This window comes from Hetaerina americana, unplaced genomic scaffold, assembly GCF_022747635.1.
Source record: "Hetaerina americana unplaced genomic scaffold, ioHetAmer1.1.p SCAF_103, whole genome shotgun sequence".
Classification (NCBI taxonomy): Eukaryota; Metazoa; Arthropoda; class Insecta; order Odonata; family Calopterygidae; genus Hetaerina; species Hetaerina americana.
In genome coordinates, this window is record NW_027286104.1 from 442,789 (window position 1) to 514,877 (window position 72,089).

General features: G+C 38.7%; 1 protein-coding gene across 4 annotated transcripts; it reads right to left on the reverse strand.

Moving 5' to 3' along the window:
* Positions 1-13,773: 13,773 nt before the first annotated feature.
* Positions 13,774-56,210, reverse strand: LOC139700505 (polycomb group protein Pc-like). 4 transcript variants are annotated; one of them, XM_071599062.1, is made up of 10 exons: positions 56,146-56,210; positions 55,577-55,661; positions 55,425-55,468; positions 45,638-45,703; positions 37,753-37,819; positions 33,993-34,335; positions 30,615-30,721; positions 26,181-26,543; positions 23,820-24,084; positions 13,774-19,449 (listed from the first exon to the last, which is right to left on the reverse strand). In XM_071599062.1, the coding sequence occupies exons 2-10, from the start codon at positions 55,640-55,642 to the stop codon at positions 18,830-18,832; spliced, it is 1,941 nt and encodes a 646-aa protein (XP_071455163.1). In that variant the 5' UTR covers positions 55,643-55,661; positions 56,146-56,210; the 3' UTR covers positions 13,774-18,829. The 4 variants fall into 4 exon arrangements, with proteins under 4 accessions (XP_071455163.1, XP_071455164.1, XP_071455161.1 ...); XM_071599063.1 differs by having other exon boundaries at positions 34,167-34,335; positions 37,753-37,822; XM_071599060.1 differs by having other exon boundaries at positions 37,753-37,822.
* Positions 56,211-72,089: the final 15,879 nt, after the last annotated feature.

Below are 72,089 nucleotides of genomic sequence, written 5' to 3' on the forward strand. Positions count from 1 at the left end.
GTGTGTGTTCCCCCTCCCCATGTTGAAGTTGCGACACCACCGCCGAACAGACGACTCGTCCATTACATTGTCTCCATACACCTCCTTTAATTGGCGATGAATATCACATGGGCGAACGTTTCTTGCATTGAGGAATTTAATCACTGCCCTCACTTGACAACTGGCGGCGTTCTCAATTTTTTTAAACATTGTAAACAATCACAGAAACAACACAGGCAATGCTAGCGTCACGCAACTTGGCTCAGAGAAGGCAGACGAGCCACTGAAGCTATCTGACCTCGTCCAGCGGCTACTCGCGTCGTCAGCACTTCATGCGGCACGAACGGGTACTACTTTCCGGATGACCCTCGTACATACAGGTGAGGAGGATTCAACAGTCCTACTCCCCCTATATCGTAGACCAAAGCCACCTGCACAACTGTCATACGGAGATGCATACCTCAAAATTGGCTCCTCCAGATTCTCTCGTGAAGTGCTCGCTTCCTCTCATCAACGCCTGACATTTCATTTTTATCGACTCCTAAGCAGTGAAATTTACCTCACAGTCTTGCATTTGGAAGACGAAAACATCAGATTAATTCTTTTTTATGATGGCAGAGTTATTACTAGGGTAGGCTGAAAACTAATGTACACAGGCTTGTAGACCACAAATAAATGACCTTAAGAAGCACTCCTGTTGGTATGTGGAAGTAACATTTCCCTTCAACACGCTTGCGTAGGTTTTAGGTCGTTACATTCATCCAGTGTATTTTGAGAAGCGGAAGTATGGAGCCGTGTTCTAGTGCTGTGTCAACGCGATTTAAACAGCGTGCCGTTATCGAATTTTTAACTGCTGGAAAAGTGATCCCTACTGAGATTCATCGGCACTTGAAGGCTGTTTAGGGTGGCAATGCTGTTCATAGGTCTACTGTAAATCATTGGGTAGTCAGTGTTCGTGGTTGCGAGCCTAGAAAAGCCATAATTGCTGATGAAACACGCAGCGGACGTCCGATCACTGCCACAGATCATATACATCGCGTAACGTGTCGGATTCATTATTGAACATTTAGGATATCGTAAAATCTGTGCACGATGAGTACCAGGCCGTCTCAAAGACGAGAACAAACCAAACCCTCCTTATTCCCCCGATCTTGCGCCTTGCGATTTCTATTTTTTCCCTCAACTCAAGAGACACCCCGAGGGTAATCATTACACCTCTGACGATGAGGTGAAGGCCTACCCTCGTAACAAATCCTGCATGATAGTAATGATGAACCGTGACTGAGAGAGGTGAGTTAACGTTATCATTAAAATTAAATAACCTCACCCTCACAGAAAACAGAGTTGTATTTAAAAGTTACGCCCAAGGGAGAGAGGCTCGTTGAGAAGGTATCCGGGGAGAAGGGAGCCGAGAGGCAAGGTGAGGATTTAGAATTAATTCATTCTCGTGGACGGACCCCCGTTACTCCGGTCGGGGCTCCACTGTGTTGCCTTTCCAGCCGCCTAGGCTTCTAAGGCAGGGCGTCGTCTTCTGCGTTGTCACGGCGTTCTGGCGATCCCTGCTACTGAAGCCTGGGCCTCTTCTTCGCTGGGAGGGCATCTTGGCGATCCATGCTCGCAATGGGGCGCTTATAGCGGTCCCACGTTGAAACCTGGATCTCTCCGAGGCGTCGGATGGTGGCGACGTCTGAATCCGCAGCCCTCTCGAAGAATCTTCGAGACAGCTCCGGAAGAAGGACGTTCAGAGGTTCCATGTTCCCGTCCTGGTGCATCTCTTCCACACGGGCGTAGCGCCCGCATCCCAAGATGCACCGTAGCGCAGAGTTCTGCACCACTTGGATGAGAGCGAGGGTAGACTTCGGCACTCCTGACCATACCGGCGCTGCGTACGTGATGACAGGCAACACGCACGCTCGGTACAGTCGACGCTTCGTTTCCGAGCTCAGGACCCCCGGACGAATAATCGGCCTAAGCCGGTTAAGCGCCGCGAAGGCCTTCCCTCGGACACGTCGCGCTTGGGTGTTCCAAAGGAGTTTCCGGTCCATCAGCACTCCGAGGTAGAGAACCTCGGATTCCCACGGAAGGGTGACTCCATTCACCGACAGCTCCTCTTCTGTCGGCGCTCCTCTGCCGGTATGGAAGACGATTGCCTTCGTTTTCCCGGCATTGGCTGCAAACCGCCAGCGACGATACCACGAAAGTAGCTCGTCGACGACGATCTGCAGCCTCTCCACGGCGAAAGATATTCGCCGGGAGCTAAACAGGAGCGCCGCGTCGTCCGCGTATAGTGACAGGACCTCGTGCCTCCCATGACTCCTGGGAATGTCATGGGAGAAGATGTTGAATAATACTGGCCCGAGAACCGAACCCTGGGGGACACCAGCGGAGATCCGGTGCACCCCAGAGAACGAGTCAGACCAGGAAACGACGAAGGTCCTATCTCTTAGGTAGGAGCGGATCACCTCGATGATCCACGTCGGGAAGTAGAGTCTCCGCATCTTCAACAGCAGTGCCTGGTGCCAGACGCGATCAAACGCCTTGCTGACGTCGAAAAATGCGCCTGCCACCGACATCTTCCTGTTGAAGGAGTCCGTGATGAAGTCCGTGGTTCTCACCAGCTGATGGACCGTGGAATGCCGCTCGCGGAAGGCGAACTGCTCATCCGGGAGGATGTCAGCCTCTCGGACAAAACCTACTATCGGCTCCAGCAGAAGTCTCTCGTACATCTTCCCGAATCCGTCGAGTAGAGAAATGGGCCGGAAGTCTCCGGGTCCCACCTCCGTCCTCGACGTCTTCGGGAGACACACGATCCTCGCTCTCTTCCAAGTGGTCGGGAAATAGGAAATCCTGACGCAGCCGTTGTAGATGCTGGTCAGGTACGCCACCGCTGCATTCGGAAGTTCCCGGATGACGATATTGGGTATATCGTCATTTCCCGGGGCTTTCCTCTTGCGTAGGCAGCGTATCGTGCCCAGAACGTCCTCCTTCCGGAACTGGGGAGCAGCCTCAGCATCTTCAGGGGCAGCATTCACCGCTTCCTCCGACACCGCGATCTCCTCCTCGATGGCCGCCGAATCCGCGTTCCCGGGGTTAGGACTGAAGGTGCCCTCGAGATAGGTTGCAAGCATTTCTGCCTTCGCCCCGGGAGATGTCGCCACCTCATCACCGCAGACGACGATGGGGTCCAGTCGCTGGCTTCCTCGCAGCTTCCTGCAGATCTTCCAGATCTCTTCCATGTCCTCCGCGCCATCCTCCCGCAAGAGATCTTCCCATAGGTGCGCCTCCCAGTTGTCCGAGCGGACTTCCTGGAGGGCGCAGCGGACTTCCCGGTCAAGCGCATGTAGCTGCTGCCGAAGGTACCGCTGCCAGCGCCTGCGAATGTTATTCCGGCGCGTGATGAGTCCGCGAACCGGGGGAGGAAGCGGCACACGCAAGTAGTACGAGCGCCTCTCCCTTCTAGGAATCGCAGCCTCAATGGCAGCGGTGACGGTAGCAGTGAGATGACCGACCATTTGGTCTGCCATCTCCTCCGATGTTGGTGGAGTCAGTTCCCTCGGCAGCTTACCAGCGATGAGCCCTCGGAAGGTCTTCCAGTCCGCGGCACGAAGGTCAAGTTGAGATCTGGCTGGAATCACTGGAACTCTGGTCCCCAGCAACAGGATGGTCGGGTTATGATCCGACGACAGTTCAACACACGAGTGCATACTGAGAGACGTCCGGACACCACGTGAGATTGCAATGTCAAGGACGTCTCCAAGCTGGTGCGTCGCCGTCGCCGGACCAATCACCGTTAGTCCCTCGTCGTCTGCAGGCTCGCGGAGGGCTTGTCCTCTCGTGTCGAGAGACCTTGAATTCCAGGTGGGGTGCTTGGCGTTGAGGTCTCCCAGAATGATGGCCGGGCTGCCGTTTCCTAGTAGGTCCAGGATGAGATCCGGGTCCCAGGGCTTCCCTGGCGGGAAGTATAGGGAAGATATCCGGAGACATCCTCCCCGCGTCCGGAGGTCCACCGAGACAGCCTCCGCGTTCCGATGAGTGATCATTCGGCACGCTCGGTGTTCAATGTTATTCCGGACGAGGATGGCCGCACCTCCTGATGTTCGACCGCCCTGGCGCTGAAGGTCCCGATCAGACCTGAAGAAGGTCCAGCCGGGGAGTCTCCATGCGTCGGACGGACGGAGATGCGTCTCATTGATGGCTATATATATATATATATATATATATATATATATATATATATATATATATATATATATATATATATATATATATATATTATAATTATTATTATTAGGTAATCTACTGGTTAGGGTAGGTTTTTGGATGGACATAATTACTAATTAAATAATTTGTGACCCCTAGCAAAACACAACATCCTACTCTACATCAGGTCCCTCTTCATCTCTGAGTACTTCTCCCTTCCTCCCTTCATCCCGTCCAGCATCCCTATCCTGTTCCTGCCCTTTCCTCGCTTGCCTAAAATTCTCCCCTCAATTACAGTCTTCAACATCCCGCTGCCGGTCAAGACCCCCTTCAGCCACTTTTCCTGCCTCCATAGGATTGCTCCCAACAAACCCCTCTCTTCGCCCACCATACCAAGTACTTCCTCGTTTGTTTTCTTCTCTGTCCATTTCACCTTCTCCATTCTTCTCCACACCCACATTTCAAAAGCCTCCAGTCTATGCCTATCCTCCTGCTTCAATGACCACGTTTCCGCGCCGTACATAGCTACGCTCCATATAAAGTTTTTACAAGTCTTTTCTTAACATCCTTACTCAACGTCCCCGTCATCAACTCCCTCCTCCTTGTGAAAGCCTCTTTTCCTAGCGCAATTCTTCTCTTACGTAATATATATATATATATATATATATATATATATATATATATATTTATTTATTTATTTATATATTTATATAAATATATATATAAGGTAATTATGTTCCGTTATCCTTGATGTACATACATACAGGATAACGGAATATATTTTTATTTTGTTTCATACGATTGAAATTCAAAAAATGTTTCATCCGTGAAGAAAATTTTGGGAATCTGAAGTCTTATCTCATACAATTGGAATGATTTCGTGAAAATTATCGAGAAATTTGACGAGCCGAATTCTATTGATTGACAATGGAGATGTAGATAATTTAAGTTCCACTTGCACCACTTAGAGATTGCATGAGTTTTAACATTTGAAAAATGAAACAAAAGTTTAAGATCGATTACTTAAGTTCAACATTTGGGATAAATGCTATCTCGATCTTCAATCTCCGAATTGGTTCCGGATACAGACAGGTGGGTGCAGACGGACTCAGAGGTAGAGTGATGGACCCGAAAGCCGATACACATTTGGTTGAAGGAATCTCGAATGGATGACGCAAATTTGAAGACACGTACCATGTCATGGGCAATTCGTGCCTTTAATGAACGCTTTTCAAAATTTTGCCGGAGCAACTCAATAAACACCTCGTGGTGTGTCTATTACGGCATATTCATATCCATGGAGCGAGAGATGTAACCTGGAGATAAAAAGTGGGGTGCTCTACCTCTTGGACCAGCTTGCCTTGAAATGCTTTTAAGGCTAATAAATTTAGCATGAATTCTCGCCGAAGAGAAGGGATTCAGGACCCCTTTATTCCCTACCCTCCTTCCCCCCCAGGGATTTCTCTTTACATTCCCCAAGTTAACAACGGAGAATGACGATCACAAAGATATTTGCGATCCATAATTTAAAAAAAACTAACATCCGGGGCGTTTGGCTCTTTGACCACTTGAGTGCACCTCGTAAATCAAGTTCATCGGGATAATTTGTTTACTTTCACGCATGCGCACACACTTCTTCGTCGCAAGAGGGCCGAGAACTAGCGGACCCATTTTCCAGATCGACGACGACTCGCCATAGTTTGACGCGTTCCTCAAATTCGCGTTCGCACCCCCAGCCAATGGCTTACGTACACTTTGCCTCGCCTAAGGCGAACCATTTGATTGCACTTAAAACCATCGCAGGAGATCTCGGGCGCGCGAGAGAGAGAGAAGGAGACATATGGAGAGTCCCTTTCGACCGACTCACATCCACTCTCAAGGCCCTCCCTCCCGCTATTAACCCCCCCTCTCTCTCCCCTCCTTCCCGACCGCCCTTTGAAGACATCGCCCCGAGGCCTTTTGCCAGCCTCCTCTCTTTTCACGGCACCTCCCCCAACCCCCTCCCCGGGCGCCCACCCTCCCTGCTGCTTTCATACATTATTAAAACGCACTCACCAGATTCGTAACACCTCTCTCTCGCCCTCCCCGGCCGACCCCTCCCCCTCGTCTCTTTACCCTCACCCACCCGCGGTGCCAAACACTCTCTGCCTTTCTCTCTGCGAACACTTCATTAACACCCTCGCTCGCCTCCCCAACCCCCCACAACACCCCCTTCTCTCTCGCCCCGCAAAAAAATGCACAAGCGCGCCCTCATCCTTTTCCCAGCCGCACGCTACACTGCTTAATGTCGTCGCTTTTACTGATCTCCCCCCATCCCCCTTTGCCGTTCCCTCAGCCTCGCACGGCATCCCCCCCTACACCCCTTTCCAATTCCTCACGTGCGCGCTCCCAACCGAGAGCGCTCGCATTTCCCGCGTGACGATTGCGCGTATTATTCAAAAGGAAAGCAAGCAGCACCATCGACTGCAACGCCCTCCTCCTCGCGATTGCTTCTTCGTCGCCATGGTTACACCCCACGCACAGAATGTCCCTAACGGCTCTTTTTGTTCTAATGACCTCTTGGATTGTTTTTCGTAAAATAACCATACTTTGCTATCTACGTGTGAGCGTCGTCCCCCCCGTGAAATCGGAAGTCCACACACACAACCCCTCTGCCATTCCGCTCCCTTATTTACCTCACTCCGAGGGGGGATATATCTCCCCCAAGTGCGTCCAATGAAGAGGACCCTTAAATAGACCTGTAGTAACCCTAATGGTTACTTTATAAAAGTCCTTTTTGAAAATAACTCTCGCAACTACTGATATAGAGGTCGTTTGTGGTAAGCAATGATCAAATTCATTTCTCTGTGACATTATGTGGGGCCGAGAAGATGAATTTTGGCAGTTGAACCGCAGCGAATTAATCAAAGCTTTCAATTGCAAACAATGAAGAAAATGATACCGACGGTTTTCTGGAACTTTTTTTAAATGTCTCCGATTCCTCTGGGCGATTCATTCATATGTATTCCTTCCATTTTTCCGATTCCTAGCTTCATATCATCTGCATCCGGAGAAGGTGCTTGAGGGGAAGGAACTTCACTCAATATCCAGTTGATCGGAGCATTTTTATATATATGACGGAAATCGATTGTGCATCCTGACAAAAATCATTCAATATCCGAAACCCACGGCTCTGCACAATTTTTCAACCGCTGCTCCAATTCAAACAGCCGATAAAATCTGTAACAAGAACACCCTCTTGATTATCACCAACCTAGGCAGTCAATCCAATGAGATAGGCTTTGGATTACCCTTTGAAATTATATTACGCATAGTCGTGACCTTCCTAGCATCTGATTCTCCCCGCCCCCACGTTAGGTTTGCAATAAACCACTTCAATTTTCAGATTCCTATAACTCTTAAAGTCTCCTAAAGCATTCAAAAAGCCAATTCTTTTTTCTCTCTTCCCCACTTACCTCTCTTTCAAAACGGCATATACCTGTATACAACGTCCCGCCACCCCACGACATCTCCTCCATCCAATCCTTCCAACTTCTTAGAATTTCGCTCACCTTTCTTCCCCATGCATGTTTAAAAACTTCATCGCTCGCCTTCCTCTCCACCCGAACTATTGCACTACAACTTTCATCAACTACACTAAAAGTACCATCAATCTCCTCATCACCAAAATTTTTAAAAAGGCATCTACACTCATCCTATAGCTTCCAAAAAAAGCTAAATGAGAACTATAGTGCCACTCTCCATTTAGGAATCTTACTAATCTTATCTTTTCACAATGTCTTCATGTAAAATACCTGACTTTACATTCTCTTATTCATGAATACATACTTATTTTGCTAGCGTAATTCCTTCCCTAATGTGGCTACCTGCTGGTAATTCTATTTTCCTCCAAAAAAATGTCAAAAGCGAATGAAATCCCTTCCTTTCCCTCCCTTTCATAAATAAAATAACAGACAAAAAGTATCAAAAGAAATAACACCAAAGGATGAACAAATATTTGATGCTTTCAAGAAATATTTGAGGACCTTGACCTTATTTGGAGAAAACACAGAAATATAGAAGAAAGTGAGAACACATTGTAGCAGTGGGTATTATTACTTTTATTTGTTGAAATTCGCAAATAAAGTTAGAATAATTAGTGAGGAGGGCAAGGAGTGGTGAAGTTGTATTTTGAGAACATTGAAAAGGGGGTCAGGTTATCACAAGGCTTTGGCTTAGTTTGTGGCCCACTGGCAAAAAGTTACCAATAAGCAAGAAGTCTCCGACGATTGAAGTCATGATGACGGGCATACCTACTTTGTATAAACTTCACCCATTAATAAAGGGATGTGGCGATATCTAGAATTTGAGAAGAGTACATGAAAAGGAAGCAGAAGTTGGTGAATGAAATGACGGCATGACAAATGGCTGCCTTTCGTTTATATGAAACTAAGTGCTAAGGGTTTGGTGTGACTGAAATGACAATGGTACAGCATTATAGACAGAAGGTAATGATAAGAGTGCATAAGAGTCAAACACATGTTTTTTTAAATAGAATTATTTTGGAAGAGAATGGAATATGTACTACCATAAACTCTTTCATTTCATTTCTTTCCCAATAATGTTTTCAGAAATTGGGAAAAGTGCAACTAATAGATAGTACCTTATGCACTTTCACGATATTTATTTACTTCTACCATAAAACTTTCACAGTGAAAACAAAGTTGGGAAAATAAAAGGTGCAATATTTGGCAACACGATCCATTGAAAATAATTACGGATTGATAACATGTTTTCTAAATGCCTCAATTACTGCCGACAATTTTTTGTTACCACAACAAAGAGTTCAAATTCATTCTGGTGCTTTGGGTTTCTTATAGTATTAACTTAAGATATTTTATGCCTCATCTAGATACTATATTCCAGCATATCACTAAAAATATATCTGGTCAGGGAATCATAACCTCTTCCAATTCAAGTAATGAGATCAACTGCAACCATGCTTGCCATCCATAAGTGACTTTTCATGAAGCACAACGTGAAGAATGATTACCAGCACAAAATCCTTGACGTCCTACACCTGCTGCCCATGCCAAAAACTGTTACAATACTTCCAAGGCCGGACAGCATCATGCAACAAGAGGGCTAGCAGCAATTCCACCTTAGCAGAGAAGCCTGGCAAAGGCTGATCAAAAGAGCCTCTGATTATGTAGCCAACATCCACACAGCCAAATACATAGAAGTAAGACTGAACCTCAGCGCAGACAAAGTGAAGTAATTACATGTGTCACTCATGCATACCCATGCTATACTAAAATATGTTCTTTATGCATAAGTAATGAATGCTAACAAGCGGGATGAACATAGCACAGTCTGGGAAACATCCCTCACAAGCAAAGCGAAAGAAGCCCACGCTTAGAATGCATCCCGTGGTGAAAGACTCCAGTTCTAGGCTATTATGACTAATGCCCACAAGGGTGGCATTAGTGGTGGCAAAAACCCACAATCTATTGTCGCTGGATGTATTCATTTTCACGAACTGAATGCGAGCAAAAGCATGATGTGGATGCCATGAGGATGTATGGAGAGTTGGATTGTCCAAATCAATTAATCCAATAGAAAGCCAGATTAGTTAAACGCTATCATTTCTAGGATAGTACAATTCTCTTCACAATCACCCTCTCATCAATCACCCCAATGCAACAACAGTTTAGAGTGAAATAAATCATCAATACAACATTAGCTCTGACATCTGGAATATCCAAATGCATAACCAGTACTGTAGTAGCACACTCTAGAAATAAATGTTTTCACTGTTTTTTTAACCATGGTAGTCCAGTGGGTAAAGCATTGGATTATGAAATCTATATAATCCTCCAAGCAAACCAAAACCGTAGTAATCAACCCAAACCTTGGCTAGATGAGACTGGGACTGGCCTATTAGCAAACACATTAGCCTATGAAATTTGTACATAGGACATGAGGCCAGTTCATTTCCCTTAATACGGATCTTCTCTTCCCACCAAAAGAACAGAGTATAACCTTAAATCTAAAAGATATTTTTTACATTTTTAAAAAGTAAAAACTAATATTAAACTTCACCAAGACATCTTGTAAACTTTTTGTCACAGTGTAGTTATTTTAAAACTGAAAGAAGAGTATATCATATTTTCCACAGAATTTTGTATCTGGTAAAACTAGCTTCAATGCTATTAGCAAAAGTTTTGTGCCCGAAGACGACACCAATGCAATGAAACTAGTTATACCAAATAAATCTTTTTGTGGAAAACACCTAATATTCTTCTTTCATTTGAAAATTAATTTCCACGTAGTCAAGGCTGATACCATCGAGTGTAGCTATTTTTAACTTGATGAGCTATTGATAGGTATTTGGAAATGCAGACATAGCTATGACTTGAATGAATGATTTACGTACCTCAAAAATATCACGTTCTACGACCAAACTCAGATGCAGCTGGTAAACTGATGAGTGTCCAAACTTAAATGATGAATACGAAAAGGTTAGAATGGATTTTGGTCCAAGTGGTTCGTATGTTTTGATGAGATCACTTAACTTTTAAGACAGACATGAATCGTGATAATTCCAACTGCTGCTATGGCGGAGTGGGAGGCCTTATCACATATTCTGCTCCACATATCACATCATTAATGCATTTGGGGCACTTGTCCTGAAATGCATGACATTATTACACTTTAAGAAAGGACTGAAACTTTTCCTAAAAGTCTCATTTTAAGCCTTCTGTCATAATCAGGGTGTTTTTGGTAGGTTCATACACAAAGAGAAATTCACATCAAAACAAACAACTTTTCACAAGGACAAGCTGGGTATCTTAATTCAGTGACAATTATTATTAATAAAGATAGTATCCATATTATTATATATAATCATTCGGCAAAATTTGCCACCATCCCATCAAGCATAGGTACTAACTACAACCAGAATGAATGCTTTTTTAAGGAACAAAGCTGTCCTTTAGCACTTAAAATTTGTGTACAATGAATTACTATACCTCATTAACATTTTTAGGAAGTTTCATTTGATTTGCCAGGAATGGCAAAAAGTACATTTGGTTTTCCTATTTTTTGCAGATTATAGATTCTTAAGCGGCCTCAGCCTTATTGTTGCTCACTGAAAATCTGAATCTTCCAGTAGGTATTAATTTGCCAAATTCGCAATCCATGGTTTTGTTAAACTAAACCGTGGTTCCCCTGTCATTTTCCCACTTATTATTTTAAAGGTTTCATTTGCAGCTTTCTATATCTCTTTGTTGATAAATGCAGAACAATTTTTCTTCTATTATATACCATCTCCCTTTCCTCGAGCATAATTTTCTCTGCAATCTGCTGATATTCCCTTGTTGTCACACTGGTTAATACTTCTGCATCCCATTCCTTAGACTGCCTTCCATGTCATGAATATGTTACACTTCATCAGTACTAAATTATGATCTGAATTTTCATCTGCCACTGGAGATCTGTATGAATACATTATGCTGTACCTAAACCTGTGGCTAACCATGTAACTGACTGATATCATTCTGAATCCCTGGACAATTCAAATTTGAAACTGTGCCTGCTGTGGTATTAAAACTAAGGGTTCATTACAAATAAACTCTTGTTTCCAGGAGATATCTATTGTTTTCTTCCCGAAGTCACTCCTTGTTCCGAAATGAAATGCTCTACCTCATCATCATCTCTCCCTTCACCAACCATTACGTTCCAATCCCCCATCCATATCAAATGTTTCCTTCCAAGAACAACTGCAATTATTTTCTGAAACTAATCATATATCACTGTTGAAATCATCCTCACGCTTGCTTGGTACGCATAGACCAGAAAAATGACCATGTTTGTAGGTTCAGGTTTCACTCCCACTAATAATATTTTATAATTCGCTCACTCTCTATATACATATATCTTTAGCTATAACTGTCACTCTAGCAATGCCCACTATTCTTCAATCTCACCTGGCACAGCCCAAAAAATATATATTTCCCTGTCCTCAACATCATCCCAACATCCTACTCCAACTGGTTCTGTTCTCTTTAGTGTCTTCTTTGCTGCTGCTGTTGATTTGGCTTCGCAAGGAATTCATGAGATTATGACTATAGAAGCCTCGCCTCTCAAACTGCTGGGCATGATAATCAGGATATGGCATGTATGTGTCATGCCTAAGACAATGGGGAAGTTATAAACAATCTAAAAAGAATTAGTTTATGAAGTGAATAAAAATTAATATGCATATAAAACAATGACATGAGAAATTCCACAAGTTTTGTCCCCAGGTGGTCAAAAATTCAGAAATGTCTTTGTGTGTCCATCCATAATATTCCTTTCAATTTCCACTGTCAATAGTAAACATATACAGAACAAGAATTCTAAAGGTATATTAAATACATAAATAAATACAGTAGGCATTGCTCAAATTAGTATATGCACTGCAATGAAATATTTTGCATGAAGGTACACAACTATGCATGAATTTATGTCTGTGTGTATAAATACTCCAAATAAAATTTGTCCCAACATAGATAATAGCTACAAAATTGAGTGTTTACCTCTAGAGTTGAATAGTGTGGCAAATTTAATTAATCACTAGCCTATGCTGAGAATTGAATAAAAAACTTAAAATATCAAATTCATTGACTGCATAAAAATTTAGTTGTTCAGCCAAGGAAATAACTCCATTCTTACACCACTTCAATACATTTTGGCTATATCCTCAAACTCACTCTATTTTAGTCAATCATACATCTAATTAAATGAATTTCCACAAAGTTGAGCCGGTAACACTTGAATCATACACTATTTTGGCTGATGTAGTAATTTTTTCACTTTGTTTTTTCTGACTTATGAAAATTGCAATCAGAAAAGTTAACAACAGCTTATGAAATCCAAACACGAGATGCCCAGTTAACCTCCATAGTTTGGGAGGGGAATCTTACTCCAAAAAACACCTTTTACACAGGGCAGCAAATTTTTAATTTTGGTTAAAACTGGGTTCTCCCTATCTGTGACTGGTTCCCGCTGCCCTAAAATGAAGTAAAATGATGGGTATAAATGTGCTGACTTAATTTTGTAGTCAGGGAACTGATTTTTTTGAATATTCACCCAAAGTTTTACTCCAGACATTCAATTAAAATCAAGAACATGGTAGTATCAAATAATTAGACCAGATTAGGTTATAGAAACGGTTATAAAAATATCTTTTACACTCTGCGATGGTTCTACCAAGCATTTTAAGGTGCACAGGGACACCAATAAGAGGTATTCTCGGCTGGAGAGAACTTGCATTGGTTGTCTGGAGCAAACTGGGTAAAATAATCAGGAAATAGCACCAGAATCAATGCCCTGACCACAAAATCAAATCAGGAACATTGATTTTCCTTCAACCAGAACCATCCAAAAACAGGGAGAACCTAGTCACAAAAATTATGTTTACAGGTGTTATTCATTTCATAATTCTAATTTCTTCTGAAAATTAGGATAAAAAAAATTAACAGAGAAATTGACGAAACAGCATTATTGCTTACACAGACAAATAAGCCAGTAACGGAATGTCAAATACAAAAAAATTAATGCACACTTCAGATAAGAAAGTAATTTATTAGAAAATTATAGATTAAAAACAATTCTACTTATCAAAATAATGTACCCTTTTGTCATCTAGCACAAAAAAACTGCACAAGAAAACAAAGTGCACCAACACTTTATCAAGTCACATGACCATTATGGCAATGCCATTTATTACAATGTCTATTTAAACTCTACTTGAGCTCATAAAAGTTGGTACCTGACTGTAACAGGGGAAAAAGAAATCCTTCAAAAAATTTTTTTCCCAACTGTCATAAAAAAACAACCCTCTACTGGGATAGGAGAGTCTGAATTGAAAAAGGACTAGGAAAAGCTCAAAAGCTGTTGTGCAGACTCATCTCCTTTCCAAATTCCACAGTAGTTTTCCTGACTGACAGAGTATGTATCATTTCACAATATGTATGCTCTCTAATCAAACATGAACCATTGAACAATCTGAGTTAAGCTGCTCTTTTTGGGTGAATCATTTGTAAGGCTTGCCAATGAAATGAACCAGACACTCAACATTTATAATCCTAACTAGGAATTTTACAAAGAAATATGTACTAATGGATAACTGTGAACAGATTATTTTGACAATTACCGATATAATTTGATCATACTTTAACAAGTTAAGTTCAGAAAGGAAACGCTACTGTCACCTAAAGACATGTATTTTTCCGCTAACAAATTACATCATTTGATCAAAAGTTTGGCCAAATAAAATAAATCACTATTTATGAAACTATTTACCTAATTCAGATTTTTCGAGGTTTATACAATACTTTTCCTGACTTTCTGCCACATAATCAATCATAAGGGAACTTGTTAATGACATGTGAAGAGAGATTAGAAAAATAATTCCACAAGTTCAATAGAACAAAAATCTGTTGATGGAATAGTTTCTATTCACAATAGCTAACAGCCCAAAATGTGAAATAATATTTGCATTAATAACATTGTGTCAGGTGGAATAAATATCTGAATCATTATTTGTTGTACATACAGCCATAATAGGCCGATGGAAATCTAAGTCCAGCTCATAGCCAAATCGCAAAAAGTTGACTTTTGTAGAGTGATAAATTAGCACATGGCAAAGAAAATTCAATGCTTGCCCCCGATGCATAGGCTATAAAGGACAATTGCCCAGAAGGGCTCAGCTTTACTGATAACTATCATAAATTTAATCAAATGATATGGAGATTGTCATACAACCAATTTTATATTAATTTTTGTTAAAAATATAATGAAATTGTCTGACCACAATCTACTAAATTATTATTCTAAATTTTTACTTCCTTTATTATTTCTTTCATATGCATGCTCATCATTTGATATTTTGTAATATGACCACATTCGATAGGCCATCCAATAATCAACTATCTCAGAAATACATCTATCTAAAGCCAAGATGTTCCAAGTAAATTGGTCATATAATACCGGAGACAAAATCTTTGAGGCAAATATGGATGAATATTTCAAGTACTATTGTGGTCCAAGTATTGACACAATGGATTTTAGCGCAATGTTGTTATATTTCCTGAACATCTCTCATTTATCTTCTATCGCTAAACAACCCTCCCTCGTTTAATAACGTACTCGTCATCTGAAACACCTTTTTCAACAATCCCAACTTGTGGTACACAATGTAACACTAATAGAGAATGCCATAGGGAATATAAATGAACAGCTGTGTCAATGATGATATTGAATTCATCTCTTGAGGAGAGCATGACAGTTCAAATAAATCATTCAAAAGAAAAACTCAGAATTAATCTAATTTATAAATTTACCCAAATAGTTTACAACATGGTAAACAAAAACAATCTATGGAGCCAGAAGTTCCCTGGTGAAAACAGAAAATTCCAGTGGAAACTATTTAATGAAACTATAAAAACATGAGAGAAGTACAAAATATCCATCACCTTTGAAGATCATACCAATGCAAGTAACGCTGTAAGAATTACAACAGCTAGTTATATCAAAATGACATTGAGGGGGTTTCATTCCTACCACTCTTTCCTCCTTATCTTTTCAACATTTTTTGCTCTTCTCAATTACCAAAAATTGTGAGTAATATGCTAACATTGTAATTCATCACGTGTAGCTGAATCAGACACATTTTCTACCACTATTCAATGTCCTCTCTCTTCATTAAGATTTACAAGACCGAATGAACGGTGGAAATCAAGTCCTAACTTAAGCACACCACAAATAAAAATAGAAAAATCAAAATCTCTCCGCATTTTCCTTTAAAAAGTAATGTTATTAAAAAGTTGAAAAATGAAGCTACAATTCATCTTTGATCAAATTTCAAAGTTACAGTGTGGATCTTAATTCACGTGAATTAGTTGATGTAAATGATGAGCTTTATATCAACTAGGAATATTAAAGCCAAAATGGTTAATAAGAATTTAAATAAATTTAATATATTTCATGCTCTCTACACAATAGAATAAATTCATTTTTTGTTCTGATTATTTTCATTAATAAGTTTAGCACACACTTATTATACCATTTTCTTTACGAATTCTGAAACTAACTTTACGTCATTTTCTTATCCTTAACCTATATTGAAGCCAATAAGTAACTGTAGTCAATATTTTAGGCTGGATAGCGGACTTTTCATATTCAAACCAACACTCAATGAGATAAAGTAGATGATTGAAATCAATAATTTATGATAAAAATGCCACATGTTCACATTTTGGATGGATGCACTGAACGAGATATTTAGTGGGGATACTTATATTCCAAGTACTCCTTCCAAAGTGCCTTCATTGTTTGATTTAAAAGATGGAGATTTAGAATGAGAATTTAGTAAAAACAGCATTAATGAGGTAAAGCTACATCTTAATGTTATACAGGTTATCAGGGCTTCAAATTAGATAAATGGTATAAATATGTAAATTTCATCAATAATAAAGCAAAATCCTACCCCTTATTTAAATTCGTTCAAATAAATACCCTCAAAGGAAATTTTTCTCATTGCATGGAGTTTTTATCGATAGGTCCTGCAAGTGTGTAAAACAGGTGCCCTACTTGGTTTCAAATGGCTCGGTAAAAGAGGAAAATTACGTATCACTGCTATCCACCTGACTGAATCAGAGGCTATTTTCTTAAAACATTAAAATGCACACAATTAGAAAGGAGTTAACATTTAAAAGCATTTCTTTCAAATCAATAACTTCAGTAGATAGCAATGCGAGGGGACAGATCTACATTTCACAGATATTTTGAAAAAAAGTAATCTCCCTGTCTCACAAACTTTGGTTATGTTCTGGATATAAATTCCAAGAATGGCGAGAGATGCCACGACGGCAACTTTTGACCGAGTCATCCGCTAATATGAATTAAAATGCAGAAATTTCACAGTGTACAAATCATTCATATTCAAATCATCCCGCTCAAAGCAAACAATTTTTTTTACTTTGAAATTTCTGCATTTTACTGGATGCTAATGTTAACCCTTGATTCACTCAAAAAGAATTTTTCCACTCCATAAATATCATGACTTGATCATCAGACTTCTTTCAAATGAATCCTGGAAAGATATGGCATATTAATTCCTTTCATCACATTAAAAGACAATACACCAGCCCAGACGGCTGTATATATCATGGGAAGGGATAAAACCAACTGCAAGAGAAGACCACGGGTAATACAACATGCTAAAAACAGAAAATGGCTCATGTTAAAAATAGGTAGCTTATGTATGACGTCTTCCAAAGTAGCATTCAGAGCATTGGCCAGGTGATAAGCCAGGACCACAACATTTAGCAATAGAGAAAGTGAAATGAAGCATACATTCACCAGAGAGGAGAGTCAAAATACTTTATCCCAACCCAAAGGAAAAATCAACACAGAATGCACTCAATTTACCAAAATACTGTGATAATATGTTTTTGTTTATTACAACAGCATAAAATAAAGCAAACCTTAGCAATGGCTATAAATTACAAATAACTTTCTTCAAGTTTAGAACAAACATGTCGTAAGTTTTCACTGGCACTAAATAAACTAGAGAATAAATTAAACGAGGGTACAATCAAATTAAATTGCATTTTAGTGGGGGCACTAATGACATGAAAGAGTAAATTACTGTATGCCATTAACCTTCAACAATATACATTACCACTGGAACATAATAACCAAGTAGAAAGAATGCATGATCTGTCAAAATACTGTACGAGCAATTATATGAACGACAGACAGAAAAACACAATACAATGAGGAATCTCAGTTATCTTCTGTTATCGTATTTTGTATTTTAAACTGGTAAATTACACTATCAAAAGAAAGACGAATAAAAAACTAAATGTGGAGTACACCATAACATGAAAGAATCAACCATACATCCTTTACCTCCCATGCAACACACATTTCATACATCATCGAATGAGGTAATTAAAGAGAAAAAAGAGGAGAAGATGATAGAACTTACTTTTGGCAGATATGGAGAGAAACTAGAATTTTTGTAAGATTACTGCTTCATGAGTAAGAAATGAATATCTACGATAAACATATTATCATTCAAACCAAAGTGCCTTTGCAAAACTTGATACCGGAATACAAGAAACTTCTTAAGATTTTTTTATCAACTTCATTAAAATTTCACAGATTAAAACCAATTATCATTACAACACAAGGTATATCTTCACAACATCAGTAGAAAATTATTGCTCATTCGTACCAGTTATTTTCTGTGACCTTTAATAAATTACCATGACTGATATCACCATTATTTTTTCCCATTATTCTACATTAGTTCAACTAAACATACAAGAGGAAAATTAATCACTTGGGGAAAACAGTGCGGTTGCAGAAATAAATAAGGAAGGAGATATCTCTTTCAAATGAAGCAGTCATTGTTAATCTCTTGGAAATCTTGAATGTTTCAGACCAGAACAGCAGACCAAAGGCACAATATCAACTCAACAACGGAGGCGTGGGAAGAGACAGGGAAGAGGAAGAGAGGCGTCATGAGGTCAGCAAGAGCTGTCATGAGAGAAAGACGGAAAGAGAGAGAGAGCGAGGAGGGGAAAAGTCACAAACACAACGGCTCAAGGACATCTCTTCACTTCACTTGGTCATTCTCAACGGCCGTTGTCGTGGTATCCATACAGCCACCACCCTCTGGCATTTCACCACTCCCTACCATATCCTTGGGGTCAATCTCTTGGAAATCCTCCAACCCTAGCCTCCGCTCTTTGAAAAATCCAGACTTGGTTTTGCATTCCCTTATAGTCACCGTGCACAGATTCACGGTGACATCCGTGATGAATATTTGGTCAGCAGAGGGAACGCGAGAATGCCAATAATCACACCCAGGGGGGTCATCATCGTCGTCGTCATCTTCTTCCTCCTCCTCCTCCTCTTCCTCCCCATCCTCCTCCTCCCCCCACTCCTCCGTGTCACCCTCGATAACGAACCCAACCTCACCATCAACACCCTTCTTGCCTCCAACGGAATCTGCAATGCCACCCCCAACACTTGGCGCATCATATTCATTTGTACTAATGACAAAGGTGCCCTCGCAACCTTCCTTTGCCTTCTCCCCATTGAGAGCCTGCTGCAGCAACTTTGCTGGGGTTGCCGGAACTTGGCTGCCATCGGCCACGTTTGCAGGGTTCACCTGCTGAGAATCATGCGGCACACCCGTCTCACTGGCATCCTTGGATGCTTGAGATGATGCACCTGAATCAGATGGGGGGGGAGGGGAAGGGGGAAGAAATTCATTAGCTCACATCCAATTTAATGAATTCATGCTCATTCCAAATACTTCTGGGAATTCATTACTCACAAACTGCGGTCATGACTCTTTGTTTGAAAGTCAACCCTATTGAAAATGTTGCATAAGCCAATTGATCCAGTTTCAGCCATTTTCTCAGAAATTACTGTGAAAAAATCAGCTGTATAACTTGCACAAAAACATGCAGCAGCCAGTGACTGAAGTAAGAGGGTGAAAAAATTTTCTAAAACTTTGTTTCCAAGTTCCAGCCTTGTCATAAATATTATAAAATTGTCACTGATTAAGTCATAAAATACAAAACACTAGTTTGAAGGGAGCATTCTGCAGAGAGTCCATTCAAATTTGATTACATTGAAGCAAAAAACCTAAAAGAAATAGGTTTTCAGCTAAGATTACTTCATGCATTACATTACATTTCCAATGCTCAGCTAGCCCATTCAAATTACAAACCTCTTCTACCAATATTCAGCTTTATGCACTTCCATGTCCTGCATCATACCCAGTTAGAATGTTTCACAAGGCAATTGCTTTTGTGCCAATGGCTGGCGATTCAAGAAACAAATTCATTGTTTCTCCAGCAAAATTGCACTAAAATGAATGGTGACAAGTGATGCCCATATTTCTTTTCCATGAAAACCTCAAGTTTTACAGGAGACGAAAGAGGCCAGCAATCTTGCAGTCGGACATAACTATGATGAATGAGCTAGTTTTACATACAAGACTGGGGGAATAATTTTGTTCCTAATAAGAGAGAGAAAAGAACATTTAAAGGTAAATCTACTAATGATGCAGCAATATTGAAAGCTAGGTCGAAGTTAATTACTTTTCTAGTGTGAAAATTTTCACTTGGTAATTCATTATACTCATCAAATTAGGAGAATATGGCAATGTCTATTGCAAAGAGCACATTTACCATAAGATAGAAGCTTGATATTAAGGTAGTTCACAGTCCCCACAAAATTTCTAATATTATCAAAATATCATTATTACAGAGACTGATGGAATTATCATTTATCAGCTTTTTCCGGATTTTACAGCCATCAATTTTGTATTTTGCTTTGTGTGCGTATGACAAATTATTTTGCTTGAGTGTCACAACAATCCTCTGCGTCCACCACATTATCCAGAGAATGTTTTATGAGTAAAGAAAGTGTAGAACAGCCCTGTTTCACCTCCTTAATTTGAACACCATTGATGTTAATTATTTAAATACCCTCTTCAGATTAGATTAAGACTTTGACAACTAAATCACACTTTTTATTATTTGGTTTAGGGTCATCAAAGCGTGTTGTCCGTCACTGATGCACTGTCTTTTAACTTAATTATAGAGGCCAACTTGTGTTGCTGCTTCCAGCTACTCTTCTCTGCTAACACCAATTGACAGATTCTGCGACTCTCACAACTTTAATATGAATGTTTAGGAGCAAAGTAAGTGCCATGGACAAACTGAAATGCTGTCTCACTGAAAACAAATGAGCCTTAAGCATTTTGGCCATGAAATTACAATTGGGCAGCCTGAGAAAGGTGAAAAGGCATGTAAGCTAGGCCATAAAATAAAGATACAATTTCATGATTTCCATGTCTACACAGATGTTACTTAATCATAATATTGAGCAACCACTATAGGTGCCAGGCATAGGCCTCCCTATTATCACATTATTGTTCAGAGGGCAATGAACAGTACCTTAGGTAATACCGAGATTCTTTTTATCTGCCATACTTGTTATACCAGGCTTCCACAGTACTTTGAACTCATTAATGTTGAAATCCAAATTTACACATGCAATTTAACAGAATACAACAAAATCATACATATAATAAATAACTCTTCTAGAACAAATCATTCTGTAAACATTTTTCACAGGAGCAAATAATAACTCAGTTTTTACCTCATAAAGGGGAATTTTCTACGAGATATATCAAATTGTGATATATATTTGGTTTGTAGTGGGTCGCGGTAGTCCAGTGGGTAGAGCGTTGGACTGCAGACCGGAGGGTCCCGGGTTCGATTCCCGGGCAAGGCACTCTGGACACCTGCAGCTCCACCCAAGCTAAAGTGATTTTTCGGGTACCAAGTCTTCCTGGGAAACCATAACCGGCACAGGGAAAGGAACTGGCCCCCCTACCCTGATGTGTGAATTTTCACACGCCGTATAGGGCTTAGTACTGGGTGATTTCAGTACCAGTACATCATCTACTAAACCAACCTTCGGGTTGATTACTGTGTTTATGGTTTTTATTTGGTTTGTACCGCAAAAGAAGTATTGAATTACGAGTTCAACCTAATGCCAAAAGAATACAAATAAATGTATGTGTCAAGCATAGTCATTTAATTATGATTAATGCATCTGCCCAATTTTAATATCCGCATATATAAATAGAATATCCTTTGAGACCCGAAGAGTATCACAAGTACAACAAGTTTACATTTTAGAGGCATATAAGTTATAAACCTAAGTCTTTTCCACTTGTGCATACCTCTCAATTTTATTTAATACATCCACGGCCTAAATATATCACAAAATGTACCAGTATTTTTGACCTGATTTATTATAGCATCCTGTGAATGAATTCAAAGTTCTAACGTAACAAGTTGGTTTTGGCATACACCCAATACTGACAGTCAATTCACATCTAGTCCTACACGACATTTTTATTCAAAGGCCAATTTTATTTGAAAGGGTAGTACCTCTCTTCATTTATTTCTCAAAGACATGACTCACGCTATGTCAATAGGCCTACTATATTGTTCAACAGATGATATCAGGTCAGAGTGGACCCATGGCCTCCTCTGTGCAGGAGCAGAGCCACTCTCAAGCCAGGCCTGGTCGGTTTCATTTTTTTTTGGAATAAACTCAAATTTGATTAAATTCCATCTCATTCAATGTAATCGGACAGAAATTTCTTCGCAGGGAAATAGAGAAGAGATGTTATACCTTCAATATTACTATGAGGATTTTATTTCAATTTTAAAGGAATAAAAATTTCATACATAGATACAAATGTTTCATTGTAAGCTACTATGAAAAACAAAGTTACACCCTAATTAACGTCATGAATATAATGATGATCCGTGATCCATATTCAGAGTAAAAAAATACCTTATGTCTAGGTGCTTGCATCTAATCAGATTATTCTCAAGGATTTTTGTAGAAGAGAACAGGGTTTTCCCATGCGTAGAGCGTTGGGCCACTAACAGAAGGGCCCAGGTTCAATCCAGGGTGATATCAGGTCCAGGTCCGACCAGAAATTTCTGGGAAACCACAGAAAGCACAGGGAAAGGAATAGGCCCCTTATTACCCTGGTGAGTGAATTTCAGTTGTGTTAGGGTTTAGTGTGAAGTAGGCTTCACCTTCTCCAACATTAGGTTTATATTCTGTGGTGGTGGTGCAAAGGACAAGAACACGGGGTATCTTGGTGTCAGCACCTTAGGTATGAATCCTAGCTACCAGTATCTCAGCAAGGGTACCAAGAATACTAGATATTTTTTGGTACCTAGGTACCAGTATCAACCCCTGCACATTCCTGGTATCAAAAGATAATCATATATTACTAAATGGTTCTTCAATTCCTTCAAAAGTTGGTATACCTTTAGAAAATGATGCGAGGCTTCACAATCACTTTATACTGAAAGGTAGATAGAAATAATTAGCAACTACCATCAGAGACAGGAGCACAATGAAGATTCTAATGGAATTTTTTTAAAATAGGCCATTGTAATCACAAGCACATAGCAAATACCATCAAATATCAGAGCACAATCAATATTTCAATAAAAATAAAGAAAATGGTGGTATATTTACCAGTAGTTACCTTTACTACCAAAGAAAGCAGTAAAATAAATATTCCAATAGATTAAAAATATACATATATTTGCCAATGTATCAGTCTGAAATTTCATATCCTTACTCCATTCTTACCGTTCACCTCCCCACACACCCAGATCCTCCATTTCCCCTCTCATCCTCATCATCTGTCTCTATAAAGTCATGACAATGCATAACCTGTCGCACTTACCTCAAGATGCAGCATTGTAGCAAAACAAGTACTAGTAAAGTCATTATATCTATGGAATTCTAAAGTCTAATAATTTTCAAACTTCCCATAAAAAAGAGGGCCTCATTATGGTAGGTAACAACAGAGTGCCAGCAACATTTCTATATCGAGTTTCAGTCCTTTTTCTAACCTCGGAGAAAAATATCTCAAGGAAGTAGCCTCTTAAATTAAGTCTTTTCTATTTTAAATAAAAATTTCCAATGCAAACATGCCTTTACATCTTAAATGATAACAATTTTCAAATTAAAAGGCAACTCACCAACAAAAATAGATCCTGACTTTTTCCCAGATCCTGGCGGTGACACTTGCATTTGTCTCAGCTGGCCGCTCGTTTGCTGTGACGTATTGCCAGTGACTGGGGCCAGTACCCCAGGAGGCAAGGAAGCCCATGAGTTGGGAGAACTTGGCCCTCCTTCTCCGGGAGACAGGAGAGTGGGGGCAGAGTTCCGTCCAGTGTTTGAGGTGTCATTGGGGTGAGAACTTATCGCGGAAGATGCGGAAAACCTCCTCTGAAGAACTGGAGCCTGAGATTTTTAAGAAAGAATAATGTTCTCAAAAAGCCATTGCACGAGACTTGAATTAATGTCATTTGCTTTACACAAATCTAAACATTATACAGCCTCAAAACAATTTTTGTATTTGATTGAAATAGGAACATTAATTTTCAACAATACTTCACACATGACTGATAGCCAAAGGAAGAGCCCCTGGCATACAATTCAAATGCAAAAAATCAGATTTTTGTGGCATGGGCAATTCAGAAACAATCATCCAGGACAACCACTATTCACATTTTGTCAGTTTTTGGTCAGCAGGATAGCTGGAGATACCAGCGGTGGGTCATGTAACTTCACACATCGTGATGCCTCCCAAAACTTCGTCATTTTATGTCAAACAAATCAAAATAAATACTGCCACCAACAATAAAAACAGAAGGATACAATTGACGCATTTATTATTCAAATCTCGCAGGAGGTCAAAGTGCATACCTCAACCATACAAGAAAATTAGGGACGATGGAATTCTATTGTAAATTTCAGTTGCAATGCCGCAGTGGACAGTTGTTACTGTCCTCCAGCATGCTTAAAACTGAATTTTACAATCTGAAATTGTTGCATTGGAAGGCTAGAATATTTCGTTGGCAATGAATATATTTGGCAGCCACTAAATACTCATTTAAATGCGATGCAACTATGATGATAAAAACCACACTAAAAGCATTCTAAGGGTATGCTGTTTGAGTTTTGACATAACCAATGAAACAGGTATGGATAACCTGTTAAGCATAACACAGAATTTTTGACATGACAAGACAGCAGAGCTGAAGTTAATCATGGAGCATGCCAAAAGGTTTCCGGTATAAAATTGATCATACAAATCATTTGATACCTACATCTATCAATTGAGCAGGTTTTCGCCATTATCGATCAAAAGAGGCCATTTGTCTTATTCCTATATTCTCTTGGCAGAAATCTAATTTTTTTGTTCTATTCAATAGCTATGAGCACTGAAAAGAGGCTCATTTTGAGAGGGCAGATTGGCATTTTTCATTTTCATTTTTAGGCTCATCTGAGTGTGTGAATAGTATAAACAGCTCCAACCCTTTTGAACAGTACCATACTGCTTTAATAAAAACCAAAATTTTTTCTGCTAATTCCTAATTAAAAGATCACAAATCAGCTTAACTTGAGCCAGAGAAAGTTATCCAGTAGCACATATTGTAGTATTACTAAAGAGCATGACTTGAGCACTTTTATGTACATGACTATGCGATGGTGCTTGCAAAACATGCATTACAATGAAAACTAAAACATTTCCCACACACCATTCCAAATTGGTACGTATTGTTCCTGATTCTAACAATAAATGGAGCATTTCACCAACTTTTTCATATATCTTGGCAAGTTAGGTCATTCAACAATCTTTTCTGGATTTTCATGGTAGAGCTGCGGACACCCTGGAAAACTATGGTCCATTTTCCTCTCACAATGGTTAAGAAATAGCATATAGCAGCCAAAACTAACCAAAACTATGATCAAATTAATTTTTTGCCCTGATTACCATATCATACTCTCAGCTTCATAATTGATAATGAATTTTGTACTTTATTGGAAGCGATTTGCTCATTTTAGACCACAACAGCCAACATTGGATTCAGCCAATCAAAGCTTCACTCATGAACCCTAGCAGATGAAGAAGCCCAATTCACTCCAAATTTTGAAAGATAAAAGGAAAGGAGTAATTAAAATACCTTCATTCCTGAGTTGGGCATCATTGAAGAACGGATAAGATTTCCCCAAATAAAATGAACAATAAATTTGAAAATATGGGTTCACATTAGAAGCTGAATCCAACACAAATAGGCATTAAGTTACATGAACAGATGCCATGATCAATAATTCCAGATCCCCTTTCGACTACAAACAGAACATGACAGGCACAAATTAAAGTTTACCACCCATAATTAATCCCTAAATTCCCATTACCATGACCTAAAGCCCTTTCATTGGTACTCTTAACCCTGCCAAAAAATACTAGGTTATCCAAGAGCCTTAGTGGTTTGAGATAGCCAGGTGGTTAGGGGATTCCTTCCAGGAAAGGAATTAAATTCAAAACTCACCGCTCTGCTTTGATTTCCTTCCTGAGTCGCACTGCTTGAGTGCTCCAACGAAAGTTTTGGCATCTTTGCAGCCGGGGGTCCGAGCCTCTGGGAGGGGGAAAGTGGCTGGGCGGTCAATGTTGAGGCGGCAGGCTGAGGCGTTGTCCCCGCTTTGGAACCAAGGGGACTGGACACTGGAGGTGGGCGATGCGGGCCGGTGGGAGAGCCAAGGGGAGGCGGCGTGGTGGCCGGCATCTTGAGCGCCGTCTGCTGCTGTGAGTATGTACTGGGAGATGTAGGGCCACTCGCTATGCCCTTACTGGAGCCACTGCTACTGCAAGTGCTAATGGTGACCCCTATCTTGCCTGACTCCTTGGAGAGGACCTTTCCGAGTGGATGTGAGGAAATATTAAGATCTTTCAAAGAAATATCTCATAGATAAGCCTCACTAAGATATAATGAAAAACTATGGCTACAAGAGCACTAGGAATATCATTGATGATTACTAATGACCAAAAATAGTGTAAGCATGGATATGGCTGAACATAGGAGTCAAAGAAGTTGTTGTCTTAGAAGGCCCAATAAAACGAAGGGACTTTTTTGAAACTTTGTTCAAACATTCTAATGGTACACCTCATAAGTGAATGTCGCAATTTAATATGATTATTGTACAATTCAACAAAAGTCCACTTCAACAATTCAAAATGTTGGCAAATTAAAGAAACAACAACTTCCTTCTTGTCCCATGTGAAAAACATGGGGGTTGAAACCAGAATTGAAAATTAAATATTAACTCTATCCCTATAGTCCTAGTCACTTGAAAACTTAACCCATGAAAACCAAATACACATTAAAATATTGGAACATCAGCAACCAAGGTTGAAATTACATTGATTTAGTTAACTACTTGCTCTTTCATCTTTAAACCTAATGATATAAAATCGAATATTGCAGCTATTAAATATAGCAATAAGTAGTTCATAATTCTATAACTCTCCTGAGTGGATTAAGTTCATCGAGAGCTGGATCTTAGCTGCCAATGATGAGTACTTGTGGCTCCAGTAATAGCAAGAATTCGAAAGACCTTCTGCATCAGCATAAGGGTAAGTTTCAAAAAAACATTTTTTAAATGAGTTTGATCACATCCCTCCTTGGGAGTTTTTTCAACTCTAAAAGTTTGACTACATCAATACCTTATTCCACAGTTAACTGAACAGATTATTTATAGCTCTTTTAAAACAGACATGAAATTATTTGCCTGTTGATCTGTAACAAATCACAGGATTACAAGTCCAACCATTTATGAAAAAATAAAAAAATTTGTTAATTAGGATGATTTGATACTAAAAAAATGTATTCCAAGTTATCCATAAAAATGCCTGCTTTTAGATAAGCCAGTTTTAAAGAAGCAAGAACTGCAGAGAATTGAGCATATGCCAATATTCCATCATAAAAGACTGTACTAAGTGCATGATTCATGCTAAACTTGTGAGTGCACATTTTGGGCGGATAGGTTCGACACAAGTGGAATTAGATTTATTGATTCAAGGAACAGTAGCAAACTTAGAGCACCTAGGACATTGAAAACCTTGTCCACAATGAGCTCACACATTTTTTCTCATGTACTAAGTGTCGAACACACTAGTGACATGATTTCACCACCTAGTTTGAAATCACATCCAAGCCTCTGTTGAGAACAATGAGACAACACACGACCTCACCCATTCATGTCAACTTTAAAAAAAATACTGCCAAAAATTGGGGAATTACAACTGTAAGGCTGAACCTCAAGAATATCTGACGAAAATTTTGAAATAATTCTTGCATTATATTGAGCCAGAAAAAGAAATTCTCTGACTATGCCAGCAGAATTCAGAAAATGTTTTTATAGACTATCACCCATAATTTGTAGCCAAACAAAATTTCCTTCAATAGTATAAAACACTCTGTAAGTAAGAAGGTTAAAGAATGAATGTATATTATCATCACATATTATAAATTTTACAATCTTTAATCACACATCAAGGTAATTATTTAGTGTCAATAAACCACCAATTTAAAAAAATCAAAACTGAAGAAAAAACAAAACTTTACAAAAAGTTGTCACTATTTGATAAAACTTAGCTCTCCTTACAAGAAAAGTGTGGATGAAATAATATTCACTATGTAAGCATAATGTAAGGCACAATGGCTTACACAAGTCCATTGCTGAAGGAAACCTAAATGGGAAGAATTTCACAGAGGAAGGTCAAGGATAATAGACAAGCAAGGATTGGAAAATTCCTGCAAAAGAAGCTAGGAGGAAATGAAGAGAAGGCACCATACAAGATGGCTCAGAGAGCTGATGCAAAACAATTCTTGGATTGATAATGCAAGCATTTGGTTTATCATTCCCAAAATTTTATCTGAAAAGTGGCATCACACCAATGTCATCTTTTTTAATGGATGATATCAGAGTTACATTATAAGTGGACCGTTCAACTAGTCCTTAGAAAATCCAAGAGATGGCAACTCATAATATTGGAAAAGTTTGCATTAAGTAAGCGCCCTCATATCTCACTAGACTGCTTCACGTTGAGTGAGGAGGTCATCGCCAACCCAGATGTGTATTTTAAGGACCTTCTGTAATTCTACTTCCTGGAGAGCTTGAAAAAATCGGAGAAATACTGGAAAAAGTGTAACAAGTTAAAAGGAAAAATTTCTCAAAGTCTCAAAATTTAAAAAAACCTACTCAAAATAATTTGTTTTTTAATTTTTTTCCTAAGGACTTATAGAACGACCCACGTATTCAGGATAACATGAACTTTTCTAAACTTAGAGTTTTACTGATTTGTTAAAATCATATATAACATTATCAATTGATTGTACACCAACTTTCTCATTTACATTTGAGAAAGTTGAAGAAACAGAAAGGGTAGGTGATTTGAAGAGTTATGAAGGGGACATTTCTTCCAGTACTGGAATAACACTTCCAAAATTAATGTTAGTTGGGAAAGAGAGTGCTAAGCAAGACATAATAGTTTATGACTGATATTGGTCGATTATCAAATTACTTAGGGACATTTCTAGCATGCTCACACTGCTCGGAGTTGCCTGCTTTGCATGCACAACTCAATTGTTTAACTTTGCATTCCCTCCTTCATTTATCTGTAGCACCCCAGTCATTTTCACCGATTCCTTGCTCTAGGCACTGGTTTGCCACACCTAGGATATCATTTTAACATGTGGCTCTCCGCCCCTTCCTTTTTCACCAACAAGCATCAATATCCACTCACTGCACATAAATTTCCCTTTGATAATGCCATGAGATCCCACATTCCTCTCAAGGATCTTATCATCTCCTAGAACTTAATATATATTTTAAGTCTTTGCTCTCAATTTAATACTTCATTGTTCTCTAAGTAAATATAAATTTTTTTTAAATATTTTTGGTTCTTGGTTACATAACTGATTATTGGCCCTTAACTATTCTTGGTTACCACCCTGAAGGGCATCTATTCTTCCTAGTACTATCTTTTGCAATGCCTAAACTATTACAAGAGTTGATTTGCATGAGAGCATCATTTTCAATGATCCCCATCATAACTTACTTACTTACTATAAAGAAAACCACAATCTCTGTTACCATATGCTTTGATCAGTTGGAGAAATTTTCTACAATCAGCTGATAGTTTTGTATGGATGGAATTTTGAAAAGTTTTTTTTTAATCCATTTGGCAATTAAAAATTCATGAGATATTAGCTTTATCTCGGTATAAAATTTATTTGGATTTTCAAATAAACAATAGTATTTTTATGATTTTCAAAATTAAATACAAATATTTATTAATGGCAGGAATATTTGTACTTGTTCTTTCTTTAACGATGAAAATTTGATGCCAGAATTAGCCACCACTGCCAAAATACGCATCAATACCTTCAGTGGCAATTATATTGAATGCACATGGTGTTGACAACCAAAAACATACTAAGAGAAAACACTAAAAATGTGCAAAACAGGTTTTCAAACTTAAATAATAATAATGAAGACTCTAGTATTCAATTTTACCAAAGGAATGAACTAAATGTAGTAAATTAATGGAAAGAAATGCTTGTAATGAGATGGAAACGCTGAACTGACAAAAAACAACACCCATAACAATACACCAACATAATTTTTTTAATCGAAAAATTCATAATTAATTAAATTGTTAAAAATGAAAAACTAAAATTCTCAACGAGATGTAAACTAGCTTCTAAACACAAAAACAACCATGCTTACGAACATGAGTCAAAATCAAATTTGTCATTAAGAATTATACTAGCATGCTTTAAACCACTGAACACAAATGGAAATTTGATAAAAATAAAATAATGCTAATAAATAACATAATAAATAATTCACGTGGTTTCCTATGAGATAATACGTCATCAAGGGAGAATAAAAGTGCTAAAAGCAAAAAGGTGCGCAATTACCTCAGCCTTCCTCTTGGTGGCGCCACTTATTGTGCCCTCCACACCTGTGTCGCTCCTCGGAGAATGTTGAGGAGAAATTGGAGACATTCCTTTGGCATTGGATGTTACTGCAAAATATAAACAAGGAAAATTTACCAATAATAATAATAATAATAATAATTGACAATTTCATCCAAAATTCTTCATTTCTTTCCTGTACACGAAGTGTCTTCAGACATTGCAGCCAAGAATAGTTGCCAAAATAAAGAATCCCAAAATGATCCATAGATGAACTTGGCAGCAGTTGATTTATTCTTCATCCCAATTGAATAATGCTTTCCATTGGTAGGAATGTGAGGTCTCGGAAATGTCTGTTGCATTCCTTATTTAACATCCAAACATGAAATGGATTCCAACGTTAAGGCTCTTGAGGGACACCTACTTCACTAAGATTTCCCTCTAAGTGGACATGACAAGGCATACATTATTGTACCGCTGCTACTGCAAATTTGTTTCACCATTCACACATTTATTCCTTTGCAATGGTAGAAAATATTTTTGAATAGCAATTGAATTTCTCTAGTACGAGGGCTGTTGAATTAATAGTGATCCTACAATTTTTTATTTGGAAAAATTTATTACACTAAAATTTAATTTTGTTAGCTTCATGCATGATTTATAACTGGTCAATATTTCGCAGATTCAATTCCAGCATGATCCGTTTGGCTATGTCTGCAAAATGATTCCCACAAAGGCATTTCTCCACACTGTGATAGAGGAAAAATCCACATGGAGCTAGGACTGGACTTTAAGAATAGTCGACCAGGAAAGTTATCTTTTTTGGAGGAGTTATTACTACCATTGGACTGTTAAATTCCTAAGCCCCACCATAACGTTACAATAAATAAAAACCTGCTTTGGAATAAAACATTCAACTCCACCTTCTTCTGGTCCTTTCATTCTATCCCACATATCCTATGCCTATTCTTTTCTTTCCTGTGCCTTGCACTCTCAACATCCATGGCAGTATACTCTTCCATGGTCACCAAATAAACGAGGATAGGCCGAAAACTAATGCACACATACTTGAAGAAAGCAAAACAAAATGACCTTCAGAAGCTTTCTTTGTGGCATATGGAATTAACATTTCTCCTAAACAGGCATGCCCAGGTTTGAGGTGATTACATTCATCCAGTGTATTTCGAGAAGAGGAAGTATGGAGACATGTTCTAATGCTATGTCGACGTGGGTTTAATAGTGTGCTGTTATTGAATTTTTAACTGCCGAAAAAGTGACTCATAATGAGATTTTCCATCATTTAAAGGCTGTTTATGATGACGACGCTGTGGATAGATCTACTGTAAATCAATGAGTAGTAAAATTTCATAGTTGCAAGCCAGAAAGAGCCATCATTGTAGATGAAACTTCTTTTGACTGTGTTTTGTGATACTCACTGAGTTTATGCAACCAATTTTCTGGAGCGAGGGACAACGGTAAATGGTAAACGGCTGTGAGTGTCATTGACTCTCACACTTGACCAAGTATCTCAACAGCATTCTCACACCTCTTGTGAGGAGATGCAAACATTTCATCAATTAGAATTTCAACTATAATATTTTTTTATTTATGACAGTATGTAGTCTGGACAATAAATATACAAACTGGTGCAATCTGGCGGCCATGATGCGGACTATAATCCATGTAAGCAAAGCTTGCATATTAATCTCTCCAGTGAAGGCCTATTTCATCTAAATTAGACATTTGACATAATTTTAAAAAATATGCAGCCATCAGTGCAAGTAATTTCTTCCTAAATGGTCCAACTATGTCACTATCAGCACTCGTGACTACACCAGACACACTTTGATCATCAAAATTGTCTCTTCTCCTTAACCACCATCAACAATCCACTACTTACGAGTGAAGTTCTCTAATTATAATTATTTAACCAGCTTTTGTGCTGAAACTTGAATTTTGTGCCAAACTTCCTCAAAATTCCTCCATCACTCGATTGCTACTGCATATACCACCAAAGGACGGCTTCTTTCAGGTTTTCATCTTCTTACCCTTTGTATTTTTTGAGGATTTTGGTCAATATTTTCAGTATAAACAGCAACCTTGAGAGCAAACACTTAGATTTTATTATTCTTTTTTTTTTGATCAGACACTGTCTGTGCCACTACACCAAACTTACGAACTAAACTAGTGACGGGAACCCAAGCTTCTAACTTCTCTAGTATCTTCACTTTGTCTACTATGTTCAAAACTATGTGTTACATTTCAGTGCCACACTTTTTTGATGCCATATTTTTAGTACCATTTTACTGCCAGAAGAACTCAAAATAATTAGGTATCTGTTTCGCAAGTTACAAAAGCACGCTGTAAGAACTGAGCATTTATCACAAACAAGCGTATTTTGGGCAGTATTTTGATAAACAGGCCAAGTATTTGCTTCATGTGGCATGGGGAAGTCATAATTTACAATTTTCCTGTGGAAACGATGAATTACTTAAATATGGTTTTCATTCATGTCCAGAGAAACTTGCAAGGAAAATACATTTTTTGGCAAGTATTATGCAACAATTTCAGAGTGTAAAAATCATTCGCCTTGACTGGGATTCGAACCCAGATCCCTCAATATCCGGTCGAGTGCTTTAGCCACTTAAGCTACCGAGGCGTCCTCTTAAACTCACTGCTAAAGCACTTGACCGGATATTGAGGGATCTGGGTTCGAATCCCAGTCAAGGTGAATGATTTTTACACTCTGAAATTGTTGCATTGAAATGCACATTAGCGGATGACTCCGTTAAAAGTTACTGTTGCGGCATCTCCCGCAGTTTCTTTGGAATTTGGCAAGTATTATAGTACAGCCATCTGGTGACCACATAAGAAACCAGCTGCATTACATGGCCGTACACAGGCCACATTAACAAGGCCTAAATTAGTGAGATTTATGTATATAGAACACAAATCTACTCTTCATTTTTTTTATTTTATAATTTGCAACATGATTACAAAATATAAAATCTGGAGTCATTATTATTCCGGCATTTGACAATTACCAAAATGTGTTTAAGTTTAATTAATATGTCTCAAATATTGCTCGATGATGATGCCCCCATGCCATGATCCCCCAAAGCAGCCAGCAGGGTATTACATTGATGTACATCTGGTTCCAGCTAACAGATAAAACAGATAAAAGATCCCTGGCAGTGATACACAAGGAATCCTACATTTAACATTCTCACTTGCCTTATTTCCGCAGTGCAAATTAAGCCATGAGCTGCTCATCTCAACCATCCCACCTTCCAGTCTCAGGCTTGATTCAGTCAGCAGTCAACCATAAATATTGCTTAAGATGCGAATGAGAGATGAGGAAGCATCAACCAACGCACTTACCTGGTGCACTTGTGGGTACAGAAGACGGGGGGCCTGATGAAGTGACCACAGTCACGGGCACTGTGCAGGATGATGAAGAAGTAGCAGGAGGTGGATTTGATGCGGTGGAAGATGAAGATGATGATGTGGGTGCAGAAGCAGGCGGGGGTGAAGGGCTTGATGCGGGCGGCTTACCCACATTCCTCCGTTGCTGGGAGTCTTCCAGGTTCGACGGAGACGCCACCCTCTCCGTTTCATTCTCAGCGGCACTTGACATGACATCTTCACTAACTTCCTCGACATCATCTGCCCCTTCCTCAGATGCCTGGCCATTGGTTGAGGCAGTAGTGGCAGCTGAAGAATCCTACCGTAGCAGTGAAGAATAATTTCAACTTCTTAAAGGACAACTTAAAATTTGCAACGCACACTATTTCTGTAATTCATTTTACACTCATTAACTCCTGATCGAATAGAATGGTTTGAGGCGTCACTTTGTGGAAGCGATTCATTTCGAAAAGAAATACTTTGTTCTTCCACATATATTTTATTATTCATAACCTAGGTTTCGACTTACAAAGTCATCATCGGGTAAGTCGAAACCTACGTCATGTTTAATAAAATATATGTGGAAGAACAAAGTATTTCTTATCGAAATTCCTGATTGTTTTGCAAGCACAGATGAATGTACATTATTTCAAGAAAGTCAAACAAAAGATATAAATTAAATATTAAATAAATTATTTCTCCAGTTAAATGTTAAAGAGTCATTTCAAATATCCTAATGCATACATAGAAACAAGTTAACTGACATATATAAACAAAAGCATACCAAAATTTATTTTGTGAAGAAATAATTCTGAAATAAAGTTATCCAAATTTATCTACCATAGTAAAATAAGCCACGGTCACCAACTCAAAGGCTGATTTGATTGGTCAGGGTAAGTTGAGTAAGGTGAGTTATGTAACATCAAGTCCAATGAGGCTTGAGGAGTTCAAGCATTCTCCGTAGAGGAACAGCTCCTTCTCTACTCCACCTGTGTTTTCCAAAGTTTAGGTTTCCAAAGTGAAGCAGAGGGCACCCAGGGGAAGCAAACTTGGTTCCTCCATATCTTAGTAGTAGCGGTTTTAGGGGAGGCGACTGACAGCTAAGGTTATCTGCACCATTAGGGGATGGTTGGGAAAGGATGAAGGGTGGAGAATCCCAATGTCGGCAATAGACTACTCTTAACGAAAGGAGCCAAGGGATCCACAGTTTAACATCCCATCTTACAGACTGTGCTCTCCACAAAGCTGCTCAAGTAGGGATCGTGATATCACTGAAAAATATCTACTATCTTTGGGATTTGAACTCCGGCCCTCTCAGTGAGAAGCCAGGATGTTAGCCACCACACCATCATGAGATGTTAAAACAAACACCCAGCAGTCCCAATACCATTGAAGTTCTGCGAGTGAATAACACAGGAGGAGATAGTGCTATGGGCATTATGTGAACTGGTGAATTATTTGGGTAACTGAAATTTCCTGTTTTGAATGACGAAAGGCATTGTCGGTCCCAAAAGGCTGTACACTTGAATTTGAGGTAATGTAGGTGGATAATGGCTCCATGCATCATTATTATCCATCAAAATGTAACCTGTTTCTTCCTGCACTGATGGATTTTTGAGACAGTTTTTCTAAAATTCTTCTTCAATACTCATTTGCCACTTCAACAAAAAAGGGCCTGTTTTTATGCCCCAGACTCTGAACACCTAACTTCAAAGGTTTCAGAAACTATGAGTCAGTTGGCATTATGAGGGAGACAACCAACACCTGAGATCATTTGGGCCACTAGGGATATGTGGGTTATTTTGTGGGGATAAGATGCTCATGGAAAGGTGAAAGGCTTGACAGAAACCTGACATCAGCGGCTCTAGCCTATTCTAAACAAAATAAGTCAAAGGGTCCAGAGTATAACATCCCCTCTGACAGACAGTATTGTAATAACAGAAATGAAGACTACAACAATTTTCCACTACATAAAGATATATTCACGACCAGTTTCGATGCACTACATCATTTTCCACTTAAGCTCTCCCTACTCTACTTAGTCCAGTTAGCGGAGGTGAGATGGTCTTTTCCTATTATCTGAAATCCTTAAGCTTGAGTCTTCGCATTCCTTTGTCTTTCCCTCTCCATCCACAAACCCCCAACCTCCACCTCACCACTTTTACCAGAGCTTTTGTTTTTCTCACTCGATTAACTCCTTCCAGCACGTGGAGACATCCTGGTTTCCTCATCTCTTATATTTAACATATATATATATTGGACTCAATACAGTGAGAGCTTCACTTGAAAATGATGTATTGCAGCAAAACTAGTCGTGAATAAATCTTTATTTAGTGGAAAGTTGTCGTAGTCTTCATCTCTGTTATTATGGAACAGTTCTACCACATCACACCTAAATCTGCTATTTATATTAGACAGTATTGTCCACTTAAAGTGCTCTCCACACGGAACCCCAAGTAGGGATCGGGATACCACTGAAAAAACCTGCCAATTCTGGGATTCAACCTTAGGACTTTGAGGTAGAAACTATATCAGTTGAGTTGATTCTCATTACATGATAATACAGAACAGAGCATATGCTAGCAAATTTTCATTTACAAAGGTATATTTTAATCAAACTCAATATCGTTCAAATTTCTCCCCTGGAAATGTTTTTCTTGGAGTCATCTTTGAAGTAGACTTGAAGCACACTACACATGTATTGTGGAAATGAGGGAAGGCAATTAGTGTGGTGCATGATTCGTCTTCGAATGACTCAGCAGAGAAAACAGCATCTTAATGATCTGAAACACATTATCCATGACTGCAATTAGAACAGCAAGTGCAGGGAACAGGGTGAAAATTTCCAACTGAGGCTTGTTTGGTTCCAACTGGTGGGGTGATGGTAACCATCTTTAGCACCAAAAAGCAGCTCAATTGTCGTGAAATGCACAGTGCTATTTCAGACTGGCAAAATTTAGATTGCAATGAGGACACAATAATATGATGGCCTGACCTGCAAGTTTCTCAGACTGCCAATTGCCAAGAGAAAAAGTGTATTTGCAAACAGAATAACAGAACCTTGTTAAATATCCAAAGGGCTTTGAAATCTTACATAAACATTCATTAATGAATGAATGTTCTAAATATGAGTGATGAATTTGATGAGAGTAAACAAAACTGTTTTAGTTACTGAATGATCAAAAGTTAGGTATAAAGTCTACGGTACAGAAACTTGTGCTCTTTTTATTGTTCATGCCGCCAATCAGTATTGAAAATTTTTTTTAATTGGCTCAATAACCCATTAATGAAGGCAGAAAGAGGCTAAACTTTGAATTATAACAAAATTAAATTTGAAGAGCCATCATCCACCACCATTACCTCAAACTTGGGTATTAAAGGCTTTTGGAATTGACAGTAGGTCTATGCAGGCCTTTTTCTGGTAAACAGATTGATCCACGATACTGCCATGTTGCCAGGCAGAGAGGAAGGCATTCTGGTTAATTAGATCTTTCCTCGTGCTTCCAATCCATGAGATTATGACTTGAAGGTGTACTTTATAGTGATAATGCATTTCAAAGTGTTAACATCTTTCCATAGAAGTTTAAAGTAACCCATTCAAATTCTTCCACTATCACCAGGCATCATAAAAACACTTGCAAAAGCAGTCCAATACACACCCAGAGGCAACAACAAAAAGGGCACCAAATGTGTGATTCATCAAACACAAAACCATGTATAAGTTCCAAACACTCACTGAATATCGACTGCTCTCCCTCCTCCTTGGGCCTCTCTTGCTGGCAGATGGGTCACGCTCACGCTGACTGCTGACGTGCAGACAGTAGCGAAATGCAATAAATAAAAAGCCTCAATGCAAAAAATGTTCACAGGTGATATTATGATCCAAAAACATTTGATACATCTCAACCAACGAGAGGACATACTTAGGCTAAAATTCAGAGAACCACTTAAAATGCAGGAAGACTAAATTCAATTTCGATACTTGCCCCAGGGAAGATTCAATGATTTTTCAGAAGCAATGCATTCAGAGGGGAACCAAATTCTAGCCAAGGAATATAATATGAAAAATTATTCAATTACTCTTAAATCAAATGAAAAATTGGAAAGAGAAAAACCTATATTTCCAAAAGAAACCCCAAGTTTCAAAAACCATGCAAAGAGATGGATTCTAGCAGGACCTCAGTCAAAGCCACTCTATGCAACTGCAGCTGCATAGAGTGACCAAAAAATAAAAGAAACAAAAAACTAAATACATACTCATGAGCACTTAAATATGACTTTACATGACATACGCACATACTTAATAAAATAGAAAAAGCATACATGGAAACAGTACATGCACTCAATATACGTACCTTACGGTTTTAGGCTCTCCTTAGTGGGCATTGTATACACCCATTATGCCATTTGAAGGAACAATGTATCTTTCCACAGAATTTTCGTAAAACAAAAACTCAATGAAAAAGTATGTACTGCATTTACCGACCCATAAGACGCACCTTTTTACTCCAAAATGAGCACTAAAATCAACATACGTCTTATGGGCTGAGAGTACATATATGGGTGTGACTTAGCCCTTTTAAGTCACAACCTGGTTCACCGGAAGAACCACTAAATATTTAGTATTTTTACCCTAATCAGCCATTAATATTTATTTAACAACTTGATTGGGGCGAGATGGACACATTATAGTCCCTTCTTCCACCTAACCCCTACACATGTATTACATTAAAGACAATTACAAAGACCCAAGCCCTACTCTAGGCAAAGGAAAACCCACCAGGGTGGGAATCAAACCCATTACCTCTGAGTTGAAGGTGAGAACATTATTCCGCCACCACCGGAGCTAGTTATGATGGCTGTATTTATAACAATTTCGAAAATAACAGTGACTTCAGCCAGTAGTGAGTGGTAGACCTTAACCAAAATATTTCCTTGACAATAGTACTAAAAAAGTTTCCAAAATAAAACGATGTGTACAACCCAGTGTGTTCCGATACATCTCACATGTGGTCCTGCTTTGAAACTCATTTGCATTGTGCTAATGGGAATGTCACTCCTATGCTAATACTTTGTAGATCTCCCAATATACCAGGAATCACATGGAGGCACTCAACTCAAGTAGAATTAGAGTTCTAAAGGCATAGAAAATGGTTACATTTCCATGCAAATGTTCATAACATAATAATAACAGAAACTAAGCCTTACATAAAATTGTAATATTAGAATAACCTCATGGGATCTAATGAGTCATAAAAATATTGCAATACAGCATTGCTTTTAAACTTGAAAGTCATGAATTACGCTTTAGAAACCGGAAACAGGGCAGGTGAGAGGTGTTTTGGCCAGAGAGGATGATACGAGAATGGAGGAAGCAGGAGATTGATTTAGTGAATGCAGAGCAAAAGAACTTTACCTTCATATGCTCCTCAAAGCACAATTTCTTGAGGAACATGTTCAGAATTCAATAATAAACCACAGGAAAAATGGACTTACAATAACAACAAAAAATTATTTCAATTGAAGTGAGAAATTTGACGACAGGAATATCTATAGATGTTTTTTTTGGGAGCAACATCATGGCGCGAGAGATTCATGGAAAGAAATAGTCTGTGCATGTGTACCAGAACTTAGCAGTGCAATACATGTAAGTGTCGCTGTGTATGAGGAAAATGAAAACCACAGTGAAATTGACGGCACAAATAATTTAGCAGCAATGATGATGCATTTCTGGGATTCTACAATGAATGAGTCTTGCTATAGCACCTTATTTTTAACATAACATTTTCTTCATATTAAATGTTAACGTCAAAATACTCAGATCCTCTTCCGTCTGATCCAAGCATTTTTGCAAAATTCTCACTTGAAAAATCACAGTGAATCTTATGTGTCGGTGTATCCTATGGGCTGGGATATAGGGTAAGTACTTCTAATCATATGCATATACACACTTCTCATTTTTACGCAAAAGTTATTAAGTATTGCTATGTTTTTATGTACTAGTGTATAACTTGATTTTCAATTTACATTTATTTTCACCTTCAGTGCAAATTCAGACCGAAAAGACTTTTCTTTGCAAATTTTTCTGTTCAAACTTTATGGAAAGTAACTTGTGTTCTAGCTTATTCCAAAAAGCCATCCTCTACCCTATCTTTTCATCATTGCTATTGTCCGTTACTTTGAAGATTCTATTACTTTAATATAGAATCTGTTGTACAATGCAGCGGTCCCATTTTTAAAAATTATGAACTCTGCCACACTTGTCTAGTTTTGGACAATGTAAATGTATGTTTGCTATGTTTTTCCAAGATTCAATTATCTGTTTCAGTATACAGTCACTACTACTGAATCCAAAAGCTATGTAGGCATCAAAAACTTGGGAGGCATGTGTGCAGAAGTACCATCTTGGTGGAAGGGTTAGTTGTCTAAATACCAGCTAAAAAAGGAGAGAAAGGCAGTCACTAAGGACACCCACCAGGGTTTCTGCAATTGCTTCCCTTCACTGATAGCATTTTAATTTGCTTTCTCAAATTCTCTTTGACTGAAAGTCTGCTTTTTTCAAAATGATATACACTATAAATAGCATTTGTGATTGAATAATAAATACCTAATGAATAATTACTTAACAGCAGCATAAAATATACCACAAGAAATAAAATTTGCCAAAAAAATATAATATGGCCTTAATCTCTTTTTATTACAAGGGTCATCCGGAAAGTAGTACCCGTTCGTGAAATAAAGACACAAAAGTAAATATTAACAAACATAAAAAATTTTATTTGAAAGAGGATACTTTAAACTACTTCTCAACATAATCTCCAAGCAAATTAAGGCATTTGTCATAACGTGTGACAAGTTTCTGTATTCCTGCTGCATAGTCCTTCGCCGCCAGCTCATTGAGATACGCGAGGGACCCATCTTGCACAAATTTTTGCATAATGCAGATGGTGTTTAACAATTTCATGAACAATTGTTCGAGAAACATTGGGAAAATGCTCACAGATGTCATCAATTGTGACGCGCCGATCGTTCCTCACGAATTCGTCAACTGAGCTCACCAGTTGGTCTGTAATGACAGACGGTCTCCCCGAACGCTCATCGTCGTGTGTGTTCCCCCTCCCCATGTTGAAGTTGCGACACCACCGCCGAACAGACGACTCGTCCATTACATTGTCTCCATACACCTCCTTTAATTGGCGATGAATATCACATGGGCGAACGTTTCTTGCATTGAGGAATTTAATCACTGCCCTCACTTCACAACTGGCGGCGTTCTCAATTTTTTTAAACATTGTAAACAATCACAGAAACAACACAGGCAATGCTAGCGTCACGCAACTTGGCTCAGAGAAGGCAGACAAGCCACTGAAGCTATCTGACCTCGTCCAGCGGCTACTCGCGTCGTCAGCACTTCATGCGGCACGAACGGGTACTACTTTCCGGATGACCCTCGTATATTGCAACAGACATGATTATTTCAGGTGATCTGTATCATCCTCATTTATGCAACTTATAGTTATTTTGGGACCAATTAAACTTATTTTGGAATCAATTCAAGATGGATGCCACAAGGCTGAGTGCTATTAACACCTTCTATGGGAGGATTTTTCCATTAACAAATCATTAAAGATCTTAACTGATGCAACATCTTTTCCCTTTAAAAGCCCCTAATGTGTAAGAGGACTCCTTGGTAGCATAACTGACTTGAAGCACTCGGCCGGACATTGAGGGATCCAGGTTAGAATTCTGGTTAATGTGAATGATTTTTGCACTGAAATTGTAGCATTGCAATGCACAATTAGCGGATGACTCCGTCAAAAGTTACTGTCGTGGCATTTCTCACAGTTTCTTGGAATTTGTCAACCTTTTGCAATGCCCATAACCTACTTGTGTGCTAATTAGGGAGAAATTTCTCCAAGAATACACCGTACACATATGTTACCTAGAAAACCTGCCAACTGCATAAATGGACTTCATTTGCAATAAGAGGTACTAGATCACTCCTTTAAAAAACATTTTTATACACCTCAAGACACCTTGGTTATGGAGTTGGAATATCGAAACATCGATTGGCGGAGGAGAATTAATGTTTTGACCTTAATTTCAGGCGGCAAGTACTTGGCCAAAAAAATGCAGACATACCACAATTTTCATCTCAGATCACAGATTTTATTGGCATGTAGGAGGAACTGAGAGGGCAAGGAGAATTGAAGAAGAGGTCAAAACTATCAACAGCATACTAGCTAAAGCTTCCAATACCAAGAGATGCATTCAGAGCCATGCTTGTGCCCTGAGGCTTCATGCCGCAGGTTTCAACTCTTTTCCCCACACCACTTTCTCCATCCTGCCTCCCAAACTTTCTCTGTCCTCCATCCCCAAACCAACCTCCTCACTTGAAACTGGACGAAGCAGCTTAGAGGATATTATGATTCCTTTCCACATGTCTTTACAGGTTTTTCATCAGCTGTCAAACATTTACAGTTATTTTCACTATAATTTATCAACTGCGGCACAGACGACTAAGTTGAAAATTAAATGTGTGACAGAATGATTAGGAACATAATTTGTATGAACTATCTTCTAATATTGAATGAATTCACTCAGCCGTTTAATGCCTGATAATGTACTATTCTCCACAAGAAGTAAAACTACATTAGCAGAGAAGAAAATTGCACTGTACCAGATTCAAAAAATGATGCTGACGATGACTATCCCATAAATTTTAAGGAAAGAATAGAGAATCTTCATCATTCACTAATTTATCAAGTGCTCAAAAAAAAACCGAAAGACATGCTAGAAAAATCAATAAGCTCATTTAAATCTAACAGTTTCGGGTTTAACTTTGTGGAATTTCTTCATGATGATGGTAAAAAAGAAACTTTACACTTCCACAATAAAAATTTAATATTTCATGACCATGGTTTCGATGCTGCGCATCATCATCAGGTAACATACATCAACATTTTTTCAACTTACATAGTCTGGCTCCAAGAGGGGAGTAACGTAGGGGGAGTAAGGGAGAGGAGAGGGTGTAAGTTGAGGGCGGGTGCAGCAACCAATTAGTGGGCTTGGAGAGGTGGAAGGTGTGTATTGGAAGGTTACTGGCTCAAATTTGTGAAAGTTTATGTTAATTAAATGATCATTAAATGAAGAACACAATCTAACACTCCACCATTCTTAGAAATAGAGGCGGAAAAAAAAATTTTATTAGGTAGTAGTAGTAGTAGTATTGAGGGGAGGCAACCGACAGCTGAGGTCATTTGTACCATAGGGGATGGACAGGAAAGGATGGAGGGTGGAGAGAAACCCGGCGTTGGCATTAGCCTACTCTTTACGAAAGGCGTCCGCAGTTTAACGTCCCATCCGACGGACGGCGTACTCACTCAAAGTGCCCTCCACAAAGCACCTCAAGTAGGGATCGAGATACCTCTGTAAATATTCAACACCGCCGGGATTTGAACCCGCGCCCTCTGGGTGGGAAGTCAGAACGTTAGCCCCCGCACCATCTCGATCCGCATTTTATTGGGGGGGGGGGGGTTTGTCTACAATGGCTTCACCTTTATTAAGGGATGGTCGCTGATCATCAGAACCTTGGTGGGGGTGGGGTTGGTGCTGGAAGATATTGGAGTCTTTCAAGAATTTTAGGAGGGGGGAAAGGGAGAGGTATAATGTTTCATTGACCACCTCAAACCTGTCAGACTCAAGGGATTGCCAAAATTCCAACCCCCTGAAAGCATTCAACTTGCGTCCTTTCATTTCAGTGTGAAGAACGTCTGCTGTAATTTTTATCTCAGATGTGTTTGGCAAATCGAGATCTGTTGTCTTCCAATGTGAAGCATGAATGGTGTTCTTTAATCCTAATATTGAACGTCCTCCCTATCTGCCCACTATAGATGGCATTGCAGTCCACACAATTGCCTTTATAAACCCCAATTTGTTGCATTATGTCAATTTTTTCTTTGGGTGAACCTATTATGTTTTTTAAAGTATGTGTGTTGTAAAACGCTGTCTTGGTTTTGTTTTTGGAGAGTATTTGTTATATACCGAGTGAAATGTGGCCAAGAAATGGAATTCTTCCCCATTGGTGCTTGTAAAGTTTAGACGTGTGGTATATAGATTTCTGGGGTATCTGTGTTCACTCCTTACTCCCCTCTTGGAGCCAGACAAAGCAAAGAAGTTGAAAAAATGTTGATGTATGTTACCTGATGATGAAGCACAGCATCGAAACCATGGTCTTGAAATATTAAATTTTTATTGAGGAAATGTAAAGTTTCTTGTTTAGTCAAACTTTCAGATGGCACCTGAAGCCCTTAGTGTTTTCATGGCTTGAAGTATAAATAGCAACTCTCGTAGAAGGGTACTTAATGAAAAAGTGGCCAGGGAACAAAGGATGTGGCCACCACACAGTTTCTACATCACCATTCCAGATTTTCTTCCAAAAAACATTTCATCCTTTTTCAAAAACTTTCTCCCAGAAAGTTTCAAATCTGATTACTTAATCATCCCTCTGAGTTTCAATATCACAGATATCGGTCCAGAATTTTGTTAGTTTCTTTCCGGGGACTTCCTGCGCATTCGGCTATAGTAAACTCAAAACTGATCTTACAACTTAGGGAGGGACCTGGTTCTTATCAATATTTCCTTATTCCCAAGTCATATTTTCAATTTGAATGCGAAATTCCTGTCCTTTTACAAATATTTGGCCCTTTCCCTATTTTCTACCAACATTTTGAAAAACTAATCCAAAGTAATAGAGTAATATTCAAAATAATTCCAATTTTCCCAAATGGCAGCGGACAACCTGGAATTCTTTACACCCAGTATTAGCATACACATGTCTTAAATTTTCAACTGGTGTACTATTTTCGTCTACGCTAATCTTTCAACTTGCTGTAACATTCCCACAGAGCATTTTCTCCCCTCACCAAATCGGAAACTGTTTGTGATAACGTATCAAGTGCAAACCCAATTCACAGGAAATAGCATCAAAATATGTAATTAAATGGTGCATTAATAAATGTTCAAAAATGTTAACTTGCCTTGTCAATGTACGAAATCACAACAAGGTCATATCAAGCTTTTACTTTATCACTAATGGTAATATTTAATACAGCTTCTTAGCCAGATAACTAACTACACACAAATTAAAGTATAACTCCAGTGAAAGGCTCCCAAAAATGTAAATTCACTGAATGAAATGAACTTAATATAAAAGTTTAAATTTATTGAGTGAAAAATGCTAAGGTAAATGTTGATTTACCATAGGACAATTATTATAAGTATGGGAAGTTATGATACACGGCTAGAAAAATGGAAATTAATAGAATAAATCCAAAAACACTGGCAAATTTGTCAATAACTGCAGTCACTTGACTTTGGAAGTAGAAAGCTTCTAATTACCTCTAAAAGACACTTTTATTCTGAAAAATTTATGCTCGGCTTGGAAGAACTAATGGATAATTCAAGGAAAGGGTTTTCTTTGATTTAAGTCACTGATTGAAGTTACATATATAAAAATTCAAATGATATAGAGACATGCGTCTAAATTTCAAAATCAATCTGATAATAATTTACTGCTCAATCTAAACAGGCACCAAAAGAGTAAAACATTTCATAATTACCCTTGCTCAAACATTTCAATTAATCTGCCATCCAAAATGTTTTCCTCTGGCTCCCAGGTGCTATACCTGCAATAGGAAGTTAAAAATTAATCAAAATACAAATAGTTACCATTTAATCACAGTGAGGTAATTATGTACCAGTGTAAATGGTCATTTATCAACAACTGGGTAAGATAAGGAGGGAATTCAAAACTCATACCATTTTTCACTGAAATATAAATTTACCATATCTACCATTCTGCACAAATTAGAGGCAAGTTCAACCTTATTGATCAAGAAATCATTAATCTGACATTTAAGATACTTTTTAAGATCAATACTTCTACTGTTTGAAACACTTTTGAAATTCATTTATCGGGATGACCATTAGGCCTTCTGGCGATTTTTGTTTTACCTCCTCCACAGTGTCAAAACGCTTTCCTTTCATGTCCTTTTTGAGTCTGGGAAACAAAAAGAAGTCACTGGGAGCTAAATCCGGTGAGTAAGGGGGTTGGACAATTGATGTCATGCCGTTTTTTGTTAAAAACTGCATCACGGAGAGGGCAGTATGAGGCGGTGAGTGAGATGGCGAGGGACAAATTTGGCTGCAACCCTTTTCATATCCAAATCTTCAGATACAATATTCTGAATTGAACTCCATCACACACCAGATATCTCAAAGAGTTGATCAATGGTTCTACGACGGTCTTCATGAACGAGGGCATTGATTTAGTCGACGTTTTCGTCAGTTCCTGATGCTGAAGGACGGCCTGAATGGGGTTGGTCTTCGATTGACATTTCACAATTTTTAAAACATGTAAACCACTTGTAGGCTCTGGTTTTGCTTATGGCACATAAGCAGTCTTGAGCATTACAATAGTTTCCGCGGCCGATTTCCCCAACAGGAAACAAAATTTCACTGCAGCGCGTTGCTCTTGATAATCCGCCATCACGTCTTTTGGCGAAATGAGAAAAGTTCTTGTACTGAAACAGCTCTCACGGATGGACTGATCCAGCCATAGCGGAGGCGCTGGGCATACTGACGTAGGTGGCGTGAGCCTGACGTACTATCGGTCGAACAAAGGTTTCCCCCATTATCGCTCCCCACCGTACCCCAATTCCCGTTACTTTTGGGTTCCCCTCATTCCATTTTCAAATTTCGCTTTGTGAATTTTCTGCTATATCCCATTCTGATAAATACACAGAGTTATACATACATAATTGTATACATACATACATAATTTTCCAGTTATTGAGTGGGATAATGATATAAAATATTTTTAGGGTAGTCCTAAGCTGGAATTTGCGTTGGAATTATTATTTCCCATATATATATATATATATATATATATATATAAACCATAAAAACAGTAATCAACCCGAAGGTCGGTTTAGTAGGTGATGGTAGAGATCACCCAGTACTAAGCCCTATACGGCGTGTGAAATTCACACATCAGGGTAGGGGGGCCAGTTCCTTTCCCTGTTCCGTTATGGTTTCCCAGGAAGATCTGGTACCCGAAAAATCACTTTAGCTCAGGTGGAGCTGCAAGTGCCCAGAGTGCCTAGCCCGGGAATCGAACCCGGGACCCTCCGGTCAGCAGTCCAACGAACTACCCCCTGGACTACTGTGACCCGCATATATATATATATATATAGAAATATATATATATATATATGTATATATAGAAATATATATATGTTGTGTGTGTGTGTCTGTACATATCAATCAATCAATTAGGTATTCTACCGGTGAAGGTAGGTTTTTGGATGGACACAACTACCAAATAAATATTTTGACTCCTAACAAAACACAAAATCCAGCAACCTAGTCCACATCAGCTCCCTCTTCATCTCTGAGTACTTCCTTCCTCCCGTCCAACATCCCTAACCTGTTCCTTCCCTTTCCTCGTTTGCCTAACATTCTCCCCTCTATTACCGTCTTCAACATCCCACGGCCAGTCAATATGCCCTTCATCCACTTTTCCTGCCTCAATAGGATTTCTCCGAACAAACCCCTCTCTTTGCCCACCATACCAGGTACTTCCTCATTTGTTTTCTTCTCTATCCATTTCACCTTCTCCATTCTTCTCCAAACCCATATTTCAAAATCCTCCAATCTACGTCTATCCTCCTGCTTCAATGACCATGTTTCCGTGCCGTACATAGCTACGCTCCATATCAAAGTTTTTACGAGTCTTTTCTTAATATCCTTACTCAAAGTCCCTGCCATCAACTCCCTCCTCCTTGTGAAAGCCTCTTTGCTTAGCGCAATTCTTTTCCTTACATCCCTACTTCTTTGACCGTGTTGGTCCAAAACACTTCCGAGATACGTAAACTGTTCTACCTGCTCTAGTTTCTGCCCTTCCACTTCAATGCTTCTCCAAAGCATTATACTGAGCCACAGCATCATTAATAGTTGATCTGGGTACCCGTAGAATATATATATATATATATATATATATATATATATATATATATATATATATATATTCTACGGGTACCCAGATCAACTATTAATGATGCTGTGGCTCAGTATATACATATCTATATACGAGGGTCATCCGGAAAGTAGTACCCGTTCGTGAAATAAAGACACAAAAGTAAATATTAACAAACATAAAAAATTTTATTTGAAAGAGGATACTTTAAACTACTTCTCAACATAATCTCCAAGCAAATTAAGGCATTTGTCATAACGTGTGACAAGTTTCTGTATTCCTGCTGCATAGTCCTTCGCCGCCAGCTCATTGAGATACGCGAGGGACCCATCTTGCACAAATTTTTGCATAATGCAGATGGTGTTTAACAATTTCATGAACAATTGTTCGAGAAACATTGGGAAAATGCTCACAGATGTCATCAATTGTGACGCGCCGATCGTTCCTCACGAATTCGTCAACTGAGCTCACCAGTTGGTCTGTAATGACAGACGGTCTCCCCGAACGCTCATCGTCGTGTGTGTTCCCCCTCCCCATGTTGAAGTTGCGACACCACCGCCGAACAGACGACTCGTCCATTACATTGTCTCCATACACCTCCTTTAATTGGCGATGAATATCACATGGGCGAACGTTTCTTGCATTGAGGAATTTAATCACTGCCCTCACTTCACAACTGGCGGCGTTCTCAATTTTTTTAAACATTGTAAACAATCACAGAAACAACACAGGCAATGCTAGCGTCACGCAACTTGGCCCAGAGAAGGCAGACAAGCCACTGAAGCTATCTGACTTCGTCCAGCGGCTACTCGCGTCGTCAGCACTTCATGCGGCACGAACGGGTACTACTTTCCGGATGACCCTCGTATATAAAGGAGAGTGTTTGTTTGTATGTATGTATGTAATTTGTTTACTTTTTTGCTGTCATAGAAACAAATTTTTCCAACTATGCCAGCAGGATACTTTTGCAAGAACACTATTGTATTGAGAATTGCCGAGATATTATACATGGAATACATCAAGGAAAGTCATTTGTAGAAGAAAAATGGGCAACTTTGATCCTGAGAATAATATTTATTCATGTGACGCATTGGGCCGAGTCTACGCAGTCCATCCTAACAACGCCGAATGTTATTTTTTAAGAATGCTTCTACATACCATTAGAGGACCTCGCTCATTTGCAGAATTAAGAACGGTAAACGGAGAAATATGTGAGACATTCAGAGAAGCTTGCCAGAATTTAGGGTTGCTAGAAGGAGATCAACACTGGGATGACTCATTGCAAGAGGCCAGTTTGATTTCTCTTCCAGGACAAATCTGAATTTTGTTTGCCATCATAATAACCTCCTGTAATCCATCTAACCCAAAAACAATATGGGAAAAATATAAAGAATCAATGAGTGAGGATATACTGGCTAAAGTTCGAAGTGAAAATCCTACATTGGATATTACGTTTAACCCCGACATTTTTAATAAAACTTTGATTATTTTGGAGGAAAAGTGTATCACCATGGTTAACAAGACTTTAGTGGAACTCGGTCTTTTTGCACCTGTACAAGATCAACAGGGTGTATTTTATCCAGATTATATACGTGAAACTAGCTACAATGTCTTAGACTTAGAAGCATACATCGCGGATAAAAAGCCACTTCTTAATGAAGATCAGAAATTCGCGTACGAAACAATAATGGATCAAGTAGATAAACAAGAAGGAGGTATCATTTTTCTTGATGCTGCTGGTGGCACGGGAAAAACATTTTTAGTTAATTTAGTTCTCGCTGAAATCAGGGTTCATGGAGAAATTGCTCTAGCCGTTGCATCTTCAGGTATTGCAGCGACATTAATGGAAGGAGGAAGAGAGGAAACTGCAGTTTAATGGAAGGAGCTCTTGTACTTCTGTGTGGAGACTTCCGTCAAACTCTGCCTGTCATTCCAAAATCGACTCCATCCGATGAAATTAATGCCTGTATAAAACATTCTGTTCTATGGAATCATGTCCAAGAAATTAGCCTTAAACAAAACATGCGAATCCTCTTAAGAGATGGGAATGCTCAAAATTTTGCAAATAAACTTTTGGAGATTGGAGAAGATAGATAAGTTATTGAAGCATCTGGTATGATAAAATTGTCATCAGATTTATGTGCTTCGGTGAAAACTGTCCGCGATATGATACAAGCAGTCTATCCTAACGTTAATCAAAATTATAAAAATTTAGAATGTTTGCGAGGAAGAGCCATTCTTGCTCCTAAGAACGATGATGTTAATGAAATTAGCAAGGAGATACTAGCCATGCTGCCAGGAGACGTGATTGAATATAAATCGGTTGATACCGTAGTCGTACGAAGCCGTCAATTATCCAACGGAATTCCTAAATTCACTTGATCCAGCTGGATTGCCACAACATCGCCTTATACTTGGTGTAGGATCTCCAATTATTTTATTGCGAAATTTAGATCCACCAAAACTCTGCAATGGGACACGATTGTGTGTGACAAAATTAATGAAAAATATAATCCAGGCAGTCATTTTAACTGGAAAAGGAAAAGGCGAAATAATTTTTATTCCACGGACACCTCTAATCCCAACTGATCTTCCCTTCAACTTTAAAAGATTACAGTTTCCAGTCCGGCTAGCTTTTTCAATTACCATTAATAAATCACAGGGACAGTCTTTAAAGTTTTGTGGTGTTGATCTAAGATCGCCATGTTTTAGCCACGGGCAACTTTATGTTGCTGGCTCCAGAGTAGGTTCGCCTAAAAATTTATATATTCTTTCTCCTGGATATGAAACAAAAAATGTAGTTTATAAACAGGTGTTAAATAAAAAAGATTCTTAACTTTGTATGAAGTAGTGTATTATTGTACTTTATAATTTGTTGTTTTTATTTATGTAGTATATTTATATTATTGTTTCTCCCTAACCCGTGCAAAGCCGGGTATTCAGCTAGTATATTTATATATATGTATATACTACCTTGATCAAAAAGTTCCCGGAATAACCACCGTGTGGCGCTCCCATCGTTCCGATTTGAGTTCTGTTTTTTTTGTTAAATTGGTACATCTGTTGTTGATATTCCCTTTAAATCTTAGTGTCATAACTTGACATTTGCAAAAGTTACGTAGCCAAGAGTACATCTATCTCTCTGTGTGTTGGCGATTTTTTACAATTTCAGAAATGGATTTAAATTTGCAACAACGAACTTGTATTAAATTTTGCGTAAAAACGGATTTAGTGGCGCACGGACGTTGGAAATGTAGGAAAAGTGTTTCGGCAACGATTCTCTAAAAAAAAACGGTCGTTTACCAGTGGCACGAGCGGTTCAGAAGTGGTTGTGAGTCAATCGAAGATGATGAACGCAGTGGCAGACCATCGACATCGAAAGTCGGTGAAAAAATTGATAAAGTAAAAGAAATGTTGGTCAATAACCGCAAATTAACCATCAGAGAAATAGCGGAGGACTTGAACATTGCCTATGGATCCGCCCAAGACATTGTGGTTAATGATTTGGGTTTCCGTCGTGTAGCAGCAAAGTTGGTGCCAAAAGACCTCAATTTCATGCAAAAAAGAGACCGTGTTGACGTCGCAAAAGACATGATTTGCGAGGCTGAATCCGATCCCACATTCATCAAAAGGATCATTACTGGAGACGAGACGTGGGTTTATGAGTACGACACGCAATCCAGACATCAGGCAAGTGAATGGCGTTCACCAAATGAGCCGAGACCAAAAAAACCACGTCGTTTTCAGTCAAAAAAGAAGGCAATGCTGACGGTTTTCATGGATTACAACGGTGTAGTGCATCATGAATTTTTGCCAGAAGGCCAGACAGTAAACAAAGAGTATTATTTGGGCGTTATGAGACGTTTGCGTGAAGCAATTCGCCGAAAGAGACCAGAAATGTGGGCAGAAAACTCGTGGATTTTGCACCATGATAACGCACCGTCGCACAGTGCTATCATTATTCGTAATTTTTTGACGAAAAATGCAACAAATACCATCCAACAGCCACCGAATTCACCTGATTTGGCTCCCTGTGACTTCTTTCTGTTCAATCGAGTTAAAAAACCATTACGGGGAACGCGTTTTAGCAGCCGAGAGGAAGTAATGGAAAAATCGCAGGAAGCACTGATGGACATACCGAAAACCGAATATAAAAAATGTTTCGAGGATTGGATCAAGCGCTGGCATAAGTGTGTTGCAGTCGATGGGGATTACTTTGAAGGGGACAATATAGATTTAGATGAATAAACTTGTATTTTTAATTTTCTGAATAAATTCCGGGAAATTTTTGATCAAGGTAGTATATATATATATATATATATATATATATATATATATATATATATATATACACATATATATTTATAGATATACATATAATAATAATAATACTTTATTCATTTTAAAAATGGTACAACCATATTAAATGTCGTCAATCTTAATATTACATAATATATAAACATAAGTTCTTAAATGTGATGAAGATTGTCACAAAAGAATTCATCCAATGAGTAAAGTGGGTGAGCAAGTAACCAGGTATATACCCTATTCTTGAAACTCTGGATACCATCTGATTTCAACTGAGTAGGCAGATAGTTATACAGTCGTATGTTCATATTGTGAAATGTGTTGTAAGTTGATGACAATCTACAATAAGTAGTATTTAGATTCGATTTACCTCTTGTGGAATAGTTATGGAGGTTGGTTTGGTTACATATATATATATATACAGGTATATGTGTATATGTATATATATATATATATATATATATATATATATATATATATATATATATATATATATATATATACATATACACATATATATATATATATATATATATATATATATATATATATATATATATATATATATATATATATATATATACACATGCAACCATTCAAACACAAAATCCCGCCAAACGGCGAATAAATACTCATTTATATACAAACTGATATAGGGAAAAGGGATAGAAACACACATAAAGGACGAACACGATAGAGGTGGGGAAGGCGGAATCGAACGGATCACAAGAGTAAAAATATTCCCTTGACCGGGAGTCGAACACCGGATCTTTCCACTTGCCAGGCGGATGCTCTTAACCACTTGAGCTATCGAGGAAACGTAATTTACCCTGAGATCCGTGGGTCTAATATGTCGCCAAGCGCCCCAATTCTTTAGCCAAGAGATGGCGTCAGGGGGCTATTATACCCACCAAAGGAGAAATATACCTTTCTGGTGTGATTTCGAAAAAGCTTTTGATAGAGTGAATAGGGAAAAACTAATGAGTATATTGCAGAAAATAGGAATAGATTGGAGGGAAAGGAGGCTAATCCACAACCTGTACATGTCTCAGACTACTCAGGTGCGGGTGGGAAACGGGGAGTCAGGATGGGCAGTGTAAGGAAGAGGTGTAAGGCAGGGTTGCCCATTATCACCGTTGCTGTTCAACCTGTATGCAGAGGAAATGATCAAAGAGGCATGGGAAGAACTGGAGGTAGGAATGAAAGTGGGCAGGGAATTCGTAAAATCAGTTAGGTTTGCTGATGACCAAGCTTTAGTTTGTCAGTCAGCCAAGGGGCTGCAAGCATTGCTGAGGGAATTGGAAATTCAGTGCGACAGGTATTGGATGAGAAGCAATATTAAGAAAACAAAGGTTATGTGATTTTCTAAAAAGAAAAAGGCTAAGATAAACATTAAAATAGGAAGGCAAAAGCTAGAGCAGGTAGAACAGTTTACGTATCTCGGTAGTGTTTTGGACCAATACGGTCAAAGTAGTAGGGACGTAGGGAGAAGAATTGCGCTAGGCAAAGGGGCTTTCACAAGGAGGAGGGAGTTGATGACAGGGACTTTGAGTAAGAATGTTAAGAAAAGACTCGTAAAAACTTAGATATGGAGCGTAGCTATGTACGGCGCGGAAACGTGGTCATTGAAGCAGGAGGATAGACGTAGACTGGAGGCTTTTGAAATGTGGGTGTGGAGAGGAATGGAGAGGGTGAAATGGACAGAGAAGAAAACAAACCAGGAAGTACTTGGTATGGTGGGCGAAGAGAGGGGCTTGTTAGGAGAAATCTATAGGAGGCAGGAAAAATGGATGAGGGGCGTACTGACCGGCAGTGGGATGTTGAAGATTGTGTTAGAGGGGAGAATGTTGGGCAAACGAGGAAAGGGAAGGAACAGGATAGGGATGTTGGATGGGATGAAGGGAGGAAGAAAGTACTCAGAGATGAAGAGGGACCTGATGTAGAGTGGGATGTTGTGTTTTGCTAGAGGTCACAAATTATTTGATTAGTGATTATGTCCATCCAAAAACCTACCTTAACCCGTCGATTACCTAATAATAATATTAATAAATAATTTTTTTTATAATATATACAAATATATTTTAAAAACAAAATTTTAAACAAAATTACAATTGAGATTATTAAAAAAACTTGGCAAGATGTCACTAAAAGGCAAGTAGCAATTCATGACAAAGATGAAGCAACAAATTTAAATTACGATGCATCATTCATAAAAATCTGCAATGCTTATCATCTTTGGGGAAATGATATTCTTGAATTCCCTGAGATACTAAAAGTGCCATGAAATTGACCTTCCCATACTAACTATTACTCAGATAAATGATACGTTTTTAAGTAATGTTAATTAATAAGAGTTTAAAACCTGAAGCTGATCCACTCAAATACAAACCCTGCTGGGCAGTTTGGAATACCAGTCCATTTTTAATTATTAAAAATCATAATTATTCAAACACTTAAGAACAGTTTGTTGCCTCTGGCGAAACTTAATGGAATCTGTATAACATTTTGGAATAAAATAAGTAAGTTTGTAATTCTACACACAGGTACGTACGTGTGGAATAACAAAGTTAAATATTTCACTTCAATACACATGAACGTTTTAGGGTAGGTTAGGGCAGTGCTTTAAAAAAATTGCTGGAAGCTCGAATGAAACAAAGAAGCATCGCGCAACAGTTGCAGAGAGGGAAATCAGTCGTATTGAGGATAATATTACAACTTTTGAACACTACTAACGAGTTTTCAATTTAAATTCCAATCATAGCTAGCACCATCAAAGAAGTAATAAATACTGCCTACATGTAAACATTCAAATGCAATGTGCTCAAGGGCCCATCATTTACTACCAAATGTTATGGATATAGAATTTCTGGTAGTCAATAATCTTTTAATTTTTTCCTTCAATTAAGTTCCAGCCGCCATTTCACTTATTAAGGAAATTTTAATCGACACTGACCGATTGTGAGTACATGTTTCATGGCGCAAAAACTATCGTTTACCTCAGAACATTAACATAAAGAGCATAACCCTGGTATATGTACTAAAATTATGAAAAAATAACTTACTTCTGACTCCAGCCTTTCCATTTCACAAAATACTCCACACGGCCCTAATAGAGGTGGAAAACGATAAAAATTAACAAATGCTTACAGTAAATCTCATGAGTTTTGAATTTAAATACATAACAATCAAATTAAAAAATACATTAAGTACTTACTCTTCGGACACGTTTCTTCATTATTCGTTCCGCTGCGTACACTCTGTCCCCCATTGATAATTCCATTTTGGCTATCGTCGAGTAACTGTTGACAAGCATGGAATTACGGAATATTGAGAGTTACATGACTGAACCAATATTAATACAACCTGGTAAATGACTTTAGGTACACTTTTAAATAAGTACACTTGAATTATAACCTATAACAAGTAGTGAACAATGTGATACCCTCATAGAGACGCTTGTAACGTTTTCAACACAAACGGTAAATGTTACGGTTTCTTAAATTCTAGATGAAAACAAAATCTGAAACGCTTTAATAGTTTATATTAACACGGATATTGCCCCGACAGGAAAAATATAACATAGTGTAACTGTCCGCAAGGGAGAACGAACTGTCACAAACTCTTGGGAAAGTCGAATAATCTGGAAGCTGCGTACATGCAAACCGTATATGTACTACTGCTTTTCCTTTGTAAATTTATATTTGTAATTCATGAAAGAAAAATATCCGTTAAGATAAGCTACTGATTGTCTACAAATCATAGAACATAAACAATAATATTTACCCAACATGAACTGCACAGAAATTTAGAACGAACGATCACAAATCGATGCGATACATCGAAGTTCCTTCCGTTGTATCGACCATATCCAGACCCGTGGCGCTCTCTTGTGACCAATACGAAAAGTAAATACTAGTGGGGCGCGACGCCACAACTTGATTTTCCGTGTGAACTCCGTGAACGTAGAGGATGCCAATTCTTCAAACCACCAATTTTTAGCAGTAATATATCTTAGGATATTATTTGGATTCCCTAGAAAACGGTTTAAGAATAATTTTCTCCCAATCATTACTAAAACCTCGAGTTGTGCACAAACTAGTATTTTTCCCAAATTTTTGAAATAGGTACGGAAATAGCATATATACAATATGAGAGAAAATAGATTCGCCATCAATTGAGCTTTTATTCACAATGGATTGTTTGGAATGCTTTATTCCCTGTCCATTCATCTAACACAACTATCTAAATTTCCCCATGGTTAGGTGGGTGTTCTTAATTATCAAAGCTGCTACTCCTGGACATTTATAAATAAAATCAAAAGAGTATAATTTCACTGGAATCTTTTATGTTAATTCTTATTTTATTTTGCACACGGTGTAAAAAAAGGCATTTCGCAGTCTCCATGAACCCCGAAGATAACTGAACCCCCTTTAAATATCGTTGGACTTAAATGTAAATGATGAGAAGTATTTGCTGTTATTTACATTTCTTTCTTATATTCTATCCGATCAGTCCTTTGTCTATTTGATCAATCATTACCGTACCAGATTGCAGGAACACTTTTGATAGTTGAGAAGTATCTAGACAACCTTCCCACACCTTCCATCCGTTATATGAACTATGTTTTGTGGCTATATACTAAGTACGAAATGCCACGATAGTAATGTATTCGGTGCCCATGACAAAAAAATGAATCCTTCAACAAAAGATTCCCTATTAAAACTAATTCAAATAGCGAGCTTCACTGGTTATACGGATTTAATTACAATAAAAAAAACAAGCCCTTCCTGAAGCAATGAGCAGTGATTGTTGAAAACAAATTTACGATGTAATAATTCAAATATAGTCTATTTAAAATGTTTCTCCGTTAATTTTTAGCAGGTATCGGCAATATGCAATTTGGTAAGTCCCACCAACTTCGATGTTTGACAAGAGTAACCTACAACTCTCCGATTCCCATTGGCCGCCCTCAACTGAGAAACACTGGTGTTTCCACAAGTCTACTCATGATTCCCAAACAAATTACGGTTTTGCCGCAGCAAAAGTCTCATAAAAAGGAGTTCTAATACAATTTATGTACCGTCATTCTCCGATATGTGAATCTTCGAATATCTGCGGCGAGATTTTGGTTTTAAAAAAATAATGCACAAGTTGCCCAGTACACAAGGACAAAATCATTCTCCACATTCTTGTAAACTTTCAGGAGAAAAGACTGAATCTCCCACAAGACGCATACAAATGAATGGTCATTAATGTTATAGTATTTTGTCTTCAATTCAATTATTTCCCCGATTTGATGTTTCAGTTCATTTTGAATTATTTGTAGAGGTACTGCGCCATCGCTACAATTGCAAATTTAAACTACTAACTCGAAAAAAAGGAATAATACAATATTTGTAGATGCCTGCCTCACTGAATGCTTTAAAACCACATTCCTAGCACGATACTTTGAAAGCTCAGTGAACACCTTTCCTTTTACCTTCCTTTATCTCCTCACAGCCGTCACACTCCCGGTTCTTGCATCGATATTGATTGATCAATCGCAATAATGCAACGCGGAAGGATACGTGTGTCAGAATCTACAATTAATTCATTGATATTTCACACCAAAGATTAAAAGTATTCTCTTGGCCAAATGTCTGCATTCTGAAAAAAAACATTTGACAGTGAGGAGATTCCTAATTTAAATTTCATGAATCACTAAAATCAAGAAAAATGAACCTTGCGTAGAACGGTAATAATATGAATCTGGCTTCCCACCCAGAGGGCCTGGGTTCAAATCCCGGCGGTGTTGAATATTTTTCAGTGGTACCTCGATCCCTACTTGAGGTGCTTTGTGGAGGGGACTTTGAGTGAGTACACCATCCGTCAGATGGGACGTTAAGCTGCGGACCCCTTGGAGCCTTTCGTAAAGAGTAGGCTAATGCCGACGCCGGGTTTCTCTCCTGCTTTCACCCTTTCCTGCCCATCCAGATTGGCTCAAATGACCTTAGCTGTCGGTCGCCCTCCCTAAATATTACTGCTACTCTAGTACACACAGATGAGAAGATAGATGATGATGATGATGTAGAACTGATCGAAACAGATTTGCATATCACCAAGCTTAGTTAAACAGTAGGACAATGGATTGCATTAATTGCTGAATTTTAATTACAGAGCCAATGTGATAGGTATCGGATGAGAGAGCCATTACAAAATGAGGTTCTCAAGAATTGAGAAACTAAAATTAAAATAATAAATTGGGGAGGAGTTAACTGGAGCAAGTATAACAGTTCTCCTATCTAGAAAGTGTTTTAGATTGATGCGGGAAAATTAGCATGACATTAAAAGAATTAATGTATTATCAAAAAGGTTTTATTAGGAGTTGGCTGGAGGAGCATTGACTCAATCGAAATCTCAATAAGATTAAAATGAAGCGTAGCGGAGATGAAATGCGATGGGATTGGGCCCGCAATTGAGTTAATATTTTAGCAGCTCCTTTCGCCAGGGCTTTTGAATTTATGTGCCGACAGGAGCCTATGAGACATGGGGAGATATTATTGGTTTGTATTAAAAGTATCGGGAAAAGTGTCGGAAAAATATATTAACTTCGGATATTACTACATTGCCTCAAACCTCTTCCAAGTTCATCCCTTAAGAGAGTCAACACGCATTTGCCAGAGCGGCATTTTCACGACTCGAAGGCTCCCTGGTAGTCGGATTCCGGAAGGTCACTAACGCGGGTAAGCTTCTTTGATGACGGCACTTAAAGTCCCATGGTGGTTTCCTTTGAGGGAGGATTTCATTTTTGGTAATAGGAAATAGTTTGCTGGTGCCAAGTCGGGACTGTAAGGGTGTTGGGGAATCGTCGCGATATCGTTGTACGAGGTCTTCACTAGCAGACAATCGACTCTGCTCTCTTAGTCGTCCTTCAAGGCCTTCGGGTCGAGTTTAGCGCAGGTGTTTCGCATCGCCAAATGTTCAGTGCTATAATGGTGTGTGCACTGTCATCTTATATCAATACCAACACGATCTACGATCATGCGCACACTTAATCGAATTAACTGAATTTAGCACTTCACGCAACACAGTAGGAAAAAATTTCTGCCCCTACTTATTATACAAACCTCATAGAGTTAAGGATGGAAATGGACAATGGACTGATTACATCAACTGATTACGCAAGACCATTGATCAAGCTTTAGTTATCCAGGATATTGTTTCTCAAAGGTACATGTCGACTTAAAATACCTCTAAAAACTTATACGTAGCATGAAACTTTCAAATTCACATATTGTGATATTTACGCAAGTAGCAAATGCTGTACAATTAGAATCAAGATGCATGCAAATTTACAAAGGACTCGTAAACTGACTTGAACCATTGAGACACGAGACCCAGGCAGCCACGGGAATACATTTAATGCTGATAGTATCAGAGTAACTACGATGGAATATAAAATGATGATAAATCATAAAAAACAAAAGTAATGGGATTCGGCAGAAATATGAAGGTTATGCATCAAAATGGGAAAAGCAGTAAGCACAGGAATAGAAGATTTGTATTCGGTAAAGAAGCCAAGAGAAAGAGATTTGAGAAAGGGGTAAGGTCCTTAAATAAAGACGTGAATAAAAAATTTGGGAAAATTTTAATGTGGACCGTAGTTTTCCATGGCTCAGAAACTACTAGGAGCGGAAGCGGAGCTGGAGTTGCATTGTTTCAGCATCCAGGGATATAACTTCAAACTAAATAGTATTGAAAATAGGTATTCATCAATTCATAATAACCATACTGGCTGTAGTATATTTAGGATTCCCTGAGGGATGAGCCTGGGTAGTCTCAATTTATGACAACAATAGTAACTGTTACAGAATTCCAGATAAACAAGATGACGCGTTTCAGAAAAGGCATTTTGTACACGTATGTACCTAAATTATCGAGGGATATGATAGAAAGCTTATAAATACTTCCGAAACATTCTGTTTCTTTGTTTCATTTATGGAATAAGAGCGGTTTTCCATCAATAAAAGCTTTCGTTTTACTAATTGTTATTGCTCCCAGTTATATGTCTATGTTAACAGCGTCAACAAATATAGGATTCCAAATAAACAATATGGCGCGTTTCAGGAAAGGCATTTTCTTGAAAATACTAGGCTTTTTGGGCAGAAAGAAAGGGGGTAGAAAGTGTGAAAGGTCATGAAATGGTTAATTTTAACGTGTTATTTTGGGGTATTGAATTGTGTTAGACGAGACTTAGAAGTGCAGAGGTGATTATCCCTGCACTGATCAGGGACTGAGTCCATCAAAGGTCTTTCTTAATTGATATGCTATGGCCAATAGTAAAAAAAGTGACCTTAAGGGGACCACAGAGAGGGGAACCTAAAAAAACAATCACACTTTCAATAAAAACAAAACAATCTGTGGTAACTGTGTCTTTTTAAATAAAGAAACTAAATATATCTCTAGAAAATCTCTCTGGTAGTGGGCATGTATTCGAAACACGAGCTGTTTTTCTCAGTTATAGGCAAAAGGCCACAATTTTCAAACCTATTGTAATGCACAAATTATCAAGCAATCAAAAAGTCTGATATTTAACTTCGGCAATCAACTTTCTCAAACATTTGGCCCCACATGACTTGCCTTCAACTGAACACAAATGAAAGTCGACACCGATAGTGGTGGGGTAACGTCCTCGTCTGCCATTCTAAGAGTCGCGGGTTCGATTCCCGCTTGGGTGGGTTTTCCTCCACCAAGGGCTTGGGTGCTTGTAAATGTTAGAATTGTTAATAGCTCAACGTAAAGGCCAAAATGGGCTGTTTTCGAACTAATGCTGAATAAATAAATAAAATATATATTTTTAACAAGACTTAAACTACAAAATACAGGGTTCAGTACTGACTACGGCAAGTCAAGTTAAATATAGTATTTGGGGGTAGTTCTAACACCACGCCTTTCATGGGGAGCACATATCAGGACAATATGCGGATCAGCTTTGAAGAAACTTGGCTTCATTAAACGGGTGGTGGGGAAATGTAATGAAAAAGTTAAAGAGAGGTGTTATTTTACTCTAGTTAGACCTCATTTGGAATATGCCGCAAGTATTTGGGATCCTTGGGAGAAAATTTGGCAAAAAGAATTAGATAAAGTCCAGAGAAAATCCACTAGATTCGTTAAAAATTGTTATGATAAGAACACAAGTGTGACAGGTCTCTTAGTGGATTTAGGCTGGGAACCACTTGAAGTGTGGAGAGAACAAGCGAGGCTTAGACTTTTATGAAGGTTCAAATCAAACGAGTTTAAGTATGACACTGAAGGAATCACTATGGCCTCACACTAATTAGATAGATCAGACCTCAAAGATAAAATAAGGGAGATAGAGTCCAGTACAGATAGATACAAATACTCATTCTTTCCCCGAACAATCAGAAACTTATAGTAAGAAACCGAAATCACTTTAGAAATATTGAAAACATTGAATTTACAAGTCGGAGCAAAGTTAAACACTGCAAAGCTGTTAGGTATACTTTCAGGTGCATGTGTATGTTAGTTCGTAGTTTGAGTATTTGCATGTGTGTGGGGTGTAAGTGTTCTTTCATGAATTTATGCCATGTTTTTTTGTGAATGTATGAATTTGTGGTTCTTGCATGCGGTTTTTTTTTCTTTTCTAAATTACGGGTGGTGTCCTAACGCCCCCCGCCACACGCCCTTGCGGCGGCTTGCGGGGTATTAAGTAGATGTAGATGTAGATGAGAATACCTGGACAGTCTTGCTCCTACTAAAGTTCTGGCCATTAAAACAACTTTAAAATAATTCCCATTTTAAAAAACTGCGCCCGAAAACAAAAAAGGTATTTTTTCCTAGTTGATCCATTTGTCTTGAGTTTCGTTGAGGGCAAAAAAAATAATGCGAATGGGTGATTAAAAAATGGTGGGGATCATTCATTAATTGGTTTGGAACCAAGCACGCCGTTTTTCCAATCAATAATAAATCATTAGAAATAAATTGAATATTACAAGTACAAATTTATGTGATTTCATTTTAACAAGGCTAAAAAATCAAATCATAAATACGCCACGAAATTCAAAACATCTTAGTACTATTTGAAGAAAAATATAAGGTTATTAATGCCTACCCGAATGATCGCTCTGAACTGTATTGGGCCTAGTCTACGTTCTTGAAAGCGTGGTTAGATAAGGGAAAAATATTTCAAGGCGTACATTCACCAAATCGATACAACTGAGGCACCAAAATAATCCGCTAAGTCCCAGAAAGCAGACACAAATTTCACACGAGACTTTCCCAATACCCTGTCATGGCCGTACGACTTTCAAGAATAGCACACGAACGTTTCAAGTAGTAGTAGTTTTGAGGGGAGGCGACCGACAGCTGAGGTCATTTGCGCCATAGGGGATGGATAGGAAAGGATGAAGGGTGGAGAGAAACCCGGCGTCGGCATTAGCCTACTCTTTACGAAAGGCGCCAAGGGGTCCGCGGCTTAACGTCCCATCCGACGGACGGCGTACTCACTCAAAGTGCCCTCCACAAAGCACCTCAAGCAGGGATCGAGATACCTCTGAAAAATATTCAACACCGCCGGGATTTGAACCCGGGCCCTCTGGGTGGGAAGCCAGTACGCTAGCCCCCGCACCATCTCGATCCCCCGAACGTTTCAAATAAATGCTACGTACCACATTTGTTCATTTGAAGGGAGCTCCAATCTCTACGCTCGATGTCAAAATAACTTGGATATCAGAACTGATATCATTCTGCGAGAGCGGATCGAATCGAAAAAACAGGCAAATATTATTAAAACTTTATGAAGTCGAGAGATACCTAGCCAGCGTGTTGATTAATAGTTTTTTTCTAAAACTTCCAGTAAACACAAAAACCCCAAACAAAACTGGCCCCAGGATATCCCGGTTTACTAAAGGGAAATTGAGAATCATGGCGGAACTCAAATTAGAATAAATCAATTACCTCCTTTTGAGGAATTACACTTTCCAACCACGTCCAAATCTAGAGCGCCTTTCGCGCCCAAATGTATTAATAAACCAATCGATGATCAAATGTGGCATTGGTATCAGTACAAAGCTTTTATAAAGAATAAAAAACCGACACTCCATTTAAAATGTCCAACATTTCGATAGAGTTGCAAGGAAATGTTTTCCTCGGTTTCCATGACATCACAATACGTATTTGCAGCAAAAATAAAACAAGTCGAGTCCCAAAATTAAAGGTAGAATTGAAAGTTGGTATCGTTTCATGATGATGATATACTAAATAAACAAATAAATTTCATTTCCGCAATTAAATGATCACACCTGGTCATTTATTTATACCTCATTTAATTAATGGATTTATTTATTTTTACCTCATTTAATAAAAGGAAATAGCTCAGGGAATGCTCAAAACTTTGTTTTTAATATTACCGTATACGTTAAATAACCTAATTTAACCATGACAAATATCATAATTTGGATCCGTTGCAGTCTTTAATTGAATTCCTTCGATCCCGCATTTTATTGAATTGGTTACCACTGCCTGTATTCCTCATGGAATTGAATCCTTCGGGTTTAGAGGTTTTTCTTCCAGGTGTTGTTGTTTGATTTGTTTGAATCAAGTCACAACATCTCATCTAGAAGATGAGAAGCAAATTTTACGCAAACATAACAGACCGGATTCATTGGCCTCGATTCGGTATTATTAATGTCTTAAACGTAACTTCCAGCAATATCTGAAATTTATTTCAGCAAGATGTGCATTGGAATTCGATCCAATGCTTTCATATTCAGCTGAGTTGATTCCAGATATTTTTACCAACCAAAGACATAAGAAAAGTAAATCATAATACCCTGGTGATATTGATACCATTCACCAAATGCAACCACAAATAATTTATGCGATACGCTTGATGGCACGTGGTAACCGAGTAGGTAGTACGTACGTAACCTTTGCTGGCCTGTGGGTCCGAGATTTAGCCCAGGCTCGGATAGTTAGTTATAAAAACTCCAAAACCTCCAGTAAAACCACATTTCAAAATTCTTGGGAAAACGTATTTGTACGTGGAAAATGCTATCGCGTGGCTGATTTTTTGTGGCATCTGTTCGGAAGCTAAAAAATTACGACGCAAACTGTTCCTCCTCCACAATGTTGACTAAAATCACGCGGGCAGATAGAAAGGTATTAATTACCAGTCGTAGAAAATTTCTCCATCTTTCAGCAAAAAATAGAGCCTCAGTAGGCATTAATAAGTACAGGATGCTTTCCAAAAATAATGCAATTGAATTTCCCTCGCCACTCCTACTGATCCGAGTGGGAACAAACGACTTGGAGTAGATGGGGAAAACACTAACCTTTGCCGCGAAACCGGTCTCAGTGCTCTCCAAGCCGTGAAAGCGGCAGGACGTCAGTTATTGTAAAGCTCTGCGCGCCGACCGCGTCATGAAAAAAATGGAATCAACGATCGAGCAACGTTACGCGATTATTAAGTTTTGTGCTAAACTGAAAAAAAAATCTCTTGAGGAGACTATCCAAGTGATTCGTGATGGTTACGGGGGCTCTGCTCTGTCCCACTCACAAATTTCGAAGTGGTTAAAGACCTTTAAGGTTAAGGGCCGGGAAGAGGTTCACGACGAGCAACGCTCTGGGCGGCCATCAACCAGCAAAAGCGAAAACAATGTGGCCCGTGGTCGACAATTATTGAACTCTGGTCGTTGATTGAGTATTAAGAAGGATGCCAATGAACTGAACTTGTCGTCTACTGTTATTTTTCACATTGTTACTGAATATTTATCGATAAGGAGATTGTGCGCTAAGCTCGTGCCCAAGGTGTTTGCCGCAACGCGCTACAAGTCCGCGAGTTCCTGGCCAAACACCAGGTGCCAAAGCTGAGCCCCTATAGTCCTGGTGTCGCCCCAGGAGACTTCTTTCTGTTCCCTCAGATTAACGCAGCCCTGAGAAAGAACCCTTTTTCGTCCATAGAAGAGATCCAATCAGCCGTGACGAAGAACTTGCGAGAGGTTTCCAAAGACGCCTTCCAGGGGGCGTACCGGTCATGGCAGAGTCGCTGGGAAAAAATTGTCGAGGCCAAAGGAGAGTACTTTGAAGAATTTTAAGTGTTTGTGCAAATCTATTCAATGAATTGCTTTAAGGAAAATAATTGCATTATATTTGGAATACACCCTGTGCGTAATTTGTACATTGAAGAGGAAGGTATAATCTATGCCATTAGAATAATAAAGGAAGAAGTGCGATGCATCACGATGGAGTTGATAGAGGGGGCGTTTTTGGGGAAATTCAAAGGGGGCAGAAAAATGCAGGAGGGCATATTGATTGGCGATGGAATGTCGAGGAAGATTGCTTGAGGAGATATTGAGGAGAATGTTGGGTAAGCGAGATAAGGGGAGGAAATGAAGAGGCATGTTAGGCGGAATGAAGAGGGGCGTGAAGTATGCGATAGTGAAGAAGGGTTTATTGCAGTGTAGTGGGGTGTCGCGTTTCGTCCGGTCAGGTGAGAATGCAGCGATGATTAATCAGCGTGTGCATCGAAATCCTAACTTACCTGGTAGATACGTAAATAGACACATAGCGTATTAATAACAGACAATCAGCCACCCCGGAGGTAGATGTTAAAAGTATTTGCATAAACATTGATTTCAATGAAAGATACAAACTATAATTATACAAAACACAAATGCACAGTTGAAGTAAAAAAACAAGGGTAGACTGAAAACTTATGCACACATGCTTGTAGACCACAAACAAAATGAACTTCAGAAGCACTCCTGGGGTCATGTGGAAGTAACACTCCACTTCAACACGCATGCGTAGGTTTGAGGTCGTTCCATTCATCAAGTGTATTTTGAGAAGCGGACTCCTACTGAGATTCATCGTCGTTCAAAGGCTGCTTAAGGTGACGATGCTGTTAATTGGTCTACTGTAAATCCATGAGTAGTAAAATTGCGTGGATGCGAGCCTTGAAAAGCCATAGTTGTTGATGAAACATGCAGCGGGCGTCCGATCACTGCAACAGATGATAAATATCGCAAACTTGTCGAAGATTTGATTCAAAATGTACGGCGATTCACTCAAAAGCGTATCGAAATCCATATTGGAATATCTCCGAGGAACGTGTCGGCTTCATTATTGAACAATTTGGATACCGCAAAATCACACCTTCCACGCACCCCGCGTGCAACTGGAGAGGCTCTGCGAAACCTGAAATTTGAACCGATTCCACACCCCCCTTATTCCCCCGATCTTGCGCCTTGCGATCTTTATCTTTTTTTCTCAACTCAAGATACACCTCAAAGGGTGATCATTACACCTCGGAAGATGAGGTGAATGCAAAAATTCGATAACAGCACGCTGTTCTACTCGCGCTGACATAGCACTGGAACACGTCTCCATGCATACGGGATGAATGCGAGGACCTCAAACCTGCGCATGCGTGTTGAGGTGGAATGTTACTTCCACATTCCACGAGGAGTGCTTCTGAAAGTCATTTTGTTTTTGGTCTACAGGCATGGGTGTATTAGTTAACAGCATGCGTTCATTATTTAAGAGCCTACCCTCGTACATGAGTTATAATTCCGAATATTATCCAATCGGATAAAACACTTGCTTCGAAGGAGAACTCGGTTTCCTTACAATTTGAGAAAAAGCTGAGTGAATATTGTATTCATTAAACATATTATTCAAAAGAGACCAATCAATTTTGGAACTAGAGTCTTTTTATTGCAAATGATAATTGAAGATCACGCTTTGGCCCATACTGGTGTGAATAAGAGTTTTTTTATATGTTTGTTTGAGTACGTGTGCACTAAACATACATAAATAAACAAACAATTCATGGAATAAGTATTAAACCTTTGGCTCAATATTAAAACAGGAATAGCGTGTTGAAAGCAATAAATCTGGCATGCGGCTGACTTAAGATTTATTATTTTGTACCAAGCACGTCATTACGGTATTACACGTTCATCCGTGTCCCGGGTACTTATTACGCATCAAACATGCATTTACGTAACACTCGTGTGCGTAGAAATTCAGCATGTAAATTCTTCAATGATTTCTGCATTCATCTTTAAATCACCTTATCTAATCTACATAATTACGTCTGCGCACTTTAGTGAGAGAGCGTAAATTATTACATTGTTTTCTGATCGAGGACAAAATCACATACATGTACACATCGACACCTGGAGTTGGAACACATTCATTTTTCCCATTCTTCGGTATTTTTTGGGATTTTAAAGAATGATTTGGCGGCGCCAACATGATTGAATTATCTTTTTTTTGATTCGCCGATAAAATCGCTCGTTAAATTTGATGATTTCCAACTCTGAAAACATCAGGCGATCACTAACAGGCATGGCGATCAAACATCGTAAAATGTTGCGCATATTAGGACAAGTTGTAAATGCTTTCTGGTTTTTAATTAAGCAAACTACCCGCAAACAAGTGCTGTGATACCTGATTAAGGGAAATCCCTCTTCACGGAATTGAACGATTTGTCAATTAAGCTGACAAAGAAAGCTAGAGGTCAATGTCCAATGGCACGCAACTGAGGTCGTAAAAATATTGACCCTGTGATTTTTCAATACTAAAGTGGAGAAAATTTTAAATCCTGACCTAAACGCACGAAACAATATAAAAAGCATTGACGAGGAGAAAAAAGTTTCATTGAGGAAACTATTAGCTATTTCCCTTGAATCAAGGTATGCAATTTCCAAATTTCATAAACTATTTTAGAATTTTTTCAAAGAAAATTGTTTAGAATGGGCTTAAACTAGGATCAATACATTGCCCAATCAAACCTCAAAGTTATAAGATTCTTTAAATATTTATAATGGTTAGAGCAGCAATACTAAGGAACAATTTCATTGTTTTTATTTGTGTACACAAAGGAAATACAAATGGAATAAATGGAAGGTAATTGTGCCTTTATTGCCATCCAATCAATAGAAAAGAGAGCTTAAATAAAAATAAGATCAATGTCACTCCAAAGGCAATTACTATTTTTAATGTTTGCTATATTGAGTCACATTTGACGTATCTACTTCGGCCATGGAGCTCCAATCTCATTGTAGTTAAATACCAATGTCATTGTAAAATAACAATGCGAGCTAAATCGATTTTTACGAGGGCGATTCAAAAAGTAAGGTCTCCTATTTTTTTCATGAAAAATCAAATTTATTCTCAACTTTGTGCACATCGTAGACCTTAGATAGAAGACCTTACTTTTTCGAACTGCCCTCGTATAATGATTATATGCGATGAAAGGTAATAAGGTCAAATGCAGCATTTTTGCCATTAATCCGAGCCGCGACGTCTATCGATTAATTTAATTATGTTCTTCAAATAGTTCTGCTGAAAAATACAATTTCAAGGTCAATTTTGAACGAGGCAAACATGTCACCGTAGCCTTGAATAACAATACATGTAAATCAAAAGTTTTAATTTAGCCTCTGTTCAAAAAAGTATGCGAAGGAAATTAAAATGCCTCATTTTTATTTTCCATCGCACCATTGTCCCCAACGCTGCCATTTTAACTGTCTCGGATTTCTATTTTTTATGGGTTTTTAATTAAATATTCACGTTTCAATGGATTGGATTGTTCATGAATTTATTATAAACCTAACAAATGTTGTAATTTCACTTTGTTGCTTTATTCGACCACGGATTCGATTTTCTCGTGTCATTGTTTGATTTATTTTTGCCATAAACTCTAAAGTATGTAGCATAAACTCTAGTAGTATGCGCAAGAGAGAGAGAGAGAGAGAGAGCTTTAAAGTGCTCTGCTCAAAGGAGATACGGAAACAAACAAGGACACAGCAATTCGTGTGAATCTCTGTGCATCGCAGTCGTAAACTCGTTGGTGAGTGGACCGATGAAGAATGTTACCCTTGGATATCTGGGACTGAAGACAAATGCTGGAGATGAAATCAACTGGCGGAGAAGCAGAAAAAAATAAGTAGGACAGCAGAGGAGAAAAATGATGTAAGGGATATTGTGTGGAAAAGGAAACCAAATTAATAGACCGCTCGTCGAAACGAAAGCGTTGGAGGCCTTGAGGTGGCGGGGATGGTATTTATGGCATCAGTGAGTTTTCAATTTCTCATATCGTGGTTGTTGTTTGTGAAATTTATGTAGTTACTGCTATCGAGTGGTACGTGTGTGAGTAAGTGTTTTGATAGTATGGGGATGCTATTTTAATGGCCAGCGAAGCATGATCCTATGGTTGTTATGCCTGAAAATATAGTGTTAATGAGTGTATTTGCAAATTTGTTCAAAAAAAGGATGCTTTTGATAGTTTCATTGTTCTTGTCCGCATAAATTGGGTCTCATGGATTAATGGCTCTGTGCTAAGGGGAGTGTGTTTCGAGGTAGGGGTTACATACCTGTACTACAGCAATATATATATGTGTGTGTGTGTATATATATATATATATATATTATTTATATATATATATATTATATATATATATATATATATATATATATATATTATTTATATATATATATATATACATAATTTTAGCTGACGGCTAGAATAGTTTTTTAAAAATCTCTCGATTTTTTTGGTTTTTATTGCAGCCAAAGAGATAACATCAGAATTGCCCAGTTATATTGTTTCATTGCTTTCAAAAAAATTTGCTGTTCACTTAAAATTCTCTTCATTTCAAGTGAAACCCTACCTGAAATTTAGGAAAATTATTTTCATCCACTATTTTTTTATCTTACAATTTTTTAAGATTACAATTTTGCTGAATGTCAGAATGTTTTTTTTTCTCGCTTCATATTTTAACATATCCAATTTTGCTTACGGATTGGTACAAATTTAACTGAGGGAATCTTACCGAATTACTGAAAACTTTTGGAAGAAAACAAATTATCGCATAAGGAATTGAATCAAAGGAATAATTGAAGAATGTAAAGTTTGTTGCATCGGCATGAAATCACCATTTAAGGGAGACTGCAATTAATCGTTAAAATTTAATAAACCCCCCACAACCACTCACATTAACCAAAAGTTCCATTAGCGCGGATGAAACAAATTTCTCGAATCTCACCTTTCCCGACTCTGAGGGAGGAAGGGTCTCGCCATCGAGAAAAGGGCATCCTACTCGTATAAGCGCACCCATAAAATTCGACCGCACCCCTTGATGAGCGATCTATCTCGCATACCTTTCGAACCGCCACCCCCTCCTCTCCATCCCTCCCCAAACAGGTCCACTCCCACCTCGACGAAATACGACCTCCCTCTCCCGCCTCGCCCCCCACCTCTTTCACACTCCGCAAAGCCACCACCCTCCCAAGACGTACGTACCCTGAAGGAAATTCCATTATGGTCGTCTTAAAGAAACTTACTGCCTACACACGCACCGCATCCCAAATGAAGGTCTGACTTCAAAAACGACCGTTTTAGTATCTTTATCCCGACCCGTTTGCCACCATACACGCACCCGCCCAGTCCGAACCTAAGAGGTTTGTATAAAAAGTATCGGTAGCAATTTTTTACCGACGTGTTGCGCGAAGTGCTGAATTCAGTTAATTCGGTTAAGTGTTCGCATAATCGCAGGTCGTATATTGCCATTCATAAGATGACAGCGCACACACCATTATATCATTGGAAATTAGGTGATGCGAAAGATCTGCGCTAAAATCGTCCCGAAGGCCTTGGTGGACGACCAAAAGAGTTAAGTCCATTGTCTGCTTGCAAAGATCTTCTGCGACGGCATCGCGACGATTTCCCACCTCCCTTACAGTCACAACTTGGCATTAGCAATCTATTTCCTATTCCCAAATTTGAAATCCTCCCTTAAACACCAAAATGTGACCCTAATTGCCATTTAAAGAAGATTGCACGCGTACCCTTATGGACCTTCCAGAACCCGACAACCAGAGAGCGAACCTTTGAGTTATGGAAAAGCCGTCGGCAAAAGTGTGTTGATGCTCAAGGGATGTACTTAGAAGACTTTTGTGGCATTTAGGCAATTAATGATATAAATCTATTTTATCGATACTTTTTATACAGACGATGTAATTTGCAGCTCGTGGATAAAGGCCAAATGAAGGGAACACGAGTGCGTGAATGAAGGGAGGAAGTGGATGGATGCAGGTTGAAATTTCATATTGACTTTCGCACTCTTTCGTGTCGCTTCATCATGGTGGCGATATCGTACCGATCTCATCACATTTTGTTTTTTGTTCCCTAAAAGCACGAGAAAGGCATGAATTACTTCCACTTCTGAAGCAAACAGCGAAATTTGATAAATAGTTTTCAAAACTGAATTTGAATCCTCTTAATTTACTTCGAATAGTGGTAACAATTATTCCAATTATTGTCATTAATTTAAATTCGAATATGAGAAAATGATTCCTAAAAGAAGAAAAACAAAAATATTTTTTTTCATGAGGAAACTATATTTGTTGGAATTTATGAATAATCCATGAATGGCAATGAAAGTCGATAAAATCTAAATTTATTTGGGTGAACAGGTGTTAAACCAGATAAAATACACTAATGCCAAATTTATTCCAATTTAGTGAATTTTAATTGAGATCGCCGGTCATTTTGAATCAAATCTTCGACGAGTTCGCGATGTTTATTGTCACTGGCAGTGGTCGGACGTCCGCTGCGTGTTTCCACAACAACCATGGCTTTTCAAGGCCCGCAACCACGATATATTACTACCCGTGGATTTACAGGAGACCTATCCACAGCATCGTCACCATAAAAAGCC

Bases quoted from the DNA above. Each gene is read 5' to 3' on its own strand.
- LOC139700505 (XM_071599060.1), bottom strand. From the start codon at position 55,642: ATGGAATTATCAATGGGGGACAGAGTGTACGCAGCGGAACGAATAATG. The intron at 55,469-55,576 runs GTAAGTACTTAA...CACCTCTATTAG, and splicing joins TGAAGAAACGTGTCCGAAGA to GGCCGTGTGGAGTATTTTGT. The intron at 30,722-33,992 runs GTAAGTGCGTTG...TATATTTTGCAG, and splicing joins TGTACCCACAAGTGCACCAG to TAACATCCAATGCCAAAGGA.